Consider the following 64,668-nt stretch of genomic DNA (forward strand, 5'->3'; position numbering starts at 1 on the left):
CAAGATTTAATACCAGATACTCTCCCTGAGCTCTATACTCACACACCCAAGAAGTTCATGCATATAAAGATGTTTTTGTGTATAAAGTACTCAAGAAACTTTCTTTCTGTATACGTTAGTTTCAGATTTCAAATCAGGACCTCTTCTACCTGTTCAAAGTAATAAATCTTTGGTTTCTCTTTTTTCATAGCCTTGAAGTCTCTTTAAGCAACAATCTCTCTTTGGCATAAAATTGAAGTTTCTCACCCCATCAACCATATCTCTTAACAACTCTAGTCTTTCAGAGAAGTCTTGATTTTTCCAATTTGATATATTTTCTATTTTGTATTATGGTCATTATACAGTGTTCCCTCCTTCTCCTGGCCTTTAGAACTAATATCTTGGGACAGTCATCACAGAAAGTACTTTAATATGATTCATCTTTTAGGCCTAATCTGATTTTTTTTAGAAAAAACAACAACAATTAACCTTTTCCCCTTGGAAGTTTAACCATCTTGCATTTGGTAAGTCATCTTCTGACTTAAACTTCCAAAGAATTCTTCACCCATCTTCATCTTCATCTCTTAAACTTTTCTTTATTACTTCTGAATCATTCTGACTTTTCTACCAGCCCTTCTTTCTCTCAGGTTGTCTCTTCCATTTTCCAAATTAATGGTTCTGTTCCGTGATGTCTATTACAGTATATCATTTCAGAACAAAGTACCTGAACATACTTTTAAATGTATTGATTTGTCCTTTTCAGTTTTCTTCCTGGCAAAGCCAAATGGCTACATCCTAACTCTGCACTGTAAATAGATCTCACCATTATGTGAGGATTAATTTTCAAAATTATGGTGGAACAGATCAAGCTTCATAAACCTGAGAGAACATACAAAATGGGAGCATTCACTGTTATTATACATAAAAAGAGGCAATTTAGGGTAGCAGATGTGCTGATTTCTTCCTGAAAATTGGGCATTTGCTCTTGGGTTCATTAAAGTGTCTCAATTCCATTTACTGCCTTTCTTTTGTTTAGCTTTTCTAAATAAACTGATTGCGTCATTCTGAAAATCTGGAGTTATTCTGCATGCTTAATTAACCTAAATACATTCTGGGCTTTTTGTGCTAAAATAATTAAAATCCAGGACTTGACATGAATTAGAATGCTTCTGAACTGAATTACTGTTTTAATTTTGTAGTTCAGTGTGTGTGTATGTGTGTGTTTGTGTTTGTGTTTGTATGTTTACCTGCCAAAATCAGATATGAAAGTGATTGAATTAAGAGAATCATGATGATTCCAGCTCAGATACAGTAACGCCCAGATTAATAAGGTCCACACCTCATGTTGTGAACCAGGACAATCTGATGATAAAAAAGCTACTGGAGCAAACCATATATAGATGAGAAAAGAGAACATGCAGTTGAATAATGCAGTTGCTAGAATGTATGGAGATGTATGTATGGAGATTTCCATCCCAAGTCCAACACACTGAGATGTTACACCAGCTGGAAAGAGGGCAGGCAGGGCATGGTGAATATCAAAGCCATTTGCCTGGGAAACTTGAGAACTTCAGTAAAATGGCACCCAAAGCTGAGATGCTAAAAGAATGCCTAAGATAGCAGCAAACATGAGAGGAAGTTCAAACAGAGGAAGTGCCATGGCAAGTGCATGGTATATATATAATAAAATGCTAGCTTAGTCAGCTGACATTGCAAAATCCTCCCAATTCAAAATGGGAGATTCCACAAAATGTTATAAAGAAGAACAGGGCCAAGGGCCTGTGGACTTACAGATCCAGGCAGGTCAAGATAACAATAACAATAAGTTGGAAGGGACCTTGGAGGTCATCTAGTCCAACCCTCTGCTCAGGCAGGAAACCCTATACTATTTCAAACAAATAGATGTCCAGTCTCTTCTTAAAAACTTCCAGTGTTGGAGTATTCACAGCTTCTGGTCAATAAAAGAGCCATTGTTACAGCACACAATGCACACTTTTCTTCTTCAACTGCTTGTTTGGATTTGAAGTAAATATCTGTTTGTGGGGGTATAATCTATCAATATCACTACAGGCAGGTAAGGCATACTGCATTGTCATCAGTTTTCTTGTTATTTGACCCATGTTGCCAATTCAGCTTGTCTCCTTAATAATTCCAGCAGTGTATGGCATAAGAGAGGCATGGTCCAGGTACTGATGACTTTGATGACATTTCCACTGTTCAATTTTGTCTTTAGTAAAGAATACATTCAAAGAGTGAGAATATTTATTCATTTATTTGTTTGCTTATTTATTTATCAAATTTAGAAACCTAAGTTTGGCATCCATTGTGTTGATAAACACTGGGACTACCACAGATATTTATGCCATAAATATAAAGTAGACCATCAAAGTGGAAGATAAGGTATTTCCCTCCCCTCCTTTATTTTATCCTGTTTGAGTGATTTTCTCAAATCAGTTTCTTAGACCAAGCTCAAGCCTTGCTCATCTGACTATAGCCTTGGTTGCAGCTCTTCCTCCTGTGCTTCAAGTCTAAAATTAATTCTAGAATATTTCCTATTAAACTAGAGTTCAGGAAGCAAACTGAGAAAAAAAGAAATTCATCGATCAATGAAAAAACCATGAGAAATTCACTCTTCCCATAATGATACTATGCAAACAATTCTTCAATGGCTGTCTATCACAGCACAATCGTATGTTACGTGGTTTAAAAAGAGGTTTTCTTATCTGAAGAAATTGTCTATTGGATTACAACCTTAAAGATGCTAAACTAAGATGTATTCAATAGCTACCAGACAGACGGCTTCTAGGGGTGGTGATGTCCCAATTGTAAAATATTCATAAATAATTATTTCAGAAGGATTCCTTCCTTCCTTCCTTCCTTCCTTCCTTCCTTCCTTCCTTCCTTCCTTCCTTCCTTCCTTCCTTCCTTCCTTCCTTCCTTCCCAGATACAATTTAAAAATTCCGAGCTTAGCAAATGCAAGTTTTTTCTTGTTCATTTTTTTACATCCCAATCTCATACTTGTCCACTTAGAAGTTAAGTGTCATTGTACCAAATAAGATTTAATCTTCAGTAACAAAAAAATAAATCCAGGCTTATTCACCTTTCATAAGTGTGTGAATATTTGTGTTAGATTTTTGGAAAAGTAAAAACAAACAAACAGGATCATACATATCCTTGATTTAATGAAAACTAGTAGAGTAAAATATAATCTACTGAATCCAGCAAAGGCTTACCAAGCTACTTAGGCTGACTATGTTCATTAAAAAAAAAATCTAGATTAAATAATCTTCTGGATACCTCTTCATTTGAAAGCATCCTGTACATGAAGGACTGACCCTGTTAAAAATAAAGGTTCATAAGAGGTGAAAGCAAATGTCTTGATGCTGTCCATTCAAAATTAGCCACTGGGTAAGAAAATGCAAAAATTGGCTTCACCAGTTTTTCCCAGTGTATCAAAATATACTATATGACTGTTTAAATGAGAGCCAGTTTGATCTAGTGTTTTTAAGACTCCAGCCTAGAAAGTAGGAGACCATGAATTCAAGTCCTGTCTCAGCCATGAAAACCAACTGGGTGACCTTGGGCCAGTCACTCTCTCTCAGCCCAACTCACCTCACAGGGTTTTTGTGAGGAAAATTGGAGGAGAAAGGTGTGTTAGATGATATTTGTACTGCCTTGAGTTATTTGTATAAATAATAAAGGCAGGATAAAAATAAATAAATGTCAACAGTTTCTAAATTTTTATCTACACATAGTAATTATGCATATGTTGTTTGCATATCTATACTCTTGCTTATGGTGGTTACTTTTTCTTTATCAGGGAGCAAAATAATCAGCCTTGTTAGGTCTATTACCACAGGTACCTTGAAATCCAGCCACAGAAGAATTCAAAAATACTTTCCTTCCTCATATTCATGCATATTTCCAAGCAAGCCGATACACAGAGTTTTCTCATACCACATGTATTCTTTGTACTAGCTATAAATCATACATTTACATTTTGTCTAGAAGTGAGAATTGCTTTTCACAATATTATCCAATTGGAATAACAATCTTTCTCCCTTCCACCACAGGAATAAATTAAGAAAATTAATAATGGATTCCCATTCATAACATCCTCAAACTGAAGCAACTGTTTCAGCCTACCTAAGAGCAAAGTATGGCTATCGGAGTCTGCATGGTGTGAAATGAATTGTTCAGACTGAGGAATTGATTTGAATTTTAATATTTCATTTAGTATGTCTCTCATGAACTGGTGAGTGGAAAGATCTTCAGGCAAGAACTACAGTTCATAAAGTATCCCAAATCAGCCTGCATTGGTATTACTGATTCAGAAAATAAACAGCCCAATACAACTCTTGGAACATCCTGTCATAAAATATACCACTCCCTTCAGGCTTTAGAGTGAACAGAAATCTAAATACATAATTCATTTTTCTGAAAACAGTATTTTGGTCTTCGAATAGCAATTTATTTCCTAAATCTTTCTGGGCATGGTATTGTAGTATCAGATTGGACCATGGTATTTAGAGTACACATCTTTACAACCTTGAGTGCCAGTCAATTCTCTTCTGTCGGGGTCTGCTTAGCATATAATAATAATAATAAGAAGAAGAAGTTTAAGAATGTGAGTACTGTGGAAAAGAGAAAAAAGAACTCTTCAGACACTTTTCAAGTATTTTAGCCTGGATCATTTCCATTTTTCTTCCCCTCTCTTTCCAACCCAGCATTGAGATGAATTCCAGAGGAAAACAGGATTAGAGGCTGAGACTGATAAAGATTGTGAGAACTCCCTGATGAAACATGACTGGAGCAGAGTAAGGTGAAATTCAATATGATGTATTATTAATCAAGTTTTTCAGGCATAGTTACCCCAAGCTTGAGAGCAGAAGCAGCTTGTGAGCAAGAAATGGCACCCAGAGCCTATCGTAGTGAGATGGCTACTGATGTGTTGAATGCAGAAAGACAGCAATGTGAATGCGAAGCCAATGTAGAAATTATGGAATCTGCAATTCCAAAATGGATGAAGAGTGCCAAATTGGAGACGTCCCTAGGCCATCTGTGCCAAATCATCCCCAAGCCATCTTCATTCACTTCCTTTCCCCCTTTATGACAAGAGGCAGCAACAGAAGCAGCTTTAGAGGGTCAAAGAGTGTCAGCCAGGTGTCACCCACTCAACAGATGATTTGCCTGATTTAAGATTTCAGGCAATTCTGATTTAAGAACCTGTTGTAATGAATTAAAAACAATGTTGACATCAACTACAATTATTTTATTTTTCAAATTCCAGCACAGGAATGTACAATCTGAGGACTCCAAACCCCATGAATGCTTTGGCTTTGAGCTCAGAGCCCTTCTGAAAGTTGTTGCACGTGGATTTCCTCTACGGTGTGTCCCAAGTTCAACAGCTGTGTAGTAGTTCTGGGGCCCGGGAAGGAAGAGTTGACATTTATTGTCGGATTTGTGTTTGCATTGGCTCTGTGCATCCGTGCTGAAGGTGGGGCTTCACAAAGAGTCTTCCTTGCTTATGATCGGAGAGCAGCTCTGCTTTGAGATATCCTTCTTCCAATCTCTTCTGCTATCCTGCTTATATCTGACTCCTCCCTCCTGCAGCTATGAATTGTGCAGACTGAACCAAAGAGCTTCTGGTGGTTCTTTTCCTCCCTCCCCTTTGCTATAGTTTCTCCTAAGCCGGCAGTGTGAGACTGATATTCTGCTTGCTTTCCCTTACAGCACGTTTTTTGACATCGGCTTTTTACTTTGAGGCTAAACTTGATCACTTCTGAGGATTATAAAGGACTGACAAAGAACGGAGGAAAGGAGAAATTATTGTGGTTTATTTTCTTGGCTGGAATTTTTTTGCTCCTTGGGACTTAACATTAATGCTTCTTTTAACAGGGTGAGCTGGGCATTACTTGGGAGCATCCTAAGCAGGCATTCAGAAAGGGGAAAAAATCTTTACAGCCCAGGAATAAACTTGGTAGAGAAGATGAGGAATCTACGGTGGAGCTAACAATGTTTTCATCGGATGAGAACTCAAAGAATCTGGAGAAGGTAAAGTAACATCAACCCCCCAGCTATCCCAACCATCCTGGCAACAATGTCAGTTACCCATACTAATGTTTCATTAAATGAGACAAGCTCCCCAAACCGGGGAATGATGGATATACCCAAAGACCAAAAATCTTTGAATCTTTTCATTTTTTGCTTGACTTTTGTCATCACATTCTTAACCCTGCTGGGTAGCATCTATTCATTAGTTTCCTTACTGAGAATGCAGAACAAAAGTACTGTTTCAATGCTTGCAACTTCGCTAAGTGTGGATGATCTGATTAGTGTGGTACCAGCAACAATTTTTATGCTCAAGCCTTGGTTGAATGAAATGCTTCCCCAGACTGCGTGTACCACTTCAGCACTCCTGTACTTATTTCAGGGCTTTTCCAGCAACTTGATGGGGTCCCTTGTAGTTTCCTATAACTTCTACAGCCTCAATAAAATGGGAGAGAGCCAAGGGGCCACCAAGAGGCCAGTGAGCATGATATGGGCTGTTCTTACTATCTGGACTGTCTGTCTGCTGATTTGTATTTTGCCTTTATGTGGCTGGGGCACCTATGCTCCCACCTCCTGGGGATGTTTTGCTGACTGTTCCAGTTCATATACCTTGTTTCTTTTTATAATCTACTCATTTTGTTTCTGTCTCCTAATTATACTCTCCATTCCTCTTATTTATCAATTACTGTGTTCAGATGAGCAACAGCACTTTATGATGATTATCATCCAGTCACAGGAGGCCATTTTTCTTCTGGGGTACTTCCATTTGAAAGTCACAAATCTTCTCTTCCTACAGAAGACACTATGAATAAAACCCAGAAGCACTGTCAGAACTCTGACCCAGTTATCAGACAAAGTCCAGCTGACCACTGTCACTTGGACCACCATGGCACACGAAATGTGCCACGTAACAACCGGAACAGCACTGTGGATTTTGCTCAGAAACGCTTCTCGCTAATTCTGGCTCTGACCAAAACCATTCTTTGGCTCCCAATGATGGTAAAAAACAACAACAACCTTGCCCAAGTTTCTTTTCCTTATATCTAAGGGTTTAGTTAAGCAGTACCTAATGATATTTGGAAGTGGGAGCAGCAGAACAGAGTAAATTAAGCTACGACTGTATCCAACTTGAAAACTTGCGACTTGTATTTAAAACATTGGTTAATCAGATTTTTTTTTAAAAAAAAAATAGTTGCTGTGTCATTTGCTTTGTATTTTTGTATTTTGTTGGACTATCAGTTTGGCTGTTGTTAAAGTATTCCTTGTCTATTCAAACAGTTGGGTACATTATTTTAGTTTCAACTGAATGTACTGTATATTTCTAATACTGGTTTATTTAATGATCAGGAACTCAAAATGCACATATATTGGTGTATAAATGTAAGGTTTAATTAGTTTTCAGATGAGTGAGATTTGTTTTGCCAAATGTGAAAATGGTTTCTAATAGTCAGATACAAGAAAAACTACAGATGACGACTTTAGGGCTCTAGTTTTATGCTAGCATACATCTTGTTGAATGATTCCAAGGGAAAAAAAACTAGATAGAATAGGCCAGCTCTTATGCTTCATGCAGTTCAGTTGGCATCAGGTTATCTGTTGTGGTATCTGCCAAAAATTCCTTGCTTTGTTTATTAGCTGCAAGGCACACCTTTTAGTGGTGAATTGCCTGTAGCTATGTAATCAGAAGTATTCACAAATCACTGGAAGAATTTCATTATTTTCTACTTCCTTTAAAAGAAAAACAATTACTGAAAACTGCCTTGATGTTTGTGGTAGTAGATTGCAGATAGGGCAATCTGGGTTTTTCCCATTTGTTTGTTTGTTTTTGTCATGTATCTCTTACACCCTAATCAGTGCCCTATTGCATTTGTGAATCCCATTTATGCCTGGCACATAGGGAGTAATAATTTGAAATCCATTATTTTTTCAGAGCCCTTTTCTAATCCCACATTAACTGATGAACTTTAATTTTTAGCATCAATGTGGTTTAAGACTAAAGATCTGTGTACTCCTTTCCTGGAAATAAGCCTATTAGACATTAAAGAATTTATTTCAGAAGAAACACATATTTGCATTCCAGGAGTCAGAGCTGCATTCACTCACATTCTTCCCTTGCAACCTCCTCTAGCAGTCCTCCCTTTGCCCTTACTAATAAGATTTAAATTGTAAGATCCATGGGGCAAGGACTTGCTTCTTATTTATGAAACTCTGCATAATGAAAGCACTGTGCAAATCATCTATCCACATGATCTTCTCAAGGGTGCCTCTCCACCTCCTGTAATAACTCAAATGGCCCTTTATTAATAGCTCAGGTTAAAGCTATTTCTCTGCTACAGAACAGGCATCAATATGTTATGGTTTCACTTGAAACAACTGGCATTTCTGAGAGACATAGATGGACTTGTGTTAGAACAGTTCCTTTTTGACATCTGTCAAGATTCAAAGACATGCGAAGCACAGTGAGACAAATTCCAGGAGAACAGGAATGTTTATCTGCTGTATTTCAGAGAGCAAATGGCTTTGGATGTCTTTTGAAAGGCAGCAGAGACTGCTTGTTGTGGCGTCCATTGTTTTGCAATGGCCCTGTAAATATATCCTCAGCCAAACATCTCTGCAAACTACGGGATTAGCCTGACAAAGAACCTAAGGGTTCACCATCATGCCCAGGACCTAATGGACCATGGGCCATCCAAATCTGAGTCTTAACCTTACCAAGAGCAGAGCAGGGATAAGTGTGCTCATAAATATGTTTGGCGAGTGTGATGATACTGTGTGTGCAATTTTTGTGTCTGGCTACTTTTGTGTTTGGTTTTGTCTACCATATTATGTGGATTCCCAAGTAAATGAGGCTGTTGAGAGGAATAGGCTCACTTGTATTACTTGTATAGGATTGCAACATATGGCAGACATGCTTTGCAATGCTAAATAAAAGCTCTACTGAACTCAGTGGCATTTATTTGTGAATAGCAGAAAACTTTAGAAAACTTCTGTACACCTATCTGGATCATGTCTTTGTTTTCTAAGATGCCAATATTCAAGAATGGGGAAGTCTATGTAGCAAGTATTTAGAAGAATGGGGTATAATATGTGATCGCTTCTAATTCAAGCCAACTGTCTGTTGCTTAATTTCTCTGGAATACCTCTCTCTTTCAGATACAAATGGTTGTTCAATACACTGTTGGGTTTCAAAATCTTTCCTTTGAGATATTCAGCTTCCTGCTAACTTTGCTAGCTGTCACTGTCACTCCGATGTTTGTCTTGTCAGAGCACTGGAGTCACCTGCCTTGTGGCTGCATTATCAATTGTAGAAAGAGCATCTATGCAGTGTCATCAGAGGAAAACAAGGGTAAGTATGAAGGACGGGGAAAGAGGTTAAACTGCCTCTTCCAAAGGGATATTATCAAGTCTTTCTGTAACATAGTGCAGATCCAAGGGGATGTAAAATCTGTAGTTTTATATTGTTTTAACATTTTTCACTAGAACACTTCGTTGAGACCTGAACTGACTTATTTTAAAATACAGACTCCAATGTAGTATTGAAAGAGCAATGTGGTCTCTGGCTGACAGAAGTTCAACATTTGTTACATAAAATAAGGACAAATAAGAAAAAAAACCTGCTATGGTTTTGCAGTCTTTTTTTCCATAAAGTTAATGGCAGTTTACATGGTGGCAGTTTACATGGTGGATTTTTTTATTTTCCATGTCTCATAAACAGCCAAAGTTACAAATCGCCTATGCAGGCAACCCATATACAGTACATTCCAGGGACTATGAAGCACAATTTTGTTCACAATTCATGCCCAAAGCAAAATGGATCTTAAGAGGTAGATTTTTTTTCTGTCCAAAAAGATGCATCCTCTGGATCTTCTAGAGCCTGCTTTCATGTTTGCTTTATGTCAAGAAACAAAGTGCACACCTTCTGCATATTTCTGGCTTTGATCAAATATTTGCAAAGAAATTTATAGCAGATGGCGATCGAACAATTACCTAACATTTTAAAGCCAAAACTTTTTTCTCTTATTTTGTTTATGCTAATGGTTATTTTTCCCCTCTTCCCCAAAATAAAATATTTACCCTATCCTTATGGTCTCATGCAGAATTAAATAGTTAAAAGTACAATCACAACATCCAAAACCAATATTCCATTGCTTTAAAATCTTTTATTTTTATGACTACTTTTGGTGGCAACTACAGCTTGCTTTTATTTCTAATGTATTCTGTTACAAAGGATAGGAGTAGCAAACAGCAATTGAAATAGGCAACCTGTTGCCCTTTAGAAGTTCAGAAATCCAATTCCAATCAGATGCAGTTAAAGTGGCCAATGATAAGGGATTGTGAGGATTGTTGCTGGAAACATCTGGGGGCACAAGGATCCCCACCACTGCTTTAAGCCTGGATTCCAGAATCAATGCACAGGTAGCCCACAACATACGACCACAATCGAGCCCAAAATTTTTGTTGCTAAGTGAGACAATTGTTTGCCTCGTTTTATCACCTTTCTTGTGACAGTTGTTAAGTGAATCACTGCAGTTGTTAAGTTAGTAACGTGGTTGTTGAGTGAGTGTGGCTTCCCCATTGACTTTGCTTGCCAGGTGGTTACCAGAGGTGATCACATGAGCCCGGGACCCTGCAACCCTAATAAGTCAGTTGCCAAATTTTCTGACTTTTCATCACGTGACTATGGGGATGCTGCAATGGTCGTAAGTGTGAAAAATGGTCATAAGGCACTTTTTCCGATGCCACTGTAACTTTGAACACTCACTGAATGAACTGTGGTAAGTCAAGGACTACCTGTAATTAATCAGCTTATTTTCAGAGACGGTAGATTTGGAATTCTGAGAACATATAATGAGGGCTCTCACAAGATGGCTGTTAAGATAGTTATATACAAGATAGGTATACATAAAACATCCATTCCCTTCTATTTATTTGGAGCACCCTACAGTTCCCTATTTCATTGGCCTTTTCTTTTTCTGGGTAGATGGATACAGCTCCATGTTGCAGCTCCTTGTCATTTTGATTCTTTAAGAATACCTACTGTGTGTGATCTATTTCAACTTGGAGACATACTTATGAATACAAATAATGTTAGAGGCTGACCACTTAAGCAGCTTACTGTCTTCCCTGTTGAAGTCCTTAAATATTATTGTGTATGTATGTGTGTTTTTTCAAGTCAGTGTTGAAGATGTCCCTGCATTTTTCTTAGCAACATTTTGGGAGTGGTTTTCCATGGGTTGTTACACAGAGCTGAGAGAATCTGACTGGCCTGGGATCACCAGTTGTCTTTGAATCTAAGATGGGACTTGAACTCATGTTTCCCTGATTTCTAGCCTGATGCCTTGACCACTACACCAACCTTATTACTTAATATTTTAAGCAGCTGAATTTAACAGAAGTTTTATGAATTCCTGATCAGAAAGCTTTCTGGACTAAGCTATTGTGGGACTGAGATATTATTTCCTTATTTTGCATAGGGCAGGAAAATAAACTAATACTGTTATTAGTAATAATTGCATAGGTCCCAGTTTAACATCAAAAACTATGCAGATGAAACTATTCAATCTTGCTCTGGGACTCAAGCATAGAGGGTGATTGAACCACTGTTTATTCTGAAGGGATGTTTTTATGTTCATTGTTCTTCCTGAATCACTACATAAAACAAATATTAAGAATTAAAGTCAGTTAGACAGAAAAAAAATGTAGCAGATGTTGAATTCCAAGCCAATTGCACACCAAACAAAGTCAGAATAAAAAGACTTAAACTGGAGACATTCAGTTAGATGATTAACACGTCAGTTAAATGCCAGTAAGTCATTCTGATTCCTGACAACTGCATGGACAAATGTTTGACATCGTGAAGTTCTTCCCAAAGAAACCTATAATTTATTTAATTCCATCTTTATCATTTCTTTTCCCATTTTTCTAGTTCTCCCATACTTCTAAACATAGGCAACATAGATCTAGTCCAGGGGTAGGCAACCTTGGCTCTTTTATGACTCATGGACTTCAACTCCCAGAATTCCTGAGCCAGCCTGGCTCAGGAATTCTGGGAGTTGAAGTCCATGAGTCATAAAAGAGCCAAGGTTGCCTACCCCTGATCTAGTCCATCATCCAATGATGAGACAAAAACAACACACTAAAATGATGGGAAGTATAGGTTTATTATAACAAAGTAACTAAAGATTCTTCATACCTCCCCAGAAGGAAGGAACACCTCATAGTTTGGCAAACCTGTGTTCCCTGGAATTAGGCAGCCAATAAATTTTAACATCTGACTGACTGCGACAAACGATAATATTGCATGCTTATGAAAAAAGAAATCATTCTTATCCAAATCATGACTGTAGTCCTCAGAGCAATACCAAAGAGACTCCTTCAATATTTAGAAAATTTTAATTTATTTGATGTGAACACCCTAATTTTACAAAACAAAAACAAAACACATCTTGCTTAGAAGTACCTGTATCTTTAGGCACTATCTTAAAAAAATTTAGGTCCCTATTTGAGACTTGAATTATTAACACCAGTTTTAGACTGTGACTCTAATTGTAGATTACTAGTAATAATAGTATCTGTGGCTTGAGAGCACATCTGACATTTTCAAAGCCTAAAAAGAAGAGGGTTTCAATTGAAAAACTCAATAAATGGAATTATCAGTAGCTTTCTTAAGCTGCATTGATTTAAAGCAGTCCCTAGAGGCTAAAGGGGTCTGACTTAAAGGGAAGAAAATTAATTTTAGTCAAAAGCTGACAAGTAAAAGCCAAGCTCTAGGTTCTACAGAAACTAAATCTATCTCCAAACATAAAATGGTATTCTTAATTCATTTTGGGACAGCAAGGATCGAGGAGTTCTTCTTAAAATCCATGATTCTCTTAGTAATAATTTTCAGATGTGAAATTTGATGGCAATTATCATCTTGCTCTCTCTTTTTCAAAGGCAGCTTTCATAGCTATGTATTGCCACTGGAAAGAGTATACTTGCAATTGTTCTGATCTTTGCTGTCATAGAACTATCCTCATCCTTCATGACAATATATCTGCCTTCCTCATTTGAATTAATCTGCTTTTTATTCTACAGCAACTGAGCTTGTTTATCTATCCTTGAGCCCAAGGAAACAAAATTATCACATCAAATCCTTTACCATTAATAATATTAACCCAGATTTTTCATAATGCATTTTTTCATTGTGAGAGTTTCATCTGTGACAATGTTCTCACATCTTAAGTTCTTATCTGGAATCAAAATAGGATAATGGCTAATCTTTCCATACATTTACTATTTAAGACACTAACCCTCTATTAGACAGAAACAGTTGGTATCCTTGTCTCATTCTTTTTCCTATTCAAAACCATTATTTTTCTCCAAATTTGGTTTATGCAACAACTTCTTCATTGTAAAGGTTCCTCAGAAGAATGATCAGAGACAAAGAGAATAATCCAGCTCGTCTTATTTGTAGAAATCTGTGTAAACATCTTCTTCGTAAAATTTGAGGTTGAACTTTGCTTGCATAAGGAATTAATCAACTAGGTCAGTATGAGTATATTCAGCAATATTTTATAATCTTTAGTTTAGGCTATAAAATCTTGTTTTATATTTATTGACAAAGAACTGTATAGTAACTGTTTCTTCTCCTGCAATTTTACTCAGTGCAAATATGTATGAACTTGCCCCACTGTTTTCTTATATCGTACCTGGTTTACTTTCTATCATACCTGACTGTTCCTGAGCATATTCTAAAAATGCATTCTATAATTCAGTAATTCCATTTGTTTCCATATTCCTTCAACCTTGTTTGATTCTATTAGATCTGTTTTGGGATTAGATCTGAGTGTTCCTATCTAGATATTATTTTCCCTTGAATTTTTGTATTTTTTAAAAAAATTCTCTTATTTTTTCCCCATGTTCTTTTACCTTTAAGCCAAATATTTATAGTATCTTTCTCAATTTCTTTCTAAAACTGTCTTGGCTGCCTGGATTGCATTGGACTACATTTCTCCATTTTCTTTTTCTGATTATAGTGTGTTTGATTTTGCTATTGTGCATCCAGTAATGCCCATGTACTATATACATATAATCTGCATTTATGTTGCTTGACAAATAAATAAATATTTTTTCATGTGTTTATTTATTAACATATTCCCTCCTTTATTGCCTTTCTTCAAATCTTCCTATGCTTTCAGTTCCTCCATTTCTCCAATGTTTGCATGGCAATCTTCCTTCATAGTACTACTTTAGTTCTTTTGCAATTTGCCAACATCTTCCCTTTGTAGTGAGGGCAAACACTTGTTGGCTATACTCTAATTCTGATAGATATGACCCTATCATTTATTGAGTCATAACCAAGCACGTACTTAGAGGTGCTTGTTTTTTAGTATTATTGTTACTCAATTTCTTTATACTTGTTCTTTATACTTGTCTTGTTCCTGAATATAGTATACAATTATATGATTTAAAATAGCTCATTCCAGACCACCTATGTTTAAATATTCTTAAAGTATTCAGTTTAATAACTTCATTTCCACTTAACAAATTCAAGTTGCATTTGCTTCATGCCATTCCATATTATAACATCATGTGTTTTTCAAATATGAGAAAATCATCTTTTCAGTACTGGCACCATTGATATCTAGACTGTCTTACTCTTTTTGGTCAGACCTTATCTATCTCCTTATTTACCTATGAAAGTTCACTGTTCTTCCTCAGTAACCAGAAAAGTATTTCCCATACTAGGAGTCTCATCACCTGGCACACAAACTCATCCTAATGTTTTAACCAAGCCTATATTATTTTCTTGGTAAAAGTATAAAGTGGTTTGCTATTGCCTTTTTTCAGATTTAATTTTGGATTGCCACTGAAATAAAAATATATCCAAGCCCTATAAACAAATTGAAGGACGAAACATTAAACCAGACATGTCAAACTCATGACATCATGTGACATTGTGTGATATATTAGAGCTTTTTCTCCATTGCTGGCAATGGGATGTGCATGGTTTCCTGGTGACGCATCCAGCCCATAGGCCGGCAGTTGACATCCCTGCATTAAACCATCAAAATAATATGCAGAAATTGTAACACTATAGGATAGGATAGGATAGGATAGGATAGGATAGGATAGGATAGGATAGGATAGGATAGGATAGGATAAGGATAGTAGAGGATAGCAGAGGATAGGATAGCAGAGGATAGGACAGGATAGGATAGTGAATTATATAATATATTGTAGCAAAAGTATAATAATAGTATATATTGTACAAATGTATAGCAATATTTTCTTTTTCAGGGTATTATTAATGCTAGCTCCAAGTCAAATTAGAATTTATTTTTATATTATTTCTGTTACAATAAGCTCATTTAATTTACTTCCAGTGTAAATTTCACAGACTTTCAAAGAGTGTACAGTTCCTAATAGAACCAACATAAAAACTGTTTTCTAATAGCTGGGAATAACTGTGCTCTTGTTCTAAGAAATTTTTATTTCACATTCCAAGTGTTATGATATACGTATATTTAAGTCATAAATAAATATATACAGTAAATGTGCAAAACACCTTTACTAGATTTAGTACAATTTTAAACACACTTACTAGAATAAAACTCACTGAGTTCACTTAATCACTGTATGACTGATTTCCCTTTGGGCATCCACTGCACATGATCAAATGAAGGACAGCTTTTTTGGATGATTGCCCAGTTGCCACACTGTCTTGAAGATAATGACTTCCTGCTGCTTTTATTATTATTTTTAAGCATTAAAATACATCTGTTGGCCTGGTCAACATTTCTGCTAGAGGAGAGTTGGGGAAGGCTCACCCACTCCAACCTATGTCTTCCTCTATTTAATCTCTCTACGAGGCTGCAAGGGAATGAAAAACAAAGAGAGAGTAAGACAGAGTTCCTTAGAGCAATCACTTTAGAACTTTTATCTTCTTGTCAACAGTAAAAGATACGGTTAACCTTTTGTTAACCTTTGTTCCAGTCTGCACAGTGATGAACCAAAGTCTGTTTACAGCTAAAACTAATTTTGTCTACTTCCTGGTGCTAATTAGATTATGGTGTTTATACAATGTACTGACCTAATCCCTGCCCCAGTAAAGAATGTTGTACAAATCCACCTTGGCTTCAACTATTTTCTATTTTGTCATTCAATGTTTTGAAACATTGCTTTAAAATATATGTTTTGATAAAATGCACTGCTAACCCAATTATCAAAATATGATGTACTTTAAAAAAAATACTGTTAACTGTCCTGCTGGTTTCTAGCTGTTTTAATACAATGATTTACTTTCTTTCTTTAGCCAAAAGAAGAGGCTTTGAATTCAATTTGTCCTTTCAACAAGGTTATGGAATCTATAAGATATCCCATGATAACCACCACAGTGATGGTAGCAATTCAATATCTTACCACAGCTTGCTCAACTGCGATTGTGAGAACACAAAAGAAACTCAAAAAGACAGCAGCCAAATGGAGTTCAGCACCATTTCTGTGGTAGACAGCTCCACGTGTAAAAATGTTGCTGATTGCAAAAAACTTGACAGCACAGATGCCAGGAAAGACTTAAGCAGGGATAAATTCATAGACAGTCTACTTTCTGAAAAAATGACATATAAAAAAGAAGAGATCCAGAATATTGAAAAAGGAACTTTTTTTGAAGGACCAGAAAGAAGGTTGTCTCATGAGGAGGGCCGGAAACCAGAACTCTCTGACTGGGAGTGGTGCAGAAGTAAGTCGGAAAGGACCCCTCGACAGGTAGCGTGTAATTTAGTACTGAATTTTTTTATGTCCAAGGTTCATAACTTGATGCCTCTTTCAGACCTTTGAATGTTATTCCAAAGAACTTTGAAAACTTTCCACTAAAGTACAATTTTTAAAATGAAATAAAGGGAGGATACGATTAGGTGTATGGGGAGTAATCATACAATTATATTTACTTAACTTCATACAGCTCAAATGTAGACAAATCAAATTTAGTTATTGTCCTTGACCCGCTTCTTCTTTGTCCTGGCCCTGCCTACTTTGGGAAGTATGTAATTCACAAGGAAAGTGTGGTTGGCAGCAAAAAGTTGCACATGCTAAGCATTTCAGTGTTGCTGGTTCTAAGCTTTCTAAGTGATAAGTCACCTTGCTACTCAGGTTTGTAAAAAAAAAACATAGCCAGGTTCTACATTACAACTCAATCAAGGCAATATACTCAGATGTCTATAATTTATTTTGGCAATTAAGTTGCAAACTGGGAGAGTAATTATATATGAATTAGTACTAATTTCATTCAAAAATATAGGTATAATTCAAAGAAGGCATGATTCAATTTGAATGTGTGGTTTAAAAAGGCAAATATTTAATTTAAGCAGCTTCAAGTTTCTTCACCTGATTCTGAAAAAAAAAATCACACTATAAAGGGAAACATAAAAACACTGCAGTTGCTTCATTTTTTAAAAAAAGATAATAATATAAAAATACCAGGAATGGTAGATCTTTACAGCACACCCCATCTGCTGAGTTTTGACTGAATACTTTCTCTCCAATGATTTTTAAAAAGATATTTCCTCTGTACCCCTTTTAAGACAGACGTAGTGTGGATAAGGAAATAGCAGCAACTCAGCTTCCATGTATGAGAAACTGTAGAGAGGTAAGAACATGTAGAGAAGCTATGTTGAACCAACCAGAAGGTGACTCAGATTTAAAAATAAAATTGCCTAAACATTAATTCAAAAATATGTTCTATCTTTCAATTTCCTCTTTTATTTCCCATTGGAAAAGAGTTCAGTAAGCTTGGCAGGACTCTCAAGTAGAGTGTCTTGAGGGACGACAGGAGACAGTAGGCACGGTCCAAAACAATTTGTTTATTGGGCAGAGGTCCCGGGCGAGGCACTGCCGGGAATCCCCCGTATTTATAGTCAACAGCAACATTAACAACATTAGTTAGAACCAATAAACAGGCGGGGTTCTCCCGCCTAACGATAACGCCCAATAGGGAAGAGATCGGCTAAGGTAGGCGCGGCTGACAGCGGGTTGTTGCTGGGGCCAGCTGGCAGCTTTGACAGCTCCGGCTGAACTGCGCATGCGCGGTTAAGCATGGTTTTGACAGCTGTCATTGTACTGCGCCTGCGCGTCAGTTGACAGCTGTCAGAATCGGCCGGTTTGACAGCTGTCAGTGTACTGCGCATGCGCGGCAGTTTGACAGCTGTCAGAATCGGCCGCTTGCCGCGTTAATGAGGGGGGAAACGCCGCGGCAGCCTTTTGACGGCTGTCAACGGCTGCCGGGGATTCCTTATAGTTTGTGAGGGGAATGTGTGTGTGTGCTGAGTACATGACACCCCTTCCCCCCTCCCCCTGGAAGTTCAGCTTGGGTCGGCTTCGCTGTTTCTGCTGCCGGCCCATTCATAATCTGCCAAGTACGAAGGGGTTTTCCGCGGTCTGGTGGAGCGGCGAAGACTTGTGCTGGGCTGGCTTGTGCTGGGCTGGTCCTCCCTTCCCTTGGCGGGGAAAGTTTCGGGGCTTGGAGGTTGGTGGCTGTCGGCGACGTCTGGGTCGTGTGATGCAGGGTTAGGTGGCCTTTGTGGTGCCGCTGGGGGAATTAAAACGCTTGGCTGAGTTTGGGGAATGTGGTTTTGCGGCACCCGCGGTCTTAGTTGGTCGGGGTGACATTTGATAAGCCTTCCGTCTCCTAAATCGATGAGATAGGAGACTGGGCCAGTCTGATTGGAGATCACGCCTTGTAGCCACTTGTCGCCGCCCCCGAAGTTCTTTGCCCAGATGAGCTGGCCAGGAGGGAAGATTTTGACAGTGGGTGCACAGATCGGTTCGGCGGCTGCCCTGTCGGGGTGCAAACGGTCCAGTTTGGTGACCAGGCGGTGCCCCCAATGGAGCTCAGCCGGAGACTTGCCGGTGGTGGAGCAAGGGGTGGAGTGTTGTGCCAGGAGGTATTTCGCCAGTCTGCAGTGCCAGTCGCCGGAAATGATTTTCTTTAGGGCTTCTTTAGTCTCCTTCACCATGGCCTCTGCAAGACCGTTTGTGGAGGGGTGAAAGGGCGCGGAGGTGGCGTGCCTAATCAAGTTGGCCCTGGTGAAAATCTGGAAGTCATGAGAGGTAAATTGGGGGCCGTTGTCAGATACAATGACATCGGGCAACCCGTGGGTGGCAAATACCCTCCTCAATCCCCTGATTGTGGCTGCTGAGGTTGTACTAGCTACAGGGATGACCTCGAGCCATTTGGAAAAGCTATCGACTATTATAAGAAAATTTTGCCCCTGGAAGGGGCCGGCATAATCAATATGAACCCTGGACCAGGGGTTCTTAGTCACCTCCCACTTATGGACAGGGGCGTGTGGGAGGGGTGGCCTGGTCTTCTGGCACATGTAGCAGGTAGCTACAAAGTTTTCTATGTCTGCATCGAGCCCTGGCCACCATAGGTAGCTGCGGGCGAGAGATTTCATTTTGACCACGCCGGGGTGACCGTCGTGGAGGGAGGTTAGAGCTTGTTGTCTGTACGGGGTGGGTATGATGACACGGCTGCCCCAGAGGATGCAGCCGAGGTGGGCTGACAGTTCATGGCGCCTTAGGAAGTAAGGCTGAAATTCTGGACCCGGAGAGGTGGATTGCCAGCCGGTTAAGACCCAAGTTAGAACCCTTCCCAGGGGTCTGTCCTTGCTGGTTGCAGCAGCTATTTCTATTGCAGATACGGGGCGGTCCGGCAGTTCCTGGATAGCCAGGATTTGGCCGGCTGGTGCAGGGTCTGGGTCGAAGTTGGGCAGGGGCAGTCTGCTAAGGCCGTCTGCATGACCCATTTCCTTGCCTGGTTTGTGTTCGATTTTAAAAGAGTACGCTGCTAGGAACGTGGTCCAGCGAAGCATTCTAGGGGATAGAATTTGCGGGGTCAATTTGTCCCAGGTGAAGAGCCCTAGCAGGGGTTTGTGGTCGGTAAAAATTGTGAAGTGCCGACCGTATAAGTAATCGTGAAATTTCTTCACGCTGGCCACTAATGCTAGGGCCTCCTTGTCAATTTGCGCGTAATTGCGCTCGGCTTTGGATAGGGTCCTGGAGTAGTATGCGATGGGGGATTGAGTTCCATCGCTGTGGAGGTGGCTGAGGACTGCGCCTATGCCATAGGGTGAGGCGTCGCAAGCGACGCAGAGGGGCATTTTCTCTTTGTAATGGGTGACAGTAGATTTGCTTGAAAGGAGCTGTTTCAATTTGTTAAAACTGTCGCTGTGGGCTTGGGACCAGAGCCACTGGGCTCCTTTGTCTAATAGCCTGTGGAGAGGCTCTGCTATTGTAGCTTTGTGAGGGAGGAAGGCGTGATAAAAGTTTATGAGACCCAGAAAGGCTTGTAGTTCTGCCTTATTTTTGGGTGGTGGGGCTGCCCTGATGGCTTTGACTTTAGAATCCGTGGGGTGGATTCCGTTGGCATCAATTTTGTAACCCAAAAATTCAGTGGAGGGTACCCCTATGGAGCACTTTTCTTTCTTTAATTTGAGGCCGGCGGTGCGGAATCTTTGAAGCACCTCTCGCAGCCTGTCAGCCAATATTTCCTCAGATTCCCCCACGATGAGCACATCATCGAAATAGAGGCAAACCCCTGGGATTCCTTTGAGAGTTCGCTCCATGGTTTCCTGGAATATTCCAGGTGCCACAGCGATTCCGAACTGCAGGCGGTTCACCCTGAACGCTCCACGGTGGATGACTATGGTCTGGGCATTGGCCGTTTGCTCTGAGACTGGCAGCTGCAAGAATGCATGGGCCAGGTCTAGTTTGGTGAAAATAGTGCCTGCCTGAATGGAGGAGAGCACATCCCTGACGGCTGGGACTGGGTAGGCATGGGGGTTTAAAGCACGATTAAGGGTGGCTTTATAGTCCGCGCAGAGGCGGACCTCCCCATTAGGCTTGACAGGGGTGACTATGGGGGTTTCCCAAGTGCCCCCTTCCGTGGGTTCTATGACTCCCAGTCCAATTAGCCTGTCGAGCTCTGCTTCTATTTTTGATTTGAGAGCGAAAGGGACACTTCTTGCCTTGATCCTGATAGGCAGGACCTCTGGGTTTAGTTTTAGTTCTATGGGGGGGGCATTGAATTTCCCCGGTGTCCCGTCAAAGACGTCTGCGTATTGTTGGCAGACGGCTTGTAATTGGTGAGGCTGAGAGTGGTTAACGCCCATAACTTTTTTTCCCAGGGGTTCGAACCAGTCAAGGCCAATGAGTCTGGCTCGTTTTCCTGCTGCGATTTGGGCTGTTAGTTCTCCCTGGAATTGCTGGTAGTTAATGGAGAGCTTAGTTTCCCCTTTTAATTTGATAGGGGCGCCCTGGAAATCGGCTAGAAGAATTTTCGAGGGGGTAATAGGGAACCGGCGTCTGCACTGACGCGCGATTCCTTGTAGAGTGTCCCAGGAAAGAATGGAGACTGAGGACCCAGAGTCCACCTCCATCTCGCAAGGGATTCCCTGTATCCGGATCTGAATTTTAATTTTGGGGCGGATATAGCTGGTGGTTAAGGGCCCCTGGTCCGTGCTAGTGGTCATGACAGATGACCATAGGGTGTCCCCTGGCAATTTGGGGGGGGAATATTACCTTCCGGGGCAGCCTCCAAGTCGTGAAGGGTCTTGCGGCCGGTGCTGCGGCAGGCAGAGCGAATGTGGCCGGTTTTGCCGCAGCCATGGCACTTGGCATTGTGAAATTTGCATGATGCCCTGGCATGGTTGCCACCGCAGCTGGCGCACTTGGAGTGGTTGGTGGTCTCCTTTGAGCCTCCGGCCAGCCGATCTGGTCTTTTGTCACCCTCACGGCAAGCTTGGGGGTTGGCAGGTCTCGGACGGATGGCGTCCACTTCGGTCTTCTGCTTGGCTGTTCCCGGGTCAGAATTTCTAGGGCAGTCATGGTGGACTGACCCTGTGAAGGGATTTCCCGCCGGCAGCGCGTCTTCCCGATGGCTATCTTCGTACGCCATTATTTCAATCGTTAACTCGGCCTGGTCCATCGTCGGCTTGGTGACGAGTTTCTTCTGCAGCTTCAGGTTCCTCAGACCGACGATGACCTGGTCTCTTATGCGGTCTGGGAAACGGCAGCATCAGGCCGCTTGTCGGACCGTCGCAATGAACGATTTGGCCGACTCGCCAGGTTGTTGGTACTGGCGGGCGAAATTCAGGCGCCAGTACAATTCGGACTGTCTTGGCGAGAAGTGTCGGTTGAGGAGGTCGACTAGCTCGGCGTAGGGCATAGTGGCCACCGGATCGGGGCTGCAGAGCCCTACGGCGACATCATAGACCGCCGGGCCGCTGAGGCAGAGGAGCGCCGCGGCTTTGGGGCGATCCTCGACGATGTTATTGACGAGGAGGTACCCCTCCACTTGCCCGAGATGTGACTCCCAGCCCTCGGGCTGGGAGACATCGAATTCTCTGACATGCCCAAGGTTGGCCATACTGTCTGGTCCGCGGGTCTGCTTAGGGTGGTGTAGGTGGAGGGATCTCCCAAACCAGCAAGTGACTTCAGCAGTGTCGGCTGGTGGGACGGCTTCCCTCCTTCACTTGTGGCTTCAGCTAGTGACTTCAGCTAACAAGCAGACCCGGATCCCATCCTCGTCGCCAGGTAGAGTGTCTTGAGGGACGACAGGAGACAGTAGGCACGGTCCAAAACAATTTGTTTATTGGGCAGAGGTCCCGGGCAAGGCACTGCCGGGAATCCCCCGTATTTATAGTCAACAGCAACATTAACATTAGTTAGAACCAATAAACAGGCGGGGTTCTCCCGCCTAACGATAATACCCAATAGGGAAGAGATTGGCTAAGGTAGGCGTGGCTGACAGCGGGTTGTTGCTGGGGCCAGCTGGCAGCTTTGACAGCTCCGGCTGAATTACGCATGCGCGGTTAAGCATGGTTTTGACAGCTGTCATTGTACTGCGCCTGCGCGTCAGTTGACAGCTGTCAGAATCGGCTGGTTTGACAGCTGTCCGTGTACTGCGCATGCATGGCAGTTTGACAGCTGTCAGAATCGGCCGCTTGCCACGTTAATGAGGGGGGAAACGCTGCGGCAGCCTTTTGACGGCTGTCAACGGCTGCCGGGGATTCCTTATAGTTTGTGAGGGGAATGTGTGTGTGTGCTGAGTACATGACATCAAGAGTCCCAGTTAACTTGCCCTAAGAGTATGGCTTTGCTACTTCTCATTCTTGGGTTTACTGGATGACCAGACAGGTTGGCACAGTAGATCAGCAAATGTAGTCACTCATAGGAAAACTTTGCTGGGTACCAGGGTGGGTAGACATATTAGTGAAGCGTGGCCTCTTCTGAGCAAGATCTGGTTGCTTAAGTAGAGGTACCAGAAACAAAGCTCACATAGAAAACGCTGGCATAGACAAAGTGACATTTGTAGGGTTTTGATCTTCACCTTGACTCCCCCACCCCCATTTTAATAGTAGTAGACATTTGGACTAATGCCTAGAAATGTTAGCCTATACCTGATACATGATCCTGTCCAAATTCATTTTTGAGCCAAGAACATGTACTTTATAAGTCAGGGCTCCTAACCAGGGGTACAAGATGACATTCCAGGGGGTGCGAAAACCTGGGTTTAGAAATTTCAAAATTGTAGTGTATATGCATAATTCGTTGCCATTATTTCAAACTTTTATAAGGGGTGCAAGAATATATCAAAAGTGTTCTAGGGGTGTGGGGTATAGAAAAAAATGTGATGGTTCAGTCTCATCCATTTTACAATAATTGTCTTGAAAAGGCTGACCTTTATTTGATTTTCATTATGATACTCAAATGCAGTTATGTTCTGAGTACCTTTGAGCGATTTTGTCTCATTGCATGACTGTTCAAATATTTTGGCAGTCTTGTAAAATATTAACAACTATTAGAAGCCAGTTTTTCAGCTTTTGTCTATAATGGAAAGACCATAGTGTAATCTCTTCGAAATTTTCTGAAATCTTATCCATATCTATTCAGAGTCACTGAGCAATATTTTTTCACTATCCAAATGAACAAATGCTATTGTCTCTTTAGCTGAGATTGAACAGACTATTAAGTCATGTCTTACATACTACTGTGACAAAACCCTGCTTGTGCATTTGAGTGAATACATGTTCATTATGTTTTAGTATGTTATATGATATGTGTTAAGACTTAAGTTTGTCTTAGTCTAGTATCTTATGGAAACATGGATATTGTGGTTTGTTAACCATACTGTATAAATTAGTATTTTCTGTTAGTACAGTTTTTATATGCTTATAATAGTTTTTGTTGTGCAAATTTGTATTCCTCCACTTAAAAAATTTCACTTCTGAGGTTTCTTCTTCTGTCTGACTTTGGATTCCTTATTTTATAAATTCTAAAGGCAAACTGCAAAGCTGAACATTTGAAACCATCTGTTCCTAGAAGGAAACCTGAGTGTATTAAGAAATCTTTTCAAGTGAGTAAGCTCCAAATTCATACAGTAAGCGAAAAAGCAGGAGAAAAAAAAAGCAAAACTATCATTATCCCACCACTCCCCAAAAGACAAAATTGGCTTGCAGAACTGTCTCACTGAAATGAAACTAAAATAAACACTTATAGAATAGAATGAGAATCAAAATACTCTCCCCAACACACACAAATACACATAGCAATAGCACTTAGACTTATATACTGTATCATAGTGCTTCATTTATACTACACCCTCTCAAAGCAGTTTAGAGAGTCATCTTATTGCCCTCCAACAATCTGGGTCCTCATTTTACTTACCTCAGAAGGATGGAAGGCCGAGTAAACCTTGAGCCAGTGAGGATTGAACTCCTAGCAGTCAGCAGAATTAGCCTGCAATACTGCATTCTAACCACTGCGCCACCATATATACACTAAAAACATCCCTTCTACCTCCATGCCCACCATGCAGAGTAGATTATGTGGTCAGGATAAATACCAGGTGGGAATCACACCACCATTAAGAAGGCCAGAAATAGTCCGTTATCAGTTGAACCAACTGCAGACATCTTCTATGACCTTCAAACCTGACATCTTATGAAACTCATTATTCTATAATATAATCAGAAAGCTTGGACTTCCGGGTGGCAAGGCTCCGTTGATGGCGGCCATTTCGGCCATCAGCCCCGCTGTTTTCCGTTAGAGCCGCTAAAAACAGCGACGATCAGCTGTTTGGCGGCTCGGAAACCCTCTCCTCGGGAGAAGGGGGGGTGAGCGTTTAGGTAGGGGTAGAGCTCCCCTAGACCACTAGAGTTTAAACTTTGGTGGTTGAAGGGTGTGAGCCCCCCCCCCGAAGCCTGAATTTGCTCCGGACTCCGGGACGCCTCTGCTCCAAGGCTTTGGAGCAGAGCAGGACGCTGCAACCATCCCTGTTATCAATGATTAATTGTGGATTACTTGGATGCAGGCAGAGCTGTGCAGGAGAATGCTGTAATAGCAAGTATTTGAACTTTAACTCTGAATACTTTGAGAGAAAAAGTTGCAAGCGGTGTGGAAAGTGAAAGTGCGTAATAGAAATTAACTGGGTGCTAAGATGGCTTCTAAATCAACTAAAGTTCCTACAAGTGCTGGTGCTTCGCCAGTTCAGCATTCTTCATTACAGGCTTTGATGCCTCCTCCTGTGGCACCCGCACCCGCACCAGCATTAACAATCAGATATCTCGATCTGCAAGTGTGAGATATATAAGAACAAGGTAATGACCTATTCTTTCCCAAGCTCCCCTTTCATTGGCATAATCACCTGTGTGTTGCCTCACTGGATAAATATGGCTTCTGTGCCACTGTAGTTGAGAAGGGCATTTCATATAAAGAAGAAACCATTCCACTTGAACTGATGTACCATGGATACAGAATTGAAAAAACTTTCAGATAGATAAAAATATGGGACTATAGATTCATTTAAATATTGAAAGTAGTAATACAAATTTTGTTTTTTCATGGCAAATAAAGAATAAACCCTAGAACTTATATGCAATGCACTCAGTAACTTCAGGGGCATATTTGCTATTAAAAATTAATGATGAATAATTAAAGACCAAATTCCTTTTGGGAACAGGTATTGAGTTCACTCTTCCACCCAGTGCTTTTTTTGTAAAAGAAAAAGGTGCCAGAACTCACACGTGTCATACAACCCAGCTTGCTTACCCTATAAGGTTCCATCCAAAAAAGGTGCCGGAACTCCGTTCTGAGCGTTCTATGAGGAAAAAAGCCCTGTTTCCACCTAAGGAAAACAAAAGGAACATCTGTTGTTTTAAAACCAATTTAAAACCACCCAGAATTAAGAACAACAAAAATAACATAAAAATAACAGCTGAGAAGATTCAGAAACACTCAGACAAGCCATGATACCAATGTTGTTGGTTTTCTTGTTTTTGTTTTTTATTTTATTTTATTTTATTTTATTTTATTTATTTCAAGATCACATCACCTGCTACAATGTGTTTTGTTGCATAGTTATAGCCTTTTCATTTAAAAGCACAATTCTATGCAAATTTTCTTAGAATAAATTTGTTCTTAAACCCAGGTTGCTATAAATATTACCACCTAAGTAACCTTTTGGATTCTGATATAAAAATGTCCTTGAAGACAATAGTTTATACCATTTCTAACAGGTAAAGTTCATGAAAACAATGTGTCATAACCATAGTCCCAAACATGTTGATGTTACTTGATTGCCTATCTGGAACAGAGAGACTGTGATTCAGTATAAGCCAACTTCATATAAATAATTAGAAGTCAAATTGGGACTTCATGTTGTCATTTCTTTGCCCTCCCCTGCCTGCTGTATTAAAGGTTGGTTCTATTGCAGTACATTTCTTATATAAAAGCTATGGGATTTATGCACCATTGTATATATGTCACATAAGTACTCATGTAATGTCTTTAATTTATGCATTTAAAAGGTTTATATGGTTGCCCACCCTAACTCTGGGCAGGTCACAATAACAGTAAAAGCAAATAACTATAAAACATGACCATAAATCCATAAAACAAAAAAAAAAGATTGAATTAGACCCAGAAGCCAACTGACAACCAACGTGATTCCTTCAATACCCAAGGCAAGCAGCTACATAGCTTCTAAATGATATAGGGTAATGTCAGATAGATCAAGCTGCAATCAAACCATGAGCTGGCAAGTGCATGAATTACCATAGTTAGTCCCTCCTAATCTAGAAACATCAGAATACTTTCAGAACAGTAACATATAGGAAAAAATTCCCCTTATAACACTTTTCTGAAATGCTAAATTTGGCATTAACAAAACCCAGTGTAGATCAACAGCAGCTATAATTTATTTTGTGTTAAAAGATAAAATTCGTAATTTTGGATATTTATTTAGCCTATTTGCTGTCTGTCCTTGTACTTCTTCCTTCCTTACAGCTTATTATGTTATTATGTCTCTGATTTTGATGTTTTCTAAAGCATAATTCAAATCACTGACATTATTCCCTCATCCAATGCAGCATCTAAGTTCATGACCTCTGTTTGCAAGATCAGTTATCTCCTGAATTCATTGGTCTGCCATATATTTCCTGAACAAACCAGGAGAATGGCAAAAATAAAAAGAAATAAGAATTGACTTCAGAGGCTAGAGAAAAATAGAGTATATTGGTTAATAATGACCAATTTATTACTCTAGTAAATTGAATAGTATATGACAATTCCCCTTCATGGATTACTGCCTTGTCGTGGCGAAGGGGCTTGCGTAATTCAATGAAGCTATGAGCTATGCCATGCAGGGCCACCCAAGACGGACAGGTCATAGCTGAGAGTTCTGACAAAACGTGATCCACTGGAGAAGGAAATGGCAACCCACTCCAGTATCTTTGCCATGAAAACCCTATGGACAGTACCAAAAGGCAAAACGATATGATGCTGGAAGATGAGCCCCTCAGGTCGGAAGGCGTCCAATATGCTACTGGGGAAGAGCAGAGGGCTAGTACTAGTAGCGCCAGAAAGAATGAAGCGACTGGGCCAAAGCCGAAAGGACGCTCAGCTGTGGATGTGTCTGGTGGTGAAAGGAAAGTCCGATGCTGTAAATATTTTCTCTCCATAGGAACCTGGAATGTAAGATCCATGAATCAAGGAAAGCTGTACGTGGTCAAACAAGAGATGTCAAGACTGAACATCGACATCTTAGGTATCAGCGAACTAAAATGGACAGGAATGGGTGAATTTAATTCAGATGACCATCAGGTATACTACTGCGGGCAAGAATCCCTCAGAAGAAATGGAGTAGCCTTCATAGTCAATAAAAGAGTAGGAAAATCAATACTGGGATACAATCCTCAAAATGACAGAATGATCTCAGTTCGAATCCAAGGGAAACCATTCAATATCACAGTAGTCCAAGTCTATGCCCCAACCACCAGTGCTGAAGAGGATGAAATTGACCGTTTCTATGAAGCCCTACAGCACCTTATAGAAGTAACACCAAAAAATGATGTCCTTATCATGGGGGATTGGAATGCTAAAGTAGGAAGCCAAAAGATAACTGGAATAACAGGCAAGTTTGGCCTTGGAGTACAAAATGAAGCAGGGCACAGGCTGATAGAATTTTGTCAAGAGAATACGATGGTCATAGCAAACACTCTTTTCCAACAACCCAAGAGACGGCTCTACACATGGACATCACCAGACGGTCAACACAGAAATCAGATCGACTATATGCTCTGCAGCCAAAGATGGAGAAGCTCTATACAGTCGGTAAAAACAAGACCAGGAGCTGACTGTGGCTCAGACCATGAGCTTCTCCTTGCAAAGTTTAGGCTTAAACTGAAGAAAGTAGGGAAAAGCACTAGGCCACTCAGGTATGAATTAAATCATATCCCTGTTGAATATACAGTAGAGGTGACAAATAGATTTAAGGAATTAGATCTGATAGACAGAGTGCCTGAAGAACTATGGACAGAGGTTTGCGACATTGTACAACAGGTAGCAACCAAAACCATCCCAAAGAAAAAGAAATGCAAGAAAGCAAAATGGCTGTCTGAGGAAGCTTTGCAAATAGCTGAGGAAAGGAGGAAAGCGAAAGGCAAGGGAGAAAAACATAGATATGCCCAATTGAATGCAGAATTCCAGAGAATAGCTAGAAGAGATAAGAATGCCTTCTTAAATGAACAGTGCAAAGAAATAGAAGAAAACAATAGAATAGGGAGGACCAGAGATCTTTTCAAGAAAATTGGAGAGATGAAGGGAACATTCCATGCAAAAATGGGCATGATAAAGGACCAAAATGGCAGGGATCTAACAGAGGCAGATGAGATTAAGAAGAGGTGGCAAAATTACACAGAAGAACTATACAAGAATGAGCTTAACGTCCCAGATAATCACAATGAGGTGGTCACTGACCTCGAGCCAGACATCCTAGAATGTGAAGTGAAGTGGGCCTTAGAAAAGCTGAGCAACAACAAAGCTAGTGGAGGTGACAGTATTCCAGCTGAGCTATTCAAAATCTTAAAAGACAGTGCAGTAAAAGTGCTACACTCAATTTGCCAGCAAATTTGGAAAACTCAACAGTGGCCACAGGATTGGAAAAGATCAGTTTACATTCCAATTCCAAAGAAAGGGAGTGCCAAAGAATGTTCAAACTATCGCACCATTGCACTCATTTCTCATGCTAGTAAAGTCATGCTTAAAATCCTACAAGCTAGACTTCAGCAGTATGTGGATCGAGAACTACCAGAAGTACAGGCAGGATTTCGAAGAGGCAGAGGAACTAGAGATCAAATTGCCAACATACGCTGGATCATGGAGAAAGCTAGGGAGTTCCAGAAAAACATCTACTTCTGCTTCATTGACTATGCTAAAGCCTTTGATTGTGTGGATCATAACAAACTGTGGCAAGTTCTTAAAGAGATGGGAGTACCAGACCATCTTATTTGTCTCTTGAGAAACCTATATGCGGGTCAAGAAGCAACAGTGAGAACTGGACACGGAACCACTGATTGGTTCAAAATTGGGAAAGGAGTCCGGCAAGGCTGTATACTGTCGCCCTGCCTATTTAACTTATATGCAGAGCACATCATGAGAAAGGCAGGGCTAGATGAATCAAAAGTTGGAATTAAGATTGCTGGAAGAAATATCAACAACCTAAGATACGCAGATGATACCACTCTAATGGCAGAAAGTGAAGAAGAACTAAAGAGCCTCTTGTTGCGGGTGAAGAAGGAGAGTGCAAAACTTGGGTTGAAACTTAACATTAAGAAAACCAAGATCATGGCATCTGGCCCTCTCAATTCCTGGCAAATAGATGGGGAAGAAATGGAGGTAGTGGCAGATTTTGTTTTCCTGGGCTCCAAGATCACTGCAGATGGGGACTGTAGCCAAGAAATTAAAAGACGCTTGCTCCTTGGAAGGAAAGCCATGGCAAATCTAGACAGCACACTAAAAAGCAGAGACATCACCCTGTCAACAAAAGTGCGTATAGTCAAGGCTATGGTCTTCCCAGTTGCAATGTATGGCAGTGAAAGTTGGACCATAAGAAAGGCTGAGCGCCAAAGAATTGAGGCCTTTGAACTGTGGTGCTGGAGAAGACTCCTGCGAGTCCCTTGGACTGCAAGGCGATCAAACCGGTCAGTCCTAGAGGAGATCAACCCTGACTGCTCTTTAGAAGGCCAGATCCTGAAGCTAAAAGTCAAATACTTTGGCCACCTAATGAGAAGGAAGGACTCACTGGAGAAGAGCCTAATGCTGGGAAAGATCGAGGGCAATAGAAGAAGGGGACGACAGAGAATGAGGTGGCTGGATGGAGTCACTGAAGCAGTAGGCGTGAGCTTAAATGGACTCCAGAAGATGGTGGAAGACAGGAAGGCCTGGAGGAATGTTGTCCATAGGGTTGCGATGAGTCGGACACGACTTCGCAGCTAACAACAACAACATATGACAATTTCCTTATCATCATTTTCTGTTTTCAGTTTTTGAGTAAATATTGTTCTTTATGTATAAATTGGAGAAGCAAATTGTTCCCCTTTTAGTGACATCACAAATGTTACCCTGTGGTTTTTCTTTAAAGCATTCTAATTAACAGTTCACGGCAACACATTCAAGATAATGATTTTCAATACAGCATGTAGATTAAAAATGCACAATTGTGTCTAAAAATTGCTTTTCTACCTAGCAAGTGAAAAAAGCAATTCAATAATAATAATAGCATTGCTCTTGCTAATATTGCTAAATAAATATTAGCTTTTATTTAACTAATATTGCTAAATAAAATTAAAAATGAACCTGGGACTAGTTCTGATTCTGAATATTCCATGAATCTCAAACTTTAATTATATTTTAAGAATTATATAGATCCATGTCATTTAAAACTAAAGAAATTTCCTCAAGAGCTTGGCATAATGACTTTTAATTAAACCCACTAGGTTATCATGAAAGTCTTGGAAAAAAGTATAGGAAGATTTAAAATTAAAAATTGAATAAATAAATTTGAACCTATAAAATTCCTGACTCTGCTTGTCTAGCTTTCCTTGCAGTTTGATTATATAAACCTAGTATGTTCGATTATATAAACCTAAACCCACATATTTGTAACATTACACCTAAGACTGGACTACTTCAGTTGTTCCTGTCCTATTGCCTTCCAGTTACTGCTGTAAGTTGTGATGGTTGTAAAGTGGTTTTATGATTTTATGACCTTTTTTTGAGGCAGTCATTACATGAAAGCTGCAGTTTTTAAAGTGAACTCTTCTTTTCTATGGGGCAGGTTTTTGCCCAAAACTAGATGAATACAGCAGTTTCCAGTTTCTAGCAAAAACATCATAAATCATTGACCGTAGGGTGCTGCAAACAGCAATAAATGTAGATCAGTTGCCAAGCACCCAAAATGCAGTCACTTGGGGACAGCAAACATTGGGACTTCAAAACCAGGTCATCAGTAGCTTTTTGAGGTGCATTGTAACCTTGAACATTAATTGACCAGTTGAGGACTACCTATAATCATATGCAGCAGAAAATTTAGGCTATGCTGAGTATGCAGAGTAGTTCATTTTTACATGCTGAAAATATGTATCTACTGAAATCAAACAGAAAGATTGTGTCTCTCTCTTCCTTCCTTCCTTCCTTCCTTCCTTCCTTCCTTCCTTCCTTCCTTCCTTCCTTCCTTCCTTCCTTCCTTCCTTCCTCCCTCCCTCCCTCCCCTTCCTCTGTCACTCACTCCCTTTCTGAAATAAATTATTGTGGAGGATGTTCATGTTTCCTTAGTAGGGCATGGAATAACACCCATGGGTTCCTTTTGGTACTTAATATCAGCCCAACTGATATTTTCACAAGCAAAATAATATATGGAACAATAACAGAATAGGCAACTAACACAAGCCAAAGCACTAGCATCCAGTAACTTATTTTCTTTTACTGGATTCCATAAGATCCTGACAGTCCTTCTTAAAAAATGAAAAGGGCTGTCTACAGGTCCAAGTTTTATTGAGAAATCTGCTATCCTGCATCTCTACGAGTTTTCTGTGTGTGCATGCTTGCCTGCTGTTAAATAGCAGTTTTGTTGCATATTAGAAGCATAAATATGTGATTTTGCAATTGGGGCTCAGGCTTCTCTTTCTACTTAGGAAATCAGGCAAGTTACTTCTTACCAACCTCACTAATTTGCCTTCTAGAAAATGAATTTCGGAACCAAGTTCTGGTCAATAAGTCCTATCTATGTTCTTATTTAACTCAAAAGAACATGGGCTATATCCTTTTCGGCACTAACTCCAAAAGCTTTAGGCTCTTGCTGAATTCTTTCATTGGAAAGGCCCACTTTTTCAGCATAATACAAAATAGGATGAGAATGTTTCGTTATCTCTTTTTTATGGTTGAAGTTTGGTGACAGGTATATAAATACATATATAGATTTATATGAGTGGAGGCAGAGGGAGCACATGGATTTTCCCATGATAATATTTTTGAAACATGTTTGCTTCAAGTTGTTTATTAATAAGGGATGGCAGAGAATAGATGCCTTACCAGGGCTCAGCTGTTCAATTGACTCTTGCCGTTTAAGGGAGTCTCACATCCTAGACCAGGGGTGTCAAACTCAATTTCATTGAGGGGCGCATCAGCATTGCGGTTGCCCTCAGGAGGCCGGGTGGGTATGGCCAGGGTGGGCATGGCTAGAGTGCATATGGCCTACTGGGTGGGCGTGGTTAGAGTGCGTATGGCCTACTGGGTGGGCGTGGCCAGCTCTACATCGTTCGCATCAAGGGTGCCTATGGGGGCCTGGGCAGCAGTGGGACAGATCTGAGGGTCTCTGGCAGAAGGAGGGTCTCTGGGCCAGGGCCAAGGCAGTGGGGGCCGTTCCCTCACTGTTTCCAGGATGGCTTCGCGGGCCACATGAAACCACTTTGCGGGCCGGATCCGGCCCCCGGGCCTTGTGTTTGACATGTCTGTCTTAGACTTAGCACTCTGCATAGGGCATTGTGCATTCCCTTCTAAGCACTGAACTAAAGAAATCACTACTAAAGAACTCAGCACTTTACTAAAGAAATGGGCTGTGTAACCAGCCTTTTCCTCTACCTTCTCTCAGGGTCATCTTGAACTTGCAAAATTGATGCTCTCATGATTGTTCACTAGCATTTTTCTCTAATGGGAAAACTCATTCAGCACATATACATTAGGCGAAATGAATTTAATTGGGCCTTGTACTCTATTCCTTCAGAAAAGCTTTATTATGTTATAGCGATTTCTTCGTTTAGGAAGAGCTTTGGCAACAACAAGGCTTGATCAAAAGGAGCCTTTGCTGAAATTCAGCTATTCATTAGTGTGGAGGGAATGGGGCTGACTTTGGTCTCTAGGGGGATCTTTGAGTGTGTCACACTCATTTTCATAAATTAATCTTCAGCAGACTTCTACCTGAAGCTACATCACTCAGATTAGTAAGAATGTCAAGTTCTGTGTGCAGGACTCTTTGTTTTATGTGAGGACATAAAAACAGTACTTTTTACAGCACTGACATATTGAAGCACTGGTTGAAGCCCCACATATTATCAATCAGGAAAACAAATAATTCAATATATTGCACATAATTCAATATATTTCATCACATGGATTCAAAAAGCAAAGTTGCAGATCCATCACATTTCATTCACAGTTCTGGTAGTAAGGAAAAAAATGAATCTTTTCATTTGCTTATTTATTGCAATTACTTATAAGTGATTGCTTGCTTTCCTATGTTGTAACAACAGCAACAACTATTATTATTATTATTATTATTATTATTATTATTATTATTATTATTATTATTATTATTATTATTATTGTGCTGCCCAAAGGCCAGTGATTATACTCTCTCCCAATAAGTCATCAAACAATTATTAAAGATAACAAATAATTTAAATTCTTAGGACTTTAGCCAGCATTTTAAAAATTCATCAAAGATAAACAGCCCTGAAGTGTTTTCTTTACTTAAAAATAATAGTAATAACTCTACATTTCACTATATATAGTAGTCATATTTCAACAGCAAGTTTATTTTATTCATATTGTTTCCATATCTTTAATATATGTCATTCATACTGTTTTGGATGTTCATATAAAAATAATAAGATAAATAATCAAGGATATGCTTTTCTTAAGGAACTCTTCCCCTAATGTTTGTCATTTTATATGTAAAGGTGATTGACTGCAGCTCAGTTCTTTCTGCCAAATATGTTTCACTCTCCAGGAAAGGGAGTGGGTGAAACTAACACTCTAAGGAGCAATTCTGGGCATTTTGAGGAAACGTCAACGAGAAGCAGAGGAATTGAGGAAGTTGCATCTAGGGAGCATCAGATTTAGGAAAGATTAGTCCAGAAAGCTGTTTTTGAGGAACAGGACTAGCTATATCTATGCAAAAGCATTGGCTCTTTGAAACTTGTTCATATCTTATGCTCCCAGATCAACCATAGTAGTAAAAAAGGAGGTCCTCATGTCAGATAGTTATATACAGTATGTCCATTGATATACAGTAACAGAATAGCCATCATAGCCACAACAGTGAGAAATCCTTTTATTATTATTATTCTGACAATGTCTTCTTACCAAGATACAGATTTGCCTATCAGTAAATTCTGGAGGCTTAATGATACTCTCTGTTTCAGTTTTCAAAGCCTTAATTACTTCATGGTAGGAATCAATAATTAGTTGCACTTCTAGAAAGTGCGGATTCATTTAATGGAATAAATTAAAAAGAGAGCAGGCCTTGTGTGGGACATAACTATAACCAGATGAAAATCACAAAACTGATTATTTCCAAAATGAACATTCAATCAGGTTAAGTGAGGATTTCTGATAAAAAGAAAGCAATCCTCTCCAGATTAAAAATACCTACATATACAATATAGGCCTGTTCTCCAGGATTTAAATTCTAGAGTTTTTTTTTTCCTACCTTCTCACTCAGCAGATACTTGAGTTATTGCTATGATGTCCTGGAAGGTATATTGTTTAAGTTGATATAATAGATTTCTCTAACTCTGACCACAATTATTTTTTTTCCTTAAAGAATGGTGGCCTAGAACAACTGGTTACAGAGTAACCAGATGAGATATAATTCTTATTTCTAAGTGCTTGATATGAGTGTTGTTGAACTGACTGAAAAGGGGTACCAGGGGACTATGAAACTGAATGCCTGTTTGAGAGGAAATTCAGTGTGAAGTCAAACACAGATAGAATTCACTTTTATTTATTTTTTACTTCTTTATTAAATTTCTACAACCCTGTCTCACCTAAATGACTCTGGGTGCTTTGCAACAACAAGAATTCACTTCTAAATGAAAGAATATTGGATACTGTAAGGTTTTTAAAGAACGTCTCCTTGTTTACATTTCTTCCCTAACTAATGAGCAGTAGTCACAAAACAAAACAGAGATCCTTTGCTTTATCACAAATGACACAATAAGAAGGTTATGTTAAGATAGGATTCTCCAATCTTTCTTAAGGCAGGCTGTGGAGAAATGGCTACAATGGGACAGGAAAACTTACGTTTTTACAAAAATTGGAACTATGGCATGTATGTTCTGTTATAACATTCCCATATACTAGAAGGCAAAGTGGGTAAAGACAGCTCTTGGTCATTGGCACAAAATGTTATTTTTGCCTTTTCCCCCCACCCCACCCCACAAGACATGTACACACATTTCCAAACCATTCCCCAGGTTGCACTCACCAACTGATTTTATACAAATACTAATGAGAACTATGTACGTTCCCACAGGTATTTTTGGAGATGAGGTGGACACTGTAACCTGCAATGCTTTATAACCGAGTTCCTTTTTTCTATAAAATTTGGGGCACAGAACCTTCTCGACAATATATAACGTATCTTTCTCCCATGCTTTAGGGTATTAGATAACCCACAGATACCTTGTATTAGGATCTTCAGGATTAAGACATAGTTTGGGAATGGTAATGAAACTTTTCTACATACTCTTGATCAGAAATGTTGTATTAATCTCAGAACTATTGTTAAATTTTATATATTTTATATATGTCTATTCAGAAGCAGGTCTCAATTTAATAAGATTTATTTCTGTATTCCTATAGTATTCCTACAAGGGACGCGGTGGCTCAGTGGGTTAGGACGCTGAGCTTGTCGATCAGAAGGTCGGCAGTTTGGCGGGTCAAATCCCAAGTGCCGCGTAACAGAGTGAGCGCCTGTTACTCGTCCCAGCTTCTGCCAACCTAGCAGTTCGAAAGCACATAAAAATGCAAGTAGAAAAATAGGGACCACTACGGTGGGAAGGTAACAGCGTTCCGTGCGCCTTTGGCGTCTAGTCATGCCAGCCACATGACCACGGAGATGTCCTCGGACAAGCGCTGGCTCTTCGGCTTTGAAACGGAGATGAGCACCGGCCCCTAGAGTCGGAAACGACTAGCACGCATGTGCGGGGGAACCTTTACCTTTTTATAGTATTCCTATAGCTTTGGACCCACTTCTCCTCCAAGTCAATTACAGCAGATATTTAGTTCTTGCTCTCCAAAGTTCAGTTGTAACAAGACAAATTGATGCTCAAGGCAAGCGGACTTGCAATGCCTTTTTTTTTCTTTTTGAAAAAAAATGTTAACAAAACACTTATCATTGTCACCCATTTCAATTGCTGCAGTTATGTGGCTTTGAAAGCTAAAAGCAATGGCCCCTTGTCTCTCATAGTTTCAATGGACAATACACAAATATTCTAAAAGCAAAAAACAACAACAACCAACTATTAGTAGGAAACAATAACAGAAAAGGAATATAAGCCCCAGACTATCAAGACAATATTTCAGGAAACAAAGTTGTTGACATTTTGAATGTCATTACAATATATTAAATGAAGTGACTCTGAGTGGATTGAGCGTTGTATTTCAAGGTTAGAAAAAATACCTGAAATGGTGAAAAAGTACATAAGCCACATTTTCCATCTTCTCTCAGACAATGATTTTAAATTTAAAGTATCTACACCAATATATTCAGACCAAAACTACTAGTATGCATAAAATTATATTATTCATAGATACTGGAGAGAGAAAGAGAGAGAGAGAGAGAGAGAGACAGAGACAGAGACAGAGACAGAGACAGAGACAGAGACAGAGAGAGAGAGAATAGACAGATAGATGAATACATACATAATTACATACAATTTCCATATATATTCTAATTTTCCATATGATTATATAGAATTGTATTAGATAAAAGGCAAGGCATTTAGAATATTCCAATCTATTACTAACATGCAAAGCATTGTATTTTAAAATGCTACCTCTCTTATGTATGTCAAATTCATATGGACCATTCTGAAAATGGACTGCCAAAACAGTTGATACAATCAGAGTGTTCAATTTTTGTCAGAGACAATCTATCCCATTTTTTTCTATAGATGTCTCATAAAATAGTTGCGTGAAAGGCTATCATAGAAAGAAAAGCACTTCTGTTTGAAATTCTGTTCCATCTAAATAGATATTTTCCAGAGAGCAGAAAATGCATGTTCCGTTCTTATTATTAGACACTGGGGAAATGCCAAACGTCTGAGAAAATACATTAAAACTTAGTATTACTTTTCGTTCACAACATCATTTTTCACATTAAAATGGCAAATATATTTAGACCCTATTTAAGTCTTTTATACTTTGATTGTTTAACTAAACATACCGCAAATATGTATGAATTTACAAATTTGTTGAGGACCTGTACATTCTATTGAGTTTTTACTTTTCTTTTTAGTGAATGGAATATTCCACTATCTAAAATAGTAGATTATGTTGCCAGATGGATTGGCCACAAATATATTTTTGTATGATTTAGACTAAATCTAAGTCTCTTTGGAAGAAAAAGATACCAATTTATTCAATTTGCATTTGGACACAAAATCACCTGTTTTGTTTTATTTTTCAGATAATATCAAAACTCAAATCAGAATATTATAACTCTCCAAAGGCTGCAATGTTGCGTACTATTTTTTAAAAAACAAACAAAACCCATAGATGTGTTAGAGCAAAATCTGCTAAAAATGTATATGCATGAAAATAATAGAGAAAAATATATTACATTAGAGAAAGATATTTAAAAATGGGAAAACTGCCAACAAAAATGCATTTACTGAAGAACTCTGCTCCCAACCCATACTAATTTTTAATATTGCCTTTAAAAGAAGAAAATCTCTCATTTGAATTGAACTTGCCCTTCAAATGAGCAAAAGCAAGCAAAGAAAGAAAAATCTTGACTCATTAGCAAAAACGAAGTAAGGATAAATAAAAATGTCTGATTCTCCAGCTCTTATTCTCTTGCCTTATTAGGACTTTGAAGCATTTATACAGGGCTTGAAAGCTCTGCCCATTTTTTTCTTCACCTACAAGCTCATCAGCCAACAAATGACATTCTTGTTATTCAAATAAAACTCATTCAGGTACTCACAAAGTTGATGGAAACAAAGTGTATCTTCTTAGGAAAACATGTAGAGTGAGATTCTACACTGACACACACACACAATCACATAGGTAGATAGATAGATGATAGATAGATAGATATAGATAGATGATATACATACATACATACATGCATACATACATACATGTAGTCCTCAATTTATGACAACTGAGTCCAAAATTTCTGTTGTTAAATGAGACTGTGAGTTTTACCCCATTTTATGACCTTTCTTGTCACAATTGGTAAGTGAATCACTGCGGTTGATAAGTTAGTAACCAGGTTGCTAAGTGAATCTGGCTTTCCCACTGACTTTGCTTGTCAAAAGGTTGCAAAAAACCATCACATGACTTGGGACACACAATGGTCATAAGTATAAACCAGTTGCCAAGCATCTGAATTTTAATCACCATGGGGATGCTACAAGGGTCATAAGTATGAAAAGTGATCATAAGTCATTTTTTTCAGTACTGTTTTAACTTTGAACAGTCACTAAATGAACTGTTGTAAGCCGAGGACTATCTGTACATGCACACAACACACACACACACATACAATACAGTCTTCTTTAAACTTTCAACAAATGTAAGAAAATATCATTTTTATTGTATCTTAATATGCAACATTATATTTTCAGTCATTTCAGCTTGGTAAGAAGTGACTCTCTTAACAGATTTCCCTGTTAGCTGGACCTTAAACCAGGATGTTCAAGTAATATAGTTAAAACTACATAGAAATTAAAATTCCATCAATTTCAACTTCTCCTAGAATAATTATCATATTTCAGCCTGAATTTTGTACATTACGTTCTTAAAATGGAGTTTATTATTTCCCAGGATAGTTTCCTTAGTCCACCCCTATTATCAGTGCTGTTTTAAAAACTGAATAGTCTGTATGTTAGAAGCAATTTTAAGGCCAATATAGCACACTAAGTATAAGCTAATAATTCTGTAGGGGGGAAAAATCATTCCCAAAGAGACAAACCATGCAAATGTCATAGGAAGTAAATTTAGTTTTCTTGGCATGTTGTTTGGCATCTGATTTCCATTTTAACATGAATGTGCCTTGAGATATAAATATAAACAGATTGCTACTGTTTTGCTTGATCACTACTGCCATACGATTTGGGGTAGCCTTCCAATTCTGAATAAGCTCCATACTGTATATATATTGGGCTCTTTAGAGAAGTCAGTAATTAAGCTGGATGCATGTCTGAAATACTAACCCTTTAATACGAAGAGGACAAAAAAAGGGGAAATGCATGCTTTTCTTTATCTAAAAATACAATTATAGTTTTTGTTCTTTTGAAATTATGGAAAAGTCAAAAGTCCATGTTTATTATATTACCTAGCAAATTATTTTGACTTTTTTCCCTGTGCTTTTATTCATAAATGGAGAATCATCTCTAATATATATGAATTCGCATTCTCTGTCTTAGATTCTTATCTGGCCAGAAATACAGAGAAAGGGAAACTGTTGTTCTTGCTTCCACAATTTTCTACATGTCTTTAATCTGGTAATAAAGAATTAAGCTTGTGTAGCTGGGCTTTCCTGCCTGAAGCAATTGAAGGACAGACTCTCTATGAGAAGCACTCTTAGGATGGTTGCTTTAAAGTAGGGGCTTGAAGCCTCAATGTGCTTATTTTCTTTTTCTTTTTTTAACAATGACGGTATTTATCTTGTCAAGATTATCTGCTTGTCAGTTAGGATAATTAATTTTCTTATATGAATTTATGAAGGCCGCTCACCGTGAAAAAAGAAACCTACAGCCAAAGTTGTCAGGCTCCAAGAAATGGCTCTACTTAGATGCATTTAAGCAGAACACACTCACATTTACTTGTAGCTGTCCTTTCCTTGTCCAGTTGTGCTATCTTCCATAGCATATCTTTTGATGACCCTTCTCCTATATTTAAAAGTGATAGGCAGCGGCAACGGTAATATGATTTTCTACTGATTGTTGGTCAGATTGGGACTCCCCTGTTATGTAATAAAATGTCCTAGAATGGTTTAGATATTGTGGGGGATTTAGATAAGTATTCTTACATTGCAATGTTGAAAATGAAATGTCCACATTAGGTAATTATAGTGGATGTTGCAGCTGCCCAGTAAGATCAGGTGCCAAAAATACCAATACATTCTTGACCTATGTTAAAAGGATAGTGTTGATATCATAGGGGATAATATTTCCATTGTGCTCTGCATTGGTTAGACTAGAGTTGGACAATTACATCCTATCCTGGACAAAGTGTTTTAAGAGACCTGAATTAGTTGGAGTTCAGAAAAGAGATCAGGATGTTAAAGGGTCTGGAAACTAAGTCTAGAATGGTTAAAGAAACTGGACATGCTTAATGTGCAAAAATATTATTTAAAGTGGAATATCTAAAAGACTCCTCTAAGAGAGAGAGGATTTGTTCTCTTTTGAAACTGCAACTAAAGCAACGCTTTAGGAGAACTTCCCCACAGATAGAAGCAGTCTATCTAGAACAGTTGGGTACTCACTCTTACTTCAGGTTTTCAAATAGAAGCTGTCAGAAAAGGTTTAATGGATTCCTGCACAGAGCAGGAGGTTGGACTATATAATCCATAATATTTCTTCCAATTCATCCATTCTATGATTCTATGATTCTGGCTTGCAAAGCAAAGAACTAATTGGAAGTGATAATGGAAACTGATCAGGATGGCTAAGTATTGCCTGTTAAACCAGACTAGCATGCCTTTGCAAAACCAGTGAGGGTTCATGGTTAAAAAAAACTATTTGTATTGTCATCTGTCAGATTTCTCACAGGGTAGCAGACTAAAAAAGAATTTCATTATCCAACAGAGCTCAACTTTTATCTCTTTGCAGTGATAAAATCAAATGCTTCCTTATGCTGCCTTCTTTTCAGAAACTTCTTTAAAATATTAGGTGTAAACCAGCTCTTATTCCAACTGGACATTCAAAATTCAAAATAGGCATGATTTGTTCTGAATCTGTCACTAAAGATACAGTGCCAATGCAATTTGATGCTAATTGGGGGAAAACATTTATAGGCTACAATAATGAAATTACAATTTTGGAAGTCATTGATTAAAATAGCAGTATGATACAGGACATTAGCCCCACCAGGTTTTAATTGCATACCTCCAAGGGCTTTATTCCAATTTTTTGTTCAGAGATTCCTTTTAGGATAGAATGATAGAGTTGAGGAAATGGCAGTACAAGAAGCCTCCAAATTATTTGAAATCTAGAAAAGAGTCTGTAAGGAAATTAACTGAATTAGTGGAATACCTTACTACAACTACAACTTAAAAATCCAAATTAATCTTCAGTACATACCTACATGCATGTACCTATCAAGCTATTCCCTTTCAAGACAAGCAACACAATTAAAGCAGAAATGGAGCAAGAAATATGATGTGTGCCTGCTATTTTAATCAATAGTTTCCAAAACTGAAATTTTAACCATTACAGCCTGTAAATGTTTCCCCCCTGAAATCAGCTCCAATCAAATTGTGTTGCCATTGTAGCTCCAATGACAGATTTAAAGCAAGTCATACTTTTTTTGAATGTTATTATGTATAGTGCTCAGAGTCACTGTAGAAATCAAATAAATAACAGATTAATTAAAGACATGACATAGGAAAAAGAAATGAGAACACAGCTAATTCTAATTTGGTATACAGTAATCTAATCTCACTAATGTCTTGGGCCTATTTACTCAAGACAGAGATGTACAAGTGAAAGACAACAGAGGAATTAGAGAGGCAATTAAACATGGGATGTGGAAGTGAGAAAAATGAAGACAAATGAATGAGGAACTCAGACTGGAGAGACATACTAAGATAAACACAAATAACATCTGAATAATAAATAGACTTGGAGGAAGGTATGATCGCACCTAAGAAGACATCAGCAAGCAAAACCCCACCAAATAACTGTTCAATTATTCCATTTCCCTCTCCCTCTCTCCCCATTTCCCAGCAGAATAAGCTGCACAGCAAGCAAATCTTAACAAGAGAAGTGAGAAAATATAAGCAGAAACAAAATTTTAAAAAATGTTCAGCCCTCAAATAGTTCTGCAAGGCAGTCTAATAAAGTAAAATTCACTGGCCAGTAACTTGTATGACTGAGAGTCTGCACAATGATCAACTGCTTTTCTCAGTGTTCCCCACATAAGAAATTGGACTTGCATATACCTGCTACAATACCAAAAGAAGCAGACAAGTCATCAACATTTTAAACAAAGTGCTTTGAAAACTTCCAGTTGGATCCACAGTCTCAGAGCTAGTCTTCGTTTTGAGAGGGGTAACTTGAGCAAAGTGTTATCAGATCAAATTAGCTTTGCACTGTCTTATGAAAAAATAAATTAAATGTTCATCTTCCATTTATTTTTCTTGTGGAATAATGTCTTTCTCCTGCAATTAATTTCCATGTATGATAATATGTCTTTCTAAACTGTATCCTCTCCTTTAGGTCAGGGGCTGTAAGTGTTGCCATGAAATTGTAGTTTTTTAATGTGATTGTAGTATCCTGCTCTACCAAACTTTCTTGACAAATTCCTCCACATTCGTCTTGATTGTGTGGCATTCCTAGTCTTTTTTCTATCTGGGAATCAACTAAGATATATGAGGGATATCTCCTTGGTGCTGCAATATCACTATTTTACTCTTTAGTAACTGAAGAAGCTTCTTGAATGAGAAGCGAAACATTTTCAAGGGGAAAAAAAGAAACCAAGAAAGTCCAACAGCCTTTTGAAAAGCACTTTTGGACATAAAGAATTGTGCATTACTGAGAAGGTCAATCAAATGTACTCCCTTCGTCAAAAAAGTTACTTGAATACAGTATATAAAATAGAAATTCTGTACATTCTGATGAAATTCTTTCATCAATGATTTAAGAAAAATAAACCAGATATTTCTCTCACGGGTAATTAATGGTTAAAGGCTTTCCCCTCTTTGTCTGATACATTTTTCTGGAACATGGCCCGGTCTCTTTCAGGAGTCTTCACATTCACCTTGAAATAATATCCTGGAAACAAAACAAAGCTTCAGTAGTATAGCACTGTCTTGTCACATTTAGGATTATCAACTATCGCGGTGGCTCAGTGGGTTAGGACGCTGAGCTTGTCGATCAGAAGGTCGGCAGCTTGGCGGGTTGAATCCCAAGTGCCGCGTAGCAGAGTGAGCGCCTGTTACTCGTCCCAGCTTCTGCCAACCTAGCAGTTCGAAAGCACGTAAAAATGCAAGTAGAAAAATAGGGACCACTACGGTGGGAAGGTAACAGTGTTCCGTGCGCCTTTGGCGTCTAGTCATGCCGGCCACATGACCACGGAGACGTCCTCGGACAAGCACTGGCTCTTCGGCTTTGAAACGGAGATGAGCACCGGCCCCTAGAGTCGGAAACGACTAGCACGCATGTGCGGGGGAACCTTTACCTTTACCTTTTTACCTTTAACTATCTTCACTCTTCATTAAACCAATCAATCTATAATAGCCACTGCTGTCTAGGTCAATCTCAGTTGTCTGATAAGATAAGGTAAGGTAAGGTAAGATGATAAGATAAGGCAAGGCAAGACAAGACAAGATTGTCATGGTTCCAACAGATGAAACTCTTGAAAGAACTTCGAGGCATTGTTTACCTTAAAGTATCTTTATTCAAATTGCATAGCACTGGCACGCACATGGCCGAAGCCAAAATCTGAATTCCCCTCCCCTGAACACATAGTATCAAAGCACAATTCCCTCCTCTAATTGATAGTCATAACTCACATTCTCCAATTAGTTTGAAATGCAGACTTTCCCTCCAGTTCTCCAACCCACCATTTCTTATCATCTTATTTCAAACAGCCTTGAATCATGCACTACTTTGATATTATTGTGTCTAACTAATTCCCATACACATTCTTCCTCCTCCCCCCAAGTATCATCTACTTCTAACTCTAAGAGTAACACACAAGTTAAAGAAAAAGTTTGCATCTCCATATGTTTTCAAAGCAAGAACATTTGATGTTAGCAGCGTTGATATCAATAAGATAAGGTAAGGTAAGGTAAGGTAAAGTAAGGTAAGGTAAGGTAAGGTAGGGTAGGGTAGGGTGAGATGAGGTGAGGTGAGGTGAGGTGAGGTGAGGTGAGGTGAGATGAGATGAGATGAGATGAGATGAGATAAGATAAGATAAGATAAGATAAGATAAGATAAGATAAGATAAGATAAGATAAGATAAGATAAGATAAGATAAGATAAGATAAGATAAGATAAGATAAGATAAGATAACCTTGTTGTCACTTTTTTACTGTGGGCACATTGGCACACATTAAAAATAAAATTTAGTTGCTTGCTCTCCATACAATACAAAGCCTTTCTTTTGGTTTCTGAACAGAGAAACCAGATTTGTTCCTCTAATACTTTACTATATTAGCTACTAGCTATCCCCTTGGATTGTCTCCCCTTGGTTCTCTCCATCCTTTCCTGATAAGAAAAAGGAATTTAACTCCACAGTAATTATTTGATATAATTTCAATTCATTTAAATATCAAGTACATTCCATCAAATTTTACCTTTGTTTTTGTCCCAAATATTTGTCCTGCTGTGGCTACAGTAGCTACTTTATGGACTAATACCTGGTGTACCTCACTCCAAAGCAATCTGTCCCCATCTCCATAATGTTGCACTCAGGATATTTATAGCTTGCCAGTCACCACAGAGATCTAGGCAGCTCTCAGGAAAAAAGAATACTTTTTTAATATAAAATAGCTCTGAAGACAGAAGTAATGACCATATATATATTTATCTTTATATAGATAATATTAGGACAGGAGAATATGCTCACATTTGCACACTATGGATAATTACCCTTGTAAAATTACTAGCAAGAGACAGTCAATATTATATCCTTTTGAAACAGTCAAACAAGACAATAGTGATGACCTGGTTTTTTGGGAGAGGCAGGTGAGAACAGACATAGAAACAAAGAGAATTGCTGGAACAAAGTTGTAAATATTCTTCAAGGATTCATTTGGACATTTTCAGTATTTTCATCAGGAACAAATCAATGTAGTTCTTCAGATTTGTAACTTGAAGAAAAATTACTCTGGTGTTTGATAGTGTTTCTCTCACTCAGATGAAAGTTTTCCTTCCAAGTAGTGGCTGAATAGAACTAAACCCAGATTACTGTATGTAGTAGGTTCCTGTGAAAATTAAATTAGATTTCAGCTATACAATTCCATCCTTCCTTCTATGTGATTTGCTTCATTGTCCCATTTTCTAACTATGTTACAGGAATGCAAGCTTGTGATTATACATAGATTGCAAGAGTAGAAAGTGCTTGGCTTGTGAATGAATTAATTTATACAGTAGTATGCCCAAACAATTCTCCCATCTATCCATTCATCCTTTATTCTTTCCATTCATCTTCTCTCCAAGTCCTTTTTTCCACTTGCTGAGCAGCACTGCATTATATTCTTGTGGAGAAATATGTGGAAAGAAAAATTGAAAGAAGACTATAACTCAACACCAGGGAAAATGAAAGATGTTCTTTAAACTAAATAGTTCCACATAGACATTGTCATTGTTTTCCATGGATGTTTTCATTATAGGATTGTCCATATTTTTTTCAGAGTAATAAAAGCAACATCTTCCCTCCCTCCCTCCCTTCCTTCTCCAAGCAGAGAACAGAAAGGAAGAACAATAAAAGGTCATGGTTAACAACAGAAAGAAAGAACAGATCTCCCAAATATATCTGGTAGTTCTTGCTTAAAAGAATGCATAAATGCAAACACAATTCCATAATTAGAAACTGTCAGTCCACCTGTGTAAACCAGACAGGAAACACAACTCAATGAGCTACTTTACTATTATCCATTGTTTCCTTGTGCAAGTGGAGTTTTGTGTGCAAGCTCAAGTGTGCTCCACTCACATGAGTGAAACTTTGTACGTGTGCACATGCTTGCCCACCACTCATGTGAGTGAAACTTCATGCACACGCACTTGACTATTTCTTCCACAGCCCAGTTTCAAACAGGCTGCAGCCTGGTAGTAGGCTATGGCCCAGTGGTTGGGAACCTCTGTCCCAGGCAACATCTCTTCCTTATCCCCCAAGGTCATCCACACATTCCATTACAGAAACTGTACCAAAAAGCCTTTTCAGGGATGATTCTAGATTTCCATTCTGTTCAACAAGATTCACACTTCATTCACTTGAAGTGCTCCTTCTGCTCCTGAATTTTTTTATAGCCTGCAACATTGACTGCTTTCTGCCAGAAATCTAATTAGCAAAACCTAAAGTCAAAATCTTCCTTTGTATCCAGTCTGGTGTTTAAGCATTTCATCTCAGTTGGTGTATGCCCTGAACAGATTTTAGACAGAGGCTCCAAGCTGTAGACATGAATACAAAGGTATATTAGGGGGGAAAAATCAAGTACAAAGGAATCCTTCAATGTTTACAGCTGGTGCTTCTTTAGCATTAAATTACAGCCCATATACTGCAGTTTACATCAATTTGTCTGGGATACAATAGCAAGACTTATATACTGTTTCATAGTGCTTTATAGCAGGGGTCCCCAACCCCTGGTCCGTAGACCAGCACCGGTCTGCAACATGCAGCAAGTGGACCACACAAACAAGCAAAGCTCCATCCTTGGGATCCAGGCAGTATTCAAAACCTCACCCCCTCTGGTCCATGGAAAAACCTTTCTCCGTGGCACCGGTCCCGGTGCCCATCTGCTTTACAGCACTCTCTGAATGGTTTCAGAGGTCAGCATATTTATTTATTATTTTATTTTATTTTTATTTTTATTACATTTATATCCCGCCCTTCTCCGAAGACTCAGGGCGGCTTACAAGCTTAGCAGTATTGCCCACAACAATCTGGGTCCTCATTTTACTGACCTTGGAAGGATGGAAGGCTGAGTCAACTTTGGGCCAGTCAGGATTGAACTCCTGACTGTGGGCAGTCAGCCTGCATTACCACTTTCTAATCACTGTACCACCACAGTTAACATGTCATAACTTCTTCATCATTTGGATTACCAATTTCAGTGGTGAGACTAGATATACTTTTCAGACTTTTACACACATTTTCTCTTGACCTGCTTTTATAGAAAGACAAAATAGATCCATGTATTGGAGGTGTAGGTCAATTAAGACTCTCAGTACAAAAAAAAGTACTGGTGATTATTTTTTTCTGGAAAAAGCACAATTTGTTGATTCCCTGTAGCACAGAAATCTGTCTATTTTTGTTCTTGTTGTTCATATCTCCTATAAGCTAAGCTTACGCATGTGTATTCAGGAGTAGATTGAGATGTTTTTCTTTCCAGATAAGAGTGTATCAGATTGTCACCTTGATCTCTTAAACTTGATTCTCTCTTCCTGTCTTTAAAAATAATAAAACTTTCTGTTCTGCACTTTCAACAGCCTGGGTAATGAAAAGAGAAAATGAAACTGAATTCATCTTTCATATATTTTTCTATTGCAAATATATTTTATATATTTTTCTACTGCAGAGATACAGGTAGTCCTCCAATTGCAACCATAATTATTTCAAACCCAAAATTATAGTCATAAGTTATTATGATCATCAGTCAAGGCATCACATGGCCGGATTCAAAATTACATTTTTACAACAGTCATTAAGCAACTGTTAAGCAAACCTGGGGCATTAATTGCCCCATTTATTGCTGGAATACAAAGATAACAGTCAAGAACTGACAAAAAAATGTTGCAAATCACAGTCAGATTACTGTGGGATGCTCCAAACAGCCATTAGAGTGAACTGGTCGTCAGGCACCTAAAGTGTGATCATGTGACCACAGGGGTGTGCAGCCTTCATGAGCTGAAAGAGGGTCATAAATAGCTCTGGGAAAGTCTGTCATAATTTCAAGTGGTCATTAAGCAACTGGTTGTACATTGAGGAATATCTGGCTGAATTGGCTATTTGGCCCAGTTTATTTACATGTTGTATTTTTTTGCCTTTAGTTTATAAAATTATATACTCCGATCAAATCAACCAATCAATTTATCAACATAATCAACTGACTGATTAATAATAATTACTTGATACATCCCAAATGAGCAAATGAGATTAAAGGATCGATTTTCTTTGTCCAGGAAGTTAATTATTTCATTATGAAGATCTGGTAACTTTGCATCATTTTTAGGATAACATATAGCATATAGCTCTGGTATTCTCTGGAGATCTTCTGCTCAAGTATTAACCAGGGCTAATTCTGCTTAGCTGCCAAATTCGGACAACATTGGACAGGTGCTAATACCTGCAAGGACAAAATTGTCTTAATGGATAAAATGTAAAAGGGAATAGTGAGTTTTGTGCAATTATGTGGGAAACAGAAGGAGTCAATACATGGTAGATAAATTCTGTTTCACACATTCAGAATAAGAACTGTGTATAAAGAAGTATGTTTTTTATACCATCAATTACATCTAAGTATTCTCAAACACACAGCAGTGAAAATAATGAGATGTAATTGAATTGTTGACAACTGTTTTTCGCTTGTGGCAGCAACATTAAATAGTAACAATTTTTCTCATTTCAGCGTTCAGGTGGTGCCTTAGCTATTCCTCTGTGTGCATTTCAAGGAACTGTGTCTCTCCAAGCTCCCACAGGAAAAACCCTCTCCTTATCTACATATGAGGTAAGCTCAGAAGGACAAAAAATCACTCCCGCATCCAAGAAAATTGAAGTGTATCGCTCCAAGAGTGTGGGCCATGAGCCAAATCCTGAGGATTCTCCAACCACATTTACTGACACCAACGTGAAGATTCACTTAGAGGTGCTTGAAATTTGTGACAATGAAGAAGCCATGGACACCGTTTCCATCATTAGTAATATTAGCCAATCCTCTGCCCAGGTCCGGTCTCCGTCCTTACGTTATTCTCGGAAAGAAAATAGATTTGTCTCATGTGATTTAGGAGAAACAGCATCTTATTCACTCTTCATACCGTCAAGCAATCCCAACAGTGATCTGAACATATCCATTCCTGACACTGTCGAAGCTCACAGGCAGAACAGTAAAAAGCAGCACTTGGAAAAAGAGGGTTATCAAGAAGAAATACAAATGTTAAACACAGCATACAGGAAAAGAGAAGAAGATGGGCTTGGCAACTAAAATGGAGAAAAAAAGTGACCTTGAATAATTTGTACCCTCGTTTTTTAAGTTTGCTTGGATCCTGAACCATTTATTCATGGCATTTGAGAAAATAATTGAATAACATTAACACATTCACAACAGAACATTACATACTTTTTCCAAAGGCTGAATATTTTGTTATATTCCTTACAAATAGGGTAAGAGGGAAGATCATTGGCTAGGACAGATTTCCCTTTCTGCCTTCTGAAAAATTACTGTTGGACATTTCCTGATAAAGCAACTCAAATCTCTACTCTTAATGCCAGTTTTGCTGCACTAGTTGTGGAGCCAAAAGTGAGGCCTTTGAGGAGTATGCAAGGGAGGCTGCGAATCCTGGATTAAAAATTGGGGTTAAAGGATTGCAGCCTCTCAGACAACAATCTCAGGGGGACCATGAGTTACCTCAGACCCCCAGTCTTTTTTTTAAAGTGATTTCTAGCTTTTATATGATTTGAGATGGGAGGCAAAATGAATCTGGCCTCAACCTTATGACAATATTGCAATATTTCTGATAAAAGGATAAAGATGGTTTTGACTTCCCACCTAGCCACACCTCTGGCATTCTTTAATGGCATGCTATCCAATTGCTCACCACACCAGTTTCCAAATACAGACCAGTTCCACCAGGTGCAGCACTATTCAGTCTATTCCTTTCACCAGAAAGAAAATTGCTATCATCTTTCAGTGTATTTAGTCAACATAACAATAGCTGTGACTGGCCATTTGTGAACAGTGTTAAGTGTAGAGATTAATGCGAAATAGCCACTTGTTTACAGAAGGAACTTCTTGGTCATTTTAACCCAATGATCTTATTATCCTTCTGGAGTAGTGATTAATGACCATTGCAAATAGTCACATTTTGTTTTCAAGAAAGCTGTAAAAACGTAACCTGTTTTTAAACTAGTATGGTATATAGATTGGAAAGGCTTTTGCACTGATGTATACACATTAAAGAGCTTTTTTTCCATAAAGCATATACAAATATTATGGATGTCGTAGACAAAATAGGAGAACCACTGTAAGCAACTATCTGCATTATGAACTAGATCTGCTATAAAAGCTATGAATATACAGAATGCTATATACTGCTTTCATCAGAATGTGGTTAAGACTAGGTACTTAGAGATCATAGTATTTTTTTCTCCTGTTGGAGCCAATGACAGAGAAGTAATATAAGGAAACCAGCTCCATTTCTCATTCTAGCTTCAAAAAGTTAGTTTTGAAAAACAAAAAATAATTTCCATTCCTTTCCATTGGATTTACATAGATTATGCATGATTCCAAATACTGAAACCACTTCAAACTGGAATAGGACAGAAAGAAAGAGAGAGAGTGTGTCTTTCTAATTTCATATTTCTACCATTTGCTTTATTTTTTATTACTGGGCTAACTCCATGTGGATACATATGAAAGTGGAGGTAGTCAAAAGCCATTTTTCAAAGGAGTATTATTATAAAAATGTTGTGTGTGTTTGTACAGAGATACACAAAATTGTCTGCACTTTTTAATTCTTGTATTCAGTTTTTTATTTCACAAAACTGAAATATGTCTCTCATATTTTGAAATAATTGCTCTGTGCCGTATAAACTTTAAAAAGAGTCCTGTTACTTGCTTTAGCACTGAGTTTTATCCCAGTATTTGCACAAATTGAGCTCCAGTAGAACTACTACAAAGTTACCACAATATAAATAATCAAGAAAGAATTGATTTTACAATCCATTTTTTCAACTTTAATAAACATTCTACCCAAGAACATGACTTTATCTTCTTGCAGCTTTTAGTGATATATATGTGACTGGCCGTCTTTCAATCATTTTATCTGTGGAACACAACTAACTTTGTCTCTGATGTATTCATTTTCAGATCCATTCTTCTCATTGCATCATATAATCTTCAGGTTTTCTGCAACCAACATTGCATTGTGTATATACAACAGTGCACACTTGCTGAAATCCATAAGCAACTTACCTCTAATGAACAGAAGCATACATTTATCCATCAATATATTATACAACCATAAGATCATCACATATCCTCATTTTATTCCCTTCTTAATGTTGAAACATTTGTCAAGCACTCAACTTTTTTGTCACTCGTTCTTTACTTCCACCATATACCACTTTTACCATATTCAACAGCCAATATTCAATTCCACCTTTGCAAAATATTTCATAATCCAAGCCTGTTCACTTTATCATATGCTTCCTTTAATCAATAAGAATATAAACAATGTTAGTTTGTCAAATCTCACTTCAGTTTCGAAAGTGAGAAAGAAGTCTGGTTCCAGGTGTATTAGCAGAAACATCAATAAGGTGGGGGAAATATTACTCCAAAATTCATTATAGGAATTTTGCATCTTTCTTGTACTATATGAAAATGGTATGAAATCCACAGGCATTCTCAACAGTTTGCTGTGCCCCAAAAGGTATATTCTGAGATATATATAAATAGCTATTACAATAAGGTTTGAATTTAATTAAATTCAGATGCACACATTTTGATGGAATTCCTTCAAATGACAACAGTGCAGAGATTTCAAAGGATCCATCATACAGGGAATTGCTGATTAAGTCATCCTTAAACTGCCCATATTCTTATGATGTTCAAGGTTGACTCAGCCTTCCATCCTTCCGAGGTAGGTAAAATGAGGACCCAGATTGTTGGGGGCAATAAGCTGACTTTGTAATAATGCCGCTTGGGGGTTGTGTGAAAGCCCTAATAAGCAGGCATATACATAGAATGAAGGCTACTGCTAAGCTTGTAAGCCGCCCTGAGTCTTCGGAGAAGGGCGGGATATAAATGGAATTAAAATAAATAAATAAAATAAATGCAGATATTTTACTGCTCTTGTTTACCAGTTCTATTTTTAATCTGCATTGAAGTAATCAGTCTGTTAGTTAAAATGATTAATTTATCTTTCACCTTTCCTTGATTTTCATCAACTTCAAAGAGAATTTTTCAATTAGGGCATTTCAAGCTGTTCAAATTACTAATTCAGAACTCCTGTCATGATGTGTTTTGCAGTCACTGAAGCTGCAAAGCACAAATGTGGAGAGCATTTTGAGTTCTAAAGAATGGGCTAAATCTAATTTTTGAAGACTGAAACGAAAATTCTGTTCTTAAAGTTTCCAAATTCTCACTGTTCGGGACTGCCAATCAGCTTTATGTCCTGTTTTCTATTAATTTCTTAAGAACCTCTAATGACTATACACACAAACTTCATCATACTTCCAAGAATTTAGTCCAACTTCCAATGTCCATTTTAATACCAAACTGAAACTATCCAATTTCTCCCCAAATAACATAAATCATACTAGGGTACAAAAAATATATAAATTGTAAGATACAAGCTGCAAAGTTACAGTCATAAGAAGATAAGGATACAGTAGGTAATAGGAAAGATGAGGAGTATCATAGTAATACAGCTTTACTAAGTATTTTGACAGTGCTGTAGGACTTAGTTGTTAAGCAGAGTAATGGCATGGGGGAAAAAACTGTCCTTATGTCTAATCATGCTGGTCTGCAATGCCATATAGTGTCGTCTTGAGGGAAGAAGTTGAAACAGTTTATTTCCAAGATGTGAGGGGTCTGTAGATATTTTCACAGTTATCTTTCTTGCTCGTGCAGAGAGCATTCATAATCATAATAGTAAAGTTGGAAGGGACCTTGGAGGTCATCTAGTCCAACCCCCTGCTCAGGCAGGAAACCCTATACCATTTCAGACAAATGGCTGTCCAGTCTCTTCTTAAAAACCTCCAGTGTTGGAGCATTCACAGCTTCTGGAGGCAGGTTGCTCCACTGGTTAATTGTGCTCACTGTCAGGAAGTTTCTCCTTAGTTCTAGGTTGCTACTCTCCTTGATGAGTTTCCATCCGTTGCTTCTTGTCCTGCTTTAAGGTGCTTTGGAGAATAGCTTGACTCCCTCTTCTTTGTGGCAGCCCCTGAGATATTGGAACACTGCTATCATGTCACCCCTCACCCTTCTCTTCGTTAAACTACACATACCCAATTCCAGCAACCGTTCCCTATATGTTTTAGCCTCCAGTCCCCCAATCATCTTTGTTGCTCTTCTCTGTACTCTTTCTAGAGCAGGGGTGTCAAACTCAATTTCATTGAGGGCTGCATCAGCACTGCGGTTGCCCTCAGGGGGCCGGGTGGGTATGGCCAGGGTGGGCGTGGCCTACAGGGGGGCCTGGCTAGAGTGTGTATGGCCTACTGGGTGGGTGTGGCCAGCTCTACATCGTTCGCATCAAGGGTGCCTATGGGGGCCCGGGCAGGAGTGGGACAGATCTGAGGGCCTCTGGCAGGAGGAGGGTCTCTGGGCCAGGGCCAAGGCAGTGGGGGCCATTCCCTCACTGTTTCCAGGATGGCTTCGCGGGCCACATGAAACCACTTCGTGTGCCGGATTCGGCCCCCGGGCCTTGTGTTTGACATGTCTGTTCTAGAGTCTCAACATCTTTTTTACATCGTGGTGACCAAAACTGGATGCATTATTCCAAGTGTGGCCTTACCAAGGCATTGTAAAGTGGTATTAATACTTCACGTGATCTTGATACTATCCCTCTATTAATGCAGCCTAGCACTGTGTTGGCTTTTGTGGCAGCTGCAGCACACTGCTGGCTCATATTTAAGTGATTGTCCACTAGTACTCCGAGATTCCTCTCACAGTTACTACTATTGAGCAAGGTATCCCCTATAATATACCTGTACATTTGGTTTTTCTTGCCTAAATGAAGAACCTTACTTTTTTCACCATTGAATTTCATTTTGTTAGATAGCGCCCAGTGTTCAGGTCTGTCCAGATCCTCCTGTATCTTAAGCCTGTCTTCTGGAGCGTTGACTATTCCTGCCAGCTTGGTGTCGTCTGCAAATTTGATGAGTTCCCCATCTATTCCCTCATCCAAATCATTGATGAAGATGTTGAAGAGCACTGGGACTAGAACAGAGCCCTGGGGCACCCCACTACACACTTCCCTCCATGTAGATGCGGTTCCATTGAGGACCACACGCTGAGTACGGTTGGCCAGCCAGCTATGAATCCATCTGGTGGTGATGCTGTCTAAGCCACATTTGTCTATCTTATCAAGTAGTAGTTTTGATCTACTTTATCAAATGCCTTACTGAAGTCCAAGTAAACTAAAGTTCCAGAGCAGTTATCAACAATTGTTAAGTCTGGGTTATTACTAATTATTATTACATTCATCCTTTAACTTATGCAACTTAAGATAATATATATAATGCTTCCATTTCCCATTTTCTCCACAATAATCTAGTAAGGAGAATTGGATTGGAAAATTCCAAAGTCCAAAATTAAGAAGCCAGTGTTCATGTTTAAGGCAAGACTAGAGCACACATCCTTATCTCTAGTCCAGCACTTTAGTCACTACCCAATAGTCTGCTTATGTTAAGGGTTTTCTTAAGACTAATTTGTTGTGCATTTATCTTGGGTTAGGTGAAAGCAGCTCAGGACTCAACCTATTATAAGGTAATGTAATGAACTTTTCTGATAGAAGCACTGTTCACCCAGTCTATTGATGGCATTCTGTTCAGTTGTCAACTGGATTGTCTCATTTCAGTTAAAAATCGGAATAATTGAATATCATTTATCCATTAAGAGCTATTTGCATGATATTAACATTTATTTATATCTTCCTATTATTTATTAGAAAATATTATAAATAATGAATTGCTTATCATTTTTAGAAATCCAAATGGATTTAAAATTTTAAATCCTTTTAAATCTCTATGGGGTTATTTCATCCTTTCCTTCTCTGAATTTTCCATGACTCTGACCTTTAATAAGGTTCGGAACATAGTATTTGACATTTATGGGCAGAAGGATGGTTGTCAAAGAGACCTTTTTGAAGGTGATTTGAAAGAAATGTGATCCAATCAAACTGCATGTGGGATTTTTAAAGAATGGACACTGAATTAACTGAACAGCAGTAATTTTAGGCTATTGAATAATACATGCTACATCACATTGAAAATTGGGATTCAAAACATTTTCTGTATGTCACTTCTCTCTGCTCCCTGTCCTCTCACATCTCAATTTCTATGTAGTTGGACTATAATCTAGAACATGAATCCTTGGCTAGGAGGTGTGATGGCTCAGTGGCTTAATGACACTGGAGATGGTCTCTGGTCCCACGGTTCAAGTCCTAGCATTATGTGGCAGTGTGAGCTCTTGTCATTTATCTCAACGTCTGTCCACCTAGCTGTTCAAAAGCATGTTCTATGCGAGTAGATAAATACGTACCACTTCAGTAGGGAGATGAATTGGTGCTCCATGCAGTCAGTCAGATTCCTACTGGCTCTGAACCTCCCTGATTGCAATGCCTATTTGCTAGGCAGTTCCAGGGAAGGGAGGGGACCTTGGATGATGCTGCAGGAAGAGCAGCTTGTCTTTTTTTTCTTGTGCGAAGCAGCTTGCCCTCCTGTGGAGTAGCTTGGGAAGCACCCAAGTGTGTCCTACAACACAGCTGGTAAATTGGCAGCCAATCTACTACTCTGCACTTGCATTGTGGACTCTTGGTTAATGTAACAATGCCATATGCTAATAATAATAATAGTCCTTGGCACTCTGGATCTATCTTCAGTGTTAGCAAGGAGCAGCAAATCTATTATTCCAGGTGTTTACTTCTGAAATTATCTGATAAAGCTTGTTTAGAAAAAAAAAATTGTTGCCTGAGGCACTAAGCAATATGATTCTTCTCTCTTTTCTATTGCAACTTCTTTGCTTCATTATTTCCACATCGAGGACAATTGGACTGACTTCAATGTTAGCAATAGGATTTGATGTCTGGCTCAACTATGGCCATTAATCTATTTTAGGAAATTCAGGGTGCGCTTGTCAATACACACATCTCTATCATTCCTGTTATCTGCTGTTTGAAATGATAGCCTATTGTATTTAATGATTAAGCAGTAGATGCAGCATTCTCAGAAATATTTTAAGAAATAAAGTATGTTGAAATGATCCTTGTATCTGCTCAGCTTTCGGGGGGGGAAAGAGGAAAAAAGTGTACGTCAAACCAAAACAGTGAATGATAGTGTATTCAATCTAATTTAATGAGGTTTACTTCCATGTAAATACATGTTAAGGATCAGACCACAAATACATCAACAGAGTTGTGCGTAGCTTGTTTCCTGATATAATATGGAGTATTAGTTTAAAAACATTAAGTAGGCCCTCAAGGCAGTTGACAACTAAATACACATATAGCATATATAACAGAAACATTACAATTAAAACATAAAACTAGCATCAGTTAAAAATATTCACAGTATCTATTAGATTAAATGGTTTGTTTCTTGCTTTGAAGAATATTTCAAGAATACATCTATTAGTCTTCTAAATCAGTCATTAATTTGTAAGTGTAAATTATTCCAATGTGTTTAATAGCTTGTGTTGTTGTGCTAATGGATTGTTTCCACAGGATTCATAGCATTTAGTAGACTAATGAATATTGTGAATATAGTATTACTGCAGAGTGATAAGTGGCTGTAAGCTTTTTGTTTCCTTGCCATACCATTTCTTACGTTTGACAATGCTCTGAGGGCAAAGAGTAAATGAGTAAGTCACATTTTTCAATTTTCATTTTCAACCCCATTTAGCAATGTCTTATCCATCAGTTGTTAACACACTCATCTTAGTACTTATGTGAGTCCTGTCTACTTTGAAAGATCATAAGAAGGAACTATGTGTGTAACCAAACTCCTGTTAGTAAGTGTGAATAAGCCATTATAAAAAGAATTTTCTTCACACCTGACCTAATAAGATACAGCAATTTTTATTAAAATGGCTCATAGATGCATCACCAGGAGAGATGATCTTTACCTGTTCTGAATATGTCAACATTTGCGGTTAGACATCATCATCATCTTGTTTCTTCTATTTCTACATAAATTGAATATGCAGTTAAGCCACAGCTACACCCATTTTTCAACTAAGCTAAGTCCAAATGGTGAAGACATAATCCTAAACTAATGGAGGAATGCAAATATTAAATATTAATGTTACTAATAATGAGAATACTGTTTTACCTTCAAATACATAATTAGTTTTTGCAAAAGTATGGAATGTAAACTAACAACCACATAATCATAAGATGCCTAAAATTCATTACATTTCAAATTCAGGCACTACATTTCATGGTTTTACTGCCTTACATACTTGACTACAAACCCAATGGGTCATTGTACTTTCAAAATGAAATTTCATAATATTATTACTAATAGCCTTTTCCGAATAATCAGCAACTGCAGTGTCCCTAATCAATTAAGAGACTAAGAAAATGAGCATTGCTATTGAAATCTAATTTTATTCCTAAAACTGCTATGTCATTCTGAATGCAATCCAACATTTGAGCTTAAAGATTTAATAAAAATGTTTCAAAATGGGGAGAAAGAGAAATAGTATGTCTTTGTGGGAATTATCTTGATAAAGACAAAAATGTAATTCAAATCTGAGCCTTTGACCATGGTGAAATCATTCCCTAGATTGGATAACATTTACTATCATGGACCTCTGGAGGGAGGGAGAACTGGATAGCATGGTCCACCCTAGACAACTGATGGATCCAGGGAATATTTATGGACTGTCTAGTATCCTAGCAGAAAATTCTAATCAGATGCTTGATGTGATTGCCCTGGGTGACTCCTTCTACTATTGGATTCTGAGGTGCTTCTTGATTTACTGTGGAGCTCCAGGAGCTGTAGTGGTAGAAACAATGCTGGGAACATCAGTGGAAGTAGACAAACTGTAAACTTGATGAAACATAAGAGAGACTCATGTTCAAGCCTACCCTGTTGGGCAAAGACAGTGAAATGTTAACACTCTGTCATTATTGTCTAGTGCAGGGGTCCCGGGCCATGGCCTATTTGGAACCGGGTCGCGTGAGTGGCAGGCTAGTAAGCACACGCATGACTTGCGCAAGTCATGCTGCATGCGCACCAACCCACTGCTTGCACAAGTTGAATTGTACACATGCACCTGTCTACCACAGATGTAGCCCGGTTCCCCTCTCCCTTCACTCAGCTGGGCCACTAAGCTGTAAAAGTTGGGAACTGCTCGTCTAGTGCTATCTGGTGGCCCACTCTGCAGTCAGTTGAATCATACTAAGGAAAAATAGACAAGCCACTTCGTGGCCACTGTGATACATTTGCACTTTTTGTGACCTTAAGTCACTCAATTCATCAGAATCTTGTCTCCTCATAGGCAGGAATGAAATGGCAACGGGACAGTGTCTTCCACAGTTAGCTAGGATTTATTTCAGCTTGTGTATAGGATGCTCTTTTGCATGTACTCTGCTATCTACAGTTTACAGCTCATATGGGTGGTATGGAAATACCTGAGTACCTAGATTTCAATAGTTAATTCTTAGGGGAAGAGTTGTGCCAGAGGCCTTTGAGGAATCATTGGTCTGCCTCTTTCTGCAGAGGGTTTCTCTGGATCCAGCTGTTTGTAGAATTAACACTTTCCTTCCCACATTCTTTTTTATGAGAAGGCTGTTGAGAGGATTGTTAATCAATGTTTAAATCCAAGAAGGGAAGGGAAGTGATATTACTTTGATGGATTGCCTTGGTCAGGAATTGGATGGGGACAGAGTCAATCCTTCTGGTCCTAACAAACCTCTCAGTGACATTCAATATTTGGATTACCTGTGAGGGATGGATATTCGAGACATTACTTTGCTCCTTTTTCAGTGAATGGATCCAATAGGTGGAATTGCAAACAATATGGGGAAAGAGAGAAACAAGTCCAGTTTTCTTTGTAAATTCCTGCAAGATATTTTTCTTGTTACATTTAATATCTACACAGCCCTGCTGGGACAGGTTCAGTTCAGGGTGAGATATCATCAGGGGGTTGATGAATACTCAGTCATACATCACTGCCCCTGGTTGGCCAGAGATGTCATAGAATTCTTGACCTATTGTGGAGGTTATGGCCTGAATGAGGCAAAGCTCTTACCTTAAAAATATGCAGTTGCCATTTTTCAAATATTATCTGGTTCTTTGTTCATTATAAATCAGAGAATGGCATTATCCTTGAGGTAACAGTCTAGATACAACACAGGTGTCTATCAAGCGACTCTTGTAAGAATAGGCAAAGGCCATACCAAGTGGGCCTATGTGGAATGACCAAGTAATGGTAACTCATGCCCTTGTTACCACTGGGAAGGATTAATGAACCGTGTTCCACGTGGGGCTATCTTTGAATACTAATCTAAAATTGCAATTGGTGCAGAATGCAGTTACTCATATGCTGATGAGTAAAAGCCTTCAGCCATGTGACACATGTATTGCAGCCATTACACTGGCTTCCAATAGGCTGTCAGGAACAAGTTTTACCAACACAACCTGGCATCTAGGTACTTGAAGGATCATATTCTCGGCATAGATTCCACCCAGTACACTTATCCCAGCTGTATTTATTGACAATTAATATATGAGAGGTCAGGAGGAGTCCAGAAGTGCGAGGGCACCCAACTTATGGAATACTCTTAACATTGGAGAGTAGATTGGCACCAACCTGAAATATTTTGGCAGATAAAATGGAGCTATTTTGCATGACCTTTGAGAGCTAGTGTCATTTAATAAAGGCAGGTGCCTTTGATTATGAGACTTGAAATGGATATTGTTTTAATTATTATTCTGTTATTTATTCTGGTTTTAATATATGTTGTTTTATAACTCTGTTGTATTTTATCTCTGTAAACTACTATGAGTCACAAAATTTAGCAGTACATTAATTTAATAAATAATCAAATCATCACAGATCAGTGTCAAGCCATTTCATTAAATGACTGGGATGGAAATGGTGTTGTTGAAGTACCCTCTACATTTTTCCCAGAGAACTACATTGATCTTCTTGTAGAATGCCCCATCTACTGGCCATATGAACACTTCCAGATCTGTCTCACATAAAATGATAGAGGTCTCTACTAAAAACAAGAACCACATCTTGCAAATGTCCCGAAACAAAATCCAGATCTGAAGTGTGATTCTCTGGTACTTGTTGAACTTCAGTAACTTAGATAGGTCCATGGCTGACCTGAAGGCCATAAACTCTTGAGATCATCTGATCAGTTGGCAATAAATGGAACTCCCAAGGACAGGCTTTATAAAACCACCCCAGCAATAAAATTCAGCAGGTCAAACAATGCTGTTAATGTGCAACAGCAAGGGTGGAACATTAGCAACAATCCCAAATGTTCCCTATTAACTCAGCATCAATCTGAGAACCTCAAATGAAGTTATCCACAGAGCAAAAAGTAGAAGTGTCCAATCTTAGAAGTTAATTCTGCTGTACAAACCATATTACATTTCGAAACAACTTCAAGGGGTGCTTATTTTGAAATATAATGAAGAATCCCTTTAATAGTTTGTGTAATCCTGGCAAGAACCTTTTATAAGAATATGTATGAATCTGCAGACCTTATACATAGAAAATACTTTTTTGATATTCTGCACCCATAACAGCTTTCTTTTTATGCTGAAAAATCAGAATGTACAGATGAATGCCCAAATCTTATTAGATATGAATTTCTGATGGTAAGAATTTTGTTTAGTTGTTCTACCTTGTTTCCCCCATAAAAAAAGCTTAGATCATTGAAATAATTTAATACATGTAGCAAACAGCAGAGCAAAAACTAGACTATTCCTGTTCATGGTTCATGGTTATTATTTGCAAAGCTGTAACTTCCCCTTCCTAAATGAGGCTGATGAGTGCTGTGAAAAGAAAAACTGGTAAACAGCATGACGAGAAGCTGCAAGAAGCAAAATATGACTTTAATCTGGATAACTCAGAATTTTGAGTTCTTCCAACTTCCTCTATTTAACATATATTTTGGTGGGAAAATAACAGGAATATGCAGCAGGAAAACAAACAAGTAAGATTTAAAATAGAAGACAGAAGTGTCTGGATTTCTCTAAAATTCTGTGGGTAAGAATTAAAATAAATTAATATTTAAAGTCCTCACCTCAATTTCTAAAATTATTATACTCCTTTTAAAATATGTTTATATTATGTGCAGATTAGATCTGCAAAGATCCTTCAAAAACATGTTCTAGGCATAGTTCCTAAAAATCTTTATTGTTATTGCTATTTTAGTAGCAGGCATAAACATAATAAACATTAGCTGCCCAGAACCACTGGCCTGAGTTGGGCAGCTATAGAAATTGAATAAATAAATAAATAAATAAATTAAGAATAACATATTCTAGATCAGGGATGTCAAACTGCTGGCCCGTGGGCCAGATGCGTCACGTGGAAACCGCGCCCAACCCATTGCCAGCAATGGCAAAACTGTCCTGATACATTGCAGAACGTCATGTGATGTCGCGAGTTTGACATGTCTGTTCTAGACAGTTGATACTGCAGAGATCTTTGACTTTTTTTTTCTGACACCTGTTATCATCCTGCATTCTTAATTTCTTTTGGGGAATTGGGGGCGCTACCACATCTGTCAGTGACAGAGAAGTAGGTGCACAAAATGGTAGGAAAATAAATTGAAATATGAGCTAAAGATAACAAGAAACAGCACTTAACACAAAGAGAAATAGTGCTCATCATGTCCCATAGCAAAAAGTACATTACTTGCCATTAAAGCTGAAAATTTTCAGTAATTATTTCAGCAAATACTCAGGCTCCTGATTTTACTATTATATAGAGCTGTAATGAAAATATCTACTTGAATAGTCGTCCTTTCCAAACAACTTGTACATCATAAGTTATTTTCAGCATGTTTGACATTTAATAATAAATTAGTAATTAAATTCAGTACAGATGCAGACTCAAAGTGAAATGCATTATAAGGAAATAAATTAACTTAACCAATTATTATGTTGATTTATTCTTATTTGGTATAACTGAAAAATGAACTCTAGAATCTACTGTTTTTCTCACTATGGTTCACTAGATATTTACTGGACACCCAGTGAATCAGTTTGGTGTAGTGGTTAAGGTACCAAGGAAGAAACAGGGAGACTGAATTCTAGTCCCACTTTAGCACAAAGCAGCTGGATGACTTTTGATTAGTCACTTTCTCTTGCCCCTAGGAAGGAAGCAATGAAAACTACCTGCCAAGAAAACTGCAGGAACTAGTCATGATAGTACCAGGAGTTAACAGACTTGAAGGGAATAATAATAATAATAATAATAATAATAATAATAATAATAATAATAATAATAATAATAATAATAATGTTCAAGATGGCAAACATGTCTTGAACACCATTGGCATTGACAAATTCGCCATTAGTCAATTGCAAAAGGCGGCCTTACTAGGAACTGCTTCCATCCTGCGATGATATCTGTAATACCATCAAACATCCACATCTGCCTATCTCAGGTCCTTGGTAAGGAAAATCTGGCTGACTGTGCGATTATTATTATTATTAATAATAATAAACATCACATACAAAGCTTACATTTCTAATTGTAAAGCATTCTGAGCACTGTACCTGAAGGGATGCATGCCAGTTTCATATTTTGTCACATTACTTTTATCTTATTACAGTTTTATAGCAACTTGTGTAATATTTGTGAACTTTAGAATTCTTGCCCTTTTCCTATAAGAAATAGGCTACTACAGCTTCTTCAAAGTGTCATCCACATACATTTGCACATACAAACCTACTTTATTCATACTTTTCATCTCCTTCTGTCAGACAATCTTTATCTGAGTGAACATATTTACATCAGGCACTGAAAAATGTTGATAGTTAAGATTCTGCACATATGCTCGACTGTAATCAGCGTTTTTTTCTTGGATCACTACACAGTATGTCAAGTGGAAATAAGAGTCTAATTGTATTAGCAAAGGAGTTACAATATAATTTTCATAAATAAGAGTTTGTCTCAATTTATAACTACTTCCACTGAACTTTCTCCACTGACTTGAATAGCTATAGCCAGTGGTGGGATTCAAATACATAAAGAACCAGTTCTCTGTGTGATGCTGCTTCTGAAGTCCATTCTAGGCCTGGGCAACAAAAAATTAGCTACCGGTCCTGCCGAAGTGGTGTGAACTGGCCGAATCCCACCACTGGGTATAGTATGAACTATTAAATTGCAGTAGTTACAACATGCCCTGCCATTTGAGGTTGCTGTCTACTAGGACTGTACAGCAGAGACTGTAACTCTTTTATATAATTGTCATATAATCCTAGGGTAAGATTTGTCTGTTTTGAAAAGTTGCAGACAAGGATTTTATGAACTACGAAAGTATAATTTAAAATGGGACCCGAAAGACTGCAGTTTTTTATTGCATGTTGAAAATATATTGTGGGGGCTGTTGCAGTTCGATTATTAGGAGGCTTTCCAATTGGCAAAATGCTGATTATAATCACTGACAAAGAGCCGATGAGACCCAAAATGATATCTGCAAGGTTTCATCCTTTTCCTAGGGACGTGCACACCCAAGTTTTCCCCCTTCAATTCGCGTCTAGGCTGCATCGCTGCGATTTCCTGGTAGTCTCACATCGACCCCGCAGCCCAGAAAAAGGTTGGCAAAACGCTGCCGCTTGTTAAACCGGTGAGAATTACTTCATAAGAGGCTGCGATTGTAACTAAAACGTACCATCCTGGGTGGGGCTGGACCAAAAATAACCTTTAGCTGAAAAGTGAAAAATCTTTCACCAAACATTCCAGGGAGAGCAAATGCCTCCAACATCGCGGATAATACAGCTGCATT

At 38.6% G+C, this 64,668-nt stretch overlaps 1 protein-coding gene across 1 annotated transcript; it reads left to right on the forward strand.

The window, feature by feature from the left end:
• Positions 1–6,080: 6,080 nt before the first annotated feature.
• GPR149 (G protein-coupled receptor 149) lies at positions 6,081–49,949 on the forward strand (the record flags this gene model as incomplete). The annotated part of the gene is given in 5 exon segments (XM_083363538.1): positions 6,081–6,735; positions 6,738–7,030; positions 9,185–9,377; positions 16,329–16,780; positions 49,377–49,949. Coding segments are annotated over 5 exon segments (2,166 nt in total).
• Positions 49,950–64,668: the final 14,719 nt, after the last annotated feature.

Source organism: Vipera ursinii (genome assembly GCF_947247035.1).
Source record: "Vipera ursinii genome assembly, chromosome: 5".
Lineage (NCBI taxonomy): Eukaryota > Metazoa > Chordata > Lepidosauria > Squamata > Viperidae > Vipera > Vipera ursinii.